The sequence below is a fragment of the Megascapheus bottae genome, chromosome X (assembly GCF_031878675.1).
Source record: "Megascapheus bottae isolate mThoBot1 chromosome X, mThoBot2.hap1, whole genome shotgun sequence".
Classification (NCBI taxonomy): domain Eukaryota; kingdom Metazoa; phylum Chordata; class Mammalia; order Rodentia; family Geomyidae; genus Megascapheus; species Megascapheus bottae.
The window spans coordinates 77,226,867-77,298,955 of record NC_143547.1 but is presented as its reverse complement, the minus strand read 5'-3'; the positions used below and the strand labels follow the sequence as shown (position 1 = coordinate 77,298,955).

Here is a 72,089-nt window from a genome sequence, read left to right as displayed (position 1 = left end):
ATAGTCACATAGGCGTTGCACCTTTATGTTTCTCTCCTGAGTATTTTCTTTTGGTTTCACTGTGTGTACATATTTAGAAGCCTGTATAATTTATCATACCCCAGTGTATTTTCCAGTGTATTTTAGATCTAATTTCCTCTTATCAAAGAGAACATGGTCCATTTGCATCTCTGAACTTGACTTAACACAATATGTTGTAGTTCCATCTATTTTCATGAAAATGACATAATTTCATTCTTTCTAATTGCTGTGTAAAATTCCATTGTATATAAGTACCACAATTTTTGGATCTACTCATATATTGTGGGGTATCTGGGCTTTTTCCATATCTTGGCTATTGTGAATAGTGTGGCAATGAGCATGGCTATGCAGGTGTCCTTAGCATATCCTGGGTTATGATGCTCAGGGTAGATGCCAAGGAGTGGTATTCTGGATCCTAAAGAAGTCTATGTTTAGTTTTTTGAGGGACCTCCAAACTTCTGACTAGAATGGTTTCTTCCCCACCACATCCTCACAACATTTGTTCTTGTTCAAATCCACAATGTTGGCCAGTCTAACTGGAGTAAGATAGAATCTCAGACTTGTTTTGCTTTGCATATCCTTTATTGCCAGGTATGATGAGCATTTCCCCATGTGTTTCATTGCTATTCTTATCTTTCTTCTGTGAAGTTGCTCCTTAGCTCCCTTGCCCATTTAGTGATTGATTGGGTTTGGAAGGGGTTAGTTTGTTAATCTCCTTGTATATATTGGCTATTAGGCTTTTGCCTAATATATTGCTGGTAAAGATGTTCTCCCAGTTTGTTTACTGTTTTTCTGTGCAGAAACTTTAAATTTGATGTAGTCCCAATTGTTGAGTCTCACTTCTGTCTATTATGCCCCTGGTACCCTTTTCAAGAAATTTCTAGGCTGGGTGCTCTCAGGAGACTGAGAGCTGAGGATTGCAGTTCAAAGACAGCCCAGACAGGGAACTCCATGAGACTCTTATCTCCAATTAACCACCAGAATACTGGGAGTGAAGACGTGGCTCAATGTGGCAGAGCACTAGTCTTGAGCAAATGAGCTCAAGGACACTGCCCAGGCCAAGAGTTCAAGCCCTATGACCAAAAAAAAAAAAGTTCCTACATGTACCTATACATTTCAATGTTTCTCCTGCTCTCTCTTCCAGCAGCTTACATGTGTTTCAGTCTGCTGTTGAGGCCTTTGATCCTCTTTGAATTGATATTAGTGCATGGGGACAACCATGTATCCACTTTTAGTTTTCTGCACATGTATGCCAAGTGGTTCCAACACCAGCTATTGAAGATGCTATTTTTTCCCCACATGGTATGTCTTTGGCTCCCTTATCAATGATCTGATATCTGTAAGTATACAGTTTTATTTCTGGGTGTTCTAATCTGTTCCATTGATATCTAGATCTATTTTTGGGTGCCATTACCAAGCTGTTTTGCTATTATAGCTCTATAGTAGAGCTTGAGGTCTGGTATTGTGGTACCACCTGAACTGCTTTTTTTTGTTTGCCTAGAATTGCTTTGGATATTCTAGGTCTTTATTTGGATTGTTTTTGTCTATCTTGGTAAAGAATGTCATTGGAATGACACTTTTGTTCTTAAGCTTATTGTTTATATGATGACTTCTATCTCCACTAAGGGCCTCTCAGCATTTAAAAATTCTTCAGCCCCTTTACCATCAGTACTAAGCCTTGAGTTGTTGATACATAAGTTAGGTGCATATGTACCCTAACACCAATTATTTCTATATAGTGATTGCTTGTTCCTTTTTCATACGCACAGACTGCATTGTCTAAATGGCACACAGAAACTCAGAGATGTACAATACATAATAGAAAAGTTACTGATAAATAAACACTCAAGACTGAGTGCTAGTGGCTAGTGCTTGTAATCCTAGCTACTCAGTAGGCTGAGATCTGAGGATGGTGGTTTAAACAAAGCCAGCCCTGGCAGGAAAGTTCATTACACTCTATTTCCAGTTAATCAGCCATGGTAAAGTATGAATGTGAAAAAAACCCCATGGATCCTTTGTTCCTTACAAGTGATTCTGAAGTGTGTGTGTGTGTGTGTGTGTGTGTGTGTGTGTGTATGTGTGTGTGTGTGTGTACACTCACAGTTTTATTTGCTTATTAAATCACTACTGTGACCCAGGTTTTAAAAATGCACTACTCAAAAGAAGCCTCAAAAGACACTAGGAAAACTTAACCTCTAAGTCATTTTATGGCAAAATCTATGCTTTATTTGATGGATTGTGGATTTTGATGAGCTAGGCAGAGGCTCTGTAAGAAATATACTTATTCAAAGGATCAGAATAGAATTCTAATTGCTCTCCAACCAGCTGTCCAAGAACACAATTATTTCTCCCTTTAAGCCCATCACCTGCTCCACATGCGCCAGGGAGATGACTAGGGCATTTCAAAGCTCGGGGAAGCACGGCTCTTAACTTTGGGCTGAAACTGGAACATCCTTTGTGTGTAGGTAAAGAAGCAAGAAATATTTCAGCTTCAGCTCCAATGATGTTTGATGCTGAGAAGGATCTCACAGAGTCTAGGGAAAAGTTTATGAAACAGACTCCTGCTTAATAACCAGGCAGCCGGAGATAAATTTAGCAAAATGCTATTTTCCATAGCTCTCTTTGAGAATAATAGGATAATATATATCTATACATATATATATGCAAATGGCCTAGTGGTAAAGACTTAAAGTATCCTAGGTTTAAATATGACTTCAGCAACTTACTATATCACTTTAGGAAAGCTACTTCAAACTCTCTAAAGTTCCAGTTTCCCAATGAAGAAAATAAAGAAGAATAAAACATACCAACCCCAGAAAGAGAGGGGCTCAATAAATGTATAATTCACATAGAGAACATTGTTTCATTTGAAGTACATAGCCTATGATAGGAAATCCTTAACTTCCCAACTACTCCCATCATCATCATCTTCATTATTACTATCATTAAAATTGTAGAATTGGGATTTATACCTCATTAATTATCTCTGACATAAAGATCTTATGAAATGTACCTTTTTTTCTCTTATCAGAACTTTTAGTACACATATGTCTTTAAAATCCTTTGGAGGTACTTTATTTTTGACTCTCACATATCATCATTTGTATATCACAAAAATTGTACTTATAGTTAGCACATGAAGCAATTTGCCATGTCAAGGCAGTGTTTGGAGTCAGCTAGTGAGAGGTTAGATTGGACAACCTTTCTGTTTTTTTCTATTGCCAAGAATCTAATGCTATGAGTCAGTATTGGGGGATGGTAACGGAAAGCTGTTTAGTGATGAGTGACAGTTCTGTCCTAAAAGAACAAAGAAGTTAGTCACTGTGCCAGAAGCCATGTTGAAGATCACAGAATCATGAATTATAGCTCTACTACCCTCTGGCAGGACAGGAAAAGAATCTCATAGACAAAATTGTGGTGGGAGAGAGATTATAGATTAAAGGATCCTATATTCATGACTTCCAACCAGCCAGCACAAGTGCTAAAGGCCTCTTCTGTGTATTTGAAAAAGGGAAAAAAAGCAAATATCCTCAAAGATAACTGACAAAAAATGTAATTCTAGCCAAGACAGTATTTCTGAATCATTTCCTTTTTTTTGGCTATTGCTATGATAAAGAGCTCAAGAAACAATGGAAGCCATCATCTGTAAACTTGTGGCTTTTGGAGAGGAAAAAAAACTTTATGATGGAATTTAAATGCTGCCCTGTCTTATTCAATTTACCATCATCTGGGGGTTGCCCAGCAGGAGAAATGAGATCATTTCCCTCCGAGTGGCAAGCTGAGCTTCCCACATTCATTCTTCTTCCCACATGGAGATTTAGTAGGCACTAACACGTCAGCAGCTTCTGCAATATGCCAAAATGTTGGGAGACAGAGCATTGCCACTAGTGCCTATGACCAAAGAACTGCCCATCTCTGCAGTGAACTCACACCAGCTAAGTTTTCTCTTAGTGGCTTGTCAAATGGCAAGAGGAAGTAAAGGAAGAGCCTCTAGTTGACTGGCTGGCATATTGTTTGTCTAACGTTTCAACTGTAGCCAACCTTCCTGATATAATCCATTATTCCATTTTTCTTTTGTATTCTTTCTTTATTTATTTTTAGATTGGTTGTGGGGCTTGAGTTCAGGGCCTGGGCACCGTCCCTGAATTTTTTTGCTGAAGGCTACTGCAGCACCCCTTGAACCACGGTTCCACTTCTGGTTTTCTGGTGGTTAATTGGAGATGAATCTCATGGACTTTCCTGCCCTGGATGTCTTTGAACGCTGACCCTCAGATCTCAGTCTCCTGGGTAGCTAGAATTACAGATGTGAGCCACCAGAACCCAGCTTCTGTATTCTTTTTCAGCATCTCTTTCTCTCATTGTCGTTTATAGGTGGTTGTGAGCCTGCAGAGGCTGATGGCATTGGAAAGCAAGGGGGACATTTCCCAACATTCAGAAAACACAAGCAGAGCCACAGTGCAGTTGTAGCTCCATTGGAGATTACTTGCCTACCATATGAGCAAGAGAGGCCCTGGATCCTTTTTTTATTATCCTCCCCCCACCCCTCCCAATAATTTTGTTTTCCCCTCTTCCCTTTCCTATTTTAAATAAACAAATAAATGTATATAGAATATACCAGGTAAAAAAGTCAGATACTGTAACAATATGAGATTAGGTTAACAAAAGAGAAATAACAGAATATTAAGAACAACAATCATGCAATATAATGCTCTTGTTTCCATATCCTGGAGATCCTTTCATTTAGCCTCATTCTATATGGCCTTAGGTTTTGCGCTATTGTATCTAGGTTTTGCACAATTGTAATCCTCTCCTAAGAGAGCCCTAGGTGTGTACTATTTACAAATGAGGGAAACCATTGAGAGTCTCTGGATTCTATCCCTACCATTACACAGACAAAACACAAACATTCTAAAACACAAAGTCATGTACCTTTGTGTTCCTAAAATGCTTAAACTTTTCATATGGTCAGACTTAATAAATAGTTGTCAGTCTTTAAAAAAAATAAATGCATTTTTACTGTTAGGTACATTACATGAGCAATTTAGGAGTGAATTCTCATTGTAAACATTCAGAGGCTGAATTTCCTACAGTGCAATTTTACCAGTAACTCTCACTGTCACCCCGTATACTATTCTTAGGCCCCTCCAAAGGAGAATCTGCTACTGTTTCATTCAGATGGAACCCTGCAGAACTTTTGTATATTTACTTGTGGGGTGTGTGTGTGTATGTGTGTGTTGAATGCACACTCTAGCATTTGGGCTTGAACTCAGGGCCTGGGCACAGTCCTTTAGATTTGCTCAAAGCTGAGGTTCTACCACTTCAGTCACAGCCCATTTCTAGCTTTTTGGTGCCTAATTAGAGGAAAGTCTCACACACATCCCTTCCCAGGCTGGCTTTGAACTGTGATCCTTGCATCTCAGCCTCCTGAGTAAAATTACAAGGATAAGCCACTGGCACATTTTGATGATAGATAAATTGATAGGTAATTTTTATCCATTTGATTGCTTTGAGTACTGGTCTCACGTTAGCCTTGAATTCCAAATTCATTTGCCTCAGCTTCTCTAGTATTGCATTTACAAGCCTGGGCCATCATATCCACCCACCTTTCTAGATATGTTTTTGTACATATACCATATGTAACAAATCATCTCAGTTTACTCCTTTAAAAGTCTATTTAGTGATCTATTCTTCCCCTTCTCACACTTAGCTAGTGCCAGCAATGAAAAGCAAAGCTGAGCAGGAAAGGGTGAATGAATGGTTTGGCTATTAGGTATGAATTTTGGTATAGATAAAGCTGTATGCAAAGACCAAAACATATTGTTCCTGGATTATTCATTAACCATCTATTTTCCCCTTTTTCTCAGAACTATATACTAAACTATTCTTTCAGTAAAAGTTTTGCCCTTGAGGATGAATGGAAAATCTGGAAAGAGGTTTAAGGATTGAGCCAACACACCTGGGGCAGTGATCAGTCCAGACAGGTTGGACGCATGGATATTTTGAGTCAGAAGGGCCTTTAGGGACTTTTTAGAATTTAGAAAGTGAAGTAGTATTAAAGTGGAGACCAGAACCCAGGGTTTTCTTTTTTTTGATAGTTTTTATATGAGGACAGGCTCTCACTATATTGTTCAGACTATCATGGAATTATGGTCTGTTGGCTGAGATTTGAATTTTGAGATCATAAGTCATACCGACTCAGGCTTGGCATACAAACAGATATAAATATACAAATAATACTCCCACAACTTATTCACCTTGAGCTTGGTTCACTTGATCTTGAACTCAATGGGGAAGGTCAGTGTTAGAACTCAATACCACCATAACCAGCTTTAAAAATCCACCTTTCAGCTGGGTACAGTGGCTCACACTTGTAATCCTAGCCATTCAAGACGCTGAGACCTGACGATTCCAGTTCAAAGGCAGCCCATGCAGAAAAATCTATGAGGCTCTTATCTCCAATTAACTGTCAAAAATGCCAGAAGCACAGCTGTGATTCAAATGGTAGAGTGCTAGTTTTGAGAAAAAGAAGCTCAGGGACAGGGCCTAGATCCTATGTTCAAGCCCAAGGATTGGTACCAAATGGAGAAAAAATTCCAGCTTCGCAGGAGCACCCTGACTCTGCTAGTTTCATTTATGAAACTAGGTTAACAGGAAGGTTCCATGGTCTAAAGTGCCCCTCAAACCTCTTGGACTGAAAACTTAATCCTAATTGCAACAGTGTTGGAATACAGGGCCTTTGGTTACTGTTTCAGTCAGGTGGGATCCAATATCTTGAATAGATTATGACATTATAAAAAGACTTGATGGAGCCAGGAGTTTGGCCTAGTGGTTAAAGTGCTTGCCTAGCATGCATGAAGACCCAGGTTCGATTCCTCAGTACCACATATAGAAAAAAGCCGGAAGTGGTGCTGAGGCTCAAGTGGTAGAGCTCTAGCCTTGAGAAAGTCCAAGGACAGTGCTCAGGCCCTGAGCTCAAGCCCAGGACTGGCAAAAAAAAATACTTGATGGAGAGGATTAGGTCTCCTTTTGTACCTTTATCTCTTCCATTATGTGAGAATGCCAGTGTTTGTTCTTGTCTTCTAGAGAACACAGTAATGAGCCATCGTCTTAGACATGGAGACTAGGAAACAGCTGGGCTCCAGTAACTCACTCCTGTAAGTGCTAGCTGGGAGCAGAAAGGCAAGCAAGATCACAAGGCCCTGAGTTCAAACCAGCACAGAAATATTTTTAAAAGAAAGAAAAAGAAATGAAATGTGGCTTTTTCCAGGCACCAAACCAACTGGTACCTTGATCTTGGATCTCTCAGACTTCAGGACTGTTTTTTTAAATATGTATAGTCTGGGCTGTGCTATTCTGTTATAGCTACAGAAATAGACAAAAACTCGGGCAATTGGGGAGATAAGGTAGTAGCACTACCAAAGAAATGCACAGCAAAGAGTGGGAAGGCAACCCAAGGCTTCATAATCCCTAGCCCTTTCAAATGTCACACAAGGTCATCCTTTTGTGTAATCCTTGGGGACCAACAATTGGTCTAACCAATCTAGCCCTTCTGGTTGATCACTAGAATTTGTATATTTTAGCCAGGTATCTTGTTAGTCACCTACCTCTACTTAGTAGATGGGTTTTTGCTTACCTTTGTTTATTTTTTTTTAGTTTATTTTATTGTCAACTCATCTCCAAAGTCACATTTTGAGATTTCCAATTGGGAGTCTTTATTGGGAAACTAGGGAGTGAGGGGGACTCCTGTCGTAAAGATTTGCAGCCTTGATATGCAATCACAAAACTTTTAAAGACAAAATCCGCATGTTTGGGACATAGACTGAGTCTTAATGAAAGTGTTAAGCAAAGCAAACCATATAAGGGGAAGATTCGGGCAAACAAGTCAAGCTATTTGGGAAGATAATCAAGTATGAGGATTCTTTACAGCACAAGCTTTCCTGGAAGCTGGGCTCAGTGGCTCACGCCTGTAATCCTAACAACTCAGGAGGCTGAGATCTGAGGATCACAGTTCAAAGCCAGCCCCAGCACTAAAGAACTCTTATCTCTAATTAACCACTAGAAAACTGCAAGTGGGGCTGAGGCTTAAGGGTAGGGTGGTAGCCTTGAGCTGAAGAGCTCAGGAACAGCACCCAGGCCCAGAGTTCAAGCCCTATGACCTACAAAAAAATCTTTCCTGCAGCTAAACAACACGGTGTCTGCAAATAAATGACCTCTCTCACCTCTAGGCTTTTCAGAGATGTGTGAAAAGCCCCCACTACCTAGCAAAACACCAGGATGGTTGTGAGAACAAGGTGATATTACTTAGACCTAGTGCCCTTATTTCAATGTGTACTCCCCCGCATGTACACATATGCACACCATTTAGTAAAAACCAAACACAGAACACCTTCTTACCCTCAATAGCTACTCTCTCCCCTCCTCCTAATCCTGAAGACTTGAACTCAGGGCCTGGAACTTGTCTTTGAGCTTCATTTACTCAAATCTAGCACTCTAAAACTTGAGGCACAGTTCAACTTCCAGTTTTGTTTTTGTTGTTGTTATTGTTTTGTTCTGTTGGGGGTTTTTTGGTAATCTATTGGAGATTAGGGTCTCACAGATTTTCCTACCCAGGCTGGTTTTGAAGTGCAATCTTCAAAGCTCAGCCTCCTTAGAAGCTATTGTTATAGGTGTGAGCTAACAGTGTCAAGCTCAACTACTTTTGAAAACTTAGGACCCTTAATCACATTTCTTTTATTTACTAGCTCCTCTCCCCATTCTTGATCATTCTTCAAGCCCATCTAACTTTTTCCCACTGCTCTTGTCCCACCTCACAACCTGGTCTGTGAAAGTGTCTCTTCCCCAGTATCCCAAGGCTTTGTTCTCACCCCTGTCATCAAACACAGCTTCTTTCCACTTCTCTTTCCCTACACTTGCCAGCTCCGAATTCTGTATTGATTCTCTGTTTTTTGCTATAGTTAATCTGTCTTATCAAGTGGAAGTGGAATCTGTCTTGTTTTGTGCTTTGCTCAGTGGCAAAACTTGAGCCAGTAGCCAAAGATCTAGGGACATTTAATCAGCTGATCAAAGGAACATTTTTCTGAATGGCAAGAGCTATTTCCCAGTGCAGAAGTTTGCTCAAAGCCTGAGCTTCCTGCCCTTGGGGAGATGTATAATTGGATGCTAGAAATTACCTGTCAAGAATGTAAAGGATGCAGTGAAACACTGGTGACCTTCAAGATGATGATAGCTAACCATTTTTGAACATTGGCTCCATGCCAAACACTCTCCTGTGTTTTCATATGTTACCTCATTTAGTCTCATATCAGCTTTGTGGTAGACATTATGTGTACCCCCACTTACACTGGCCTTAACTTTCATGACGAAGTGCACAGACTCTAGATGAAGATTTCCAATCATATGACTCACCGCTTATTGGATGAATAATTTTGAATAAAATACATAATCTATTTTGGCATTAATCCCATCTTAATGATGGAGGAAATAATAGTGCTCACTTCATTGGGATGGTGGGAGGGTTGTATGACACGGAAAGCAATAGGAACACACTGGCTCAGTAGCTACTATTAACCTTTCCTTCATTACATTCTATCTCTTTGGAGGGAAGGAGGCATATTTCTTCTTCTATATCTTTTATCTCAAATATCTTAAACTAGCTTCATTTAATGTACAGCCAATGATATTGTAGCCTGTAGGGAATACTCTTCAATGGTTCTCCATGATGCTTTGTGCCTTTTTGAAAAAAATCACTGCCACTGTATCCCTATTGACCACCTTCCCTAGTCAATCCAAGATCAGCTTCCTTGATCTGCCTTTTTTTCCTTTTGTTCCTTGGAGAGAGTAACTGATTTATCATAGTGGTTATAAGGTATAAGGCTACATGTAGCCTGTATTGGTTTTGTTTTAAAATTGTTATTGTAGGATCGGGAGTTTGGCTTAGTGGTAGAGTGCTTGCCTAGCATGCTGAAGATCCAGGTTCAATTCTTCGGTCCCATATACATACAAAAAGTCAGAAATGGTGCTGTGGCTCAAGTGGTAGAGCTCTAGCCTTGAGAAAGCCCACAAACAGTGCCCAGGCCCTGAGCTCAAGGACCAGGACTGGTAAAAAAAAATTGTTGTTGTAAAGGTGATAACAGAGGGGTTACCGTTACATAAGTGTTTCCCCTCTGAACACCCCTCCAGCCCTCTTCCTCCTCAAGTTGTATAGTTCATTTCCAACATAATGTCCAGTGAGGATCACTGCTGAATTGGTTCACCTTTAATAACACCATTTCTGTGCTTCTCCTTCCCATCCCCAAATCAGATATTATTTACAGTTACCAAGTCCATGAAATCACCATCATTGCCAATCTTACTCCATTATGGCAAGTATTTCCATTGTTCCAAATGCTTTAAATTTTTTAAAAATATTTTCCTTGTTATTATAAAGGTGATGTACAAAGGGGTTACGGTTTCATAAGTCAGGTAATGAGTATATTTCTTTTTGAACAATGTCATCTCTTCCTTCTCTCTCTCCCAGTTTTTTTTTCCTTCCATCCCATCTACAAAGTTGTATAATTCCTTTTCACCATAGTGTCTAGTGAGTACCACTGCTACATTTGTTCACCCTTTGTCCCTCTATTACTGTGCCTCTCTTCATTTTCCAAAGATAAATGAACAAACAAGACAAAAAGAAAACAGAAATAAAACAAAAACAAACCCTCTAGTTTGTAATTCCTGGATTTGACTCCCATAAATGTTCTTTCATACGATCAGAAGCATAGAGATGTTGCACTCCCCTAAGAGTGTCTTCCTTTGGTGTAACTGTGTGTCCTGTATAATTTACTATGTCTCCTTCTACTTTAAATCTAGCTTCTGCATATGAGAGAAAACATGCTCCATTTGTCTCTGTGAGTCTGTCTTACCTCACTTAACATGGTTTGTTCTAGGCCCATCTGATTCCCTGCAAATGATATATTAGTTTTTCCAATGGCTTTGTAAAATTCCATTATTTGGGCTGGGAGTTTGGCCTAGTGGTAGAGTGCTTGCCTACTATGCACAAAGACTCAGGTTCGATTCCTCAGTACCATATACATAGAAAAAGCTGGAAGTGATGCTGTGGCTCAAGTGGTAGAGCTCTAGCCTTGAGAAAGACCAAGGACAGTGCTCAGGGCCTGAGTTCAAGGCCCAGCGCTGGCAAAATTCCATTGTATATAGGAACCACAGTTTTGGGATCCACTTATCCATTGTGGGGCATCTGGGTTGTTTCTATAACTTGGCTACTGTGACTATTGCAGTAATAAACATGGGTGTGCAGGTGACTTTACAGTATCCTGGCTTGTGATGTTCTTGGTAGATGCCAAGAGGTTCTGCAACCTTACCACACTGTGAGCCTCCCTTCCATACTCTCTTCCATACCACACTCCCTTTTATACTCCCTACCATAGTCATGAATTCTATTCACAACAAATGAATTTCAAAGCTTTCCCTTAGTGCAGCTCATGGATTATTCTGTTTGAGAAGGTTGCATGAAATAACCTGAGCTAGAGCTTGCTGTGTTGAAAAGCTCATTTATTTGGGGGTAGGAGTGGGAGCTGAGATCTTGGATAGCATTTTCATTTTGGTTCATCAGCTTTGTATGAAAGTTGTGGGGAGGGGAGCCTTTCCCTTTCAGCACAAATAAATGAGTAGCTGTCCCAAAGTGCATGCTTCTGAAGCCAGGTGCCGCCACTTAGCTTAATGTTTCATGATGTCTCAGCCAGCAAATTAGGAGTTATTTGAATTGATTTCCTCCAAACAGCTGAGCTATAGCTTTTGTTCTATTGATGTTTGCCTCAATTCCTAAGTGTATGTTGCTTCCAGACTGAAAAAAAATGCACATGGCTTATAAAGAAATGCTATTAACTCCCAGTGCCTAGTTTATGATTAGAAGGATTGGGAGTATGTCTTTTTCCATCCAATGAAGCTACTCTTGATTTAAACACAATTGCCAACTCTTCATTCTGTTTCTACCTCCTTTCAATATAATGTACTACATCCTTATGTTCAAATCTTCCAAACCAGATTATTACTAAATTTCAAAGCTGGGAACTGATGTTCACATTCAGTCATACACAGTTTGACCACACTTACTCTGTTACAATTAAGCTCTTTGGGAAACAATAGAAGCATGAATATTTTCTTGTATTTTGGGGTATTCAAGTCAAACATTCATCAAATAACCAAAAAGGACCCTAGGCTCCGATATTTGTGTTGTGTGGGGAGTTTGGTTCATTTGGAGTAAGGAAGGGCTTTAAACGGAGACTTTCAAACTTGCTTCACAGGCCCTCTACCACTTGAGCCATTCATTCAGCTCTTTTTTGCTTTAGCTAGTATTTTCAGATAAAGTTTTACATTTTCACATGAGGCTGGTGGCTCACACCTGTCATCCTAGCTACTCAGGAGTTAGGATCTGAGGATTGTGGTTCAAAGCCAGCCCAGGCCCTAAAGTCCATGAGACTCTTATCTCCAGTTAACCACCAGAAAACAGGAAGTGGCACTGTGGCTCAAGTGGTAGAGACACAGCCTTGAGCTGAAGAGCTCAGGGACAGTACCCAGGCCCAGAGTTCAGGTCCCACACGAGTAACAAAAAAATGTTTTACATTTTTGCCTGTGCTCAGCCTAAGATCATATTCCTCCTATATAAGCTCTCTCTTGTAGCCAGGATGACAGGTGAGTACCAAGCAGCTTCTTGATTGAGATGGGTTTTGGTTACTTTATTTACATATTTATTTATTCCAGTCCTGGGGCTTGAACTAAGGGCCTGAGCACTGTCCTTGAGCTTTCTCAAGGCTAGCACTCTACCACTTTGAGCTACTTCCGGCTTTTTCTGTGTATATGATACCAAAGAATGGAACTCATGACTTCATGCATACTAGGCAAGCAGTCTATCATTAGATCACACTCTTGGACCCTAATTTTTTTGAGACTGGTCTCAAGTCTTGACCCTGCTGCTCTCTATCTCCCCAGTAGCTAGGGTAACAGATGTAAGCCACCATGCTAGGCTTTTGAATATACATTTCATGTTTATTACAATCAAATGCCTCTAAAATAATGACAGCCCCTGGGATTGCTCACTCCACTGTTGAGTGGAGGAACTGGAGTAAAGTAAGTTCTTTCCCTTTCTGTAAGTGCATTGGGGCTGAGATATCTGTTGGACTTTCTGTATACAAGAGCTTTTTTACTTGCATGTGTCTAATTGTACATGGACACACACACACACACACATCAAAATACAGGAGCTTGAGTTAATTTTTTCATTTTTCCCCTTCTTCTTTGTTTTAGGCAAATGAACTCATTATTTGAGTCACCCAGGCTGACTTTAAACTTATGATCCTTCTGGCTCACTCTTCTGAGTAACTAGGATTATAGGTATAAAATAGGCATGAACCACTGTTCTTGGCTCAGTGCTCTACATTTAGAGTAGGTACAGTTATTTGACCTTTCAAATTTTTTTCCTTTCTTGAGTCAAAACAGCTATCTTATAGACAAATGTCATTTTAATCTCCTTAAATTTTAATATTTTATTTTCTAAGTCACAAATTAAGTCAAAAGTAAAAGATATATATATATGTATATATATATATGAGCTAGCAAGCTAGCAAAGTGCTTCATTGTTTGGTTTGAATAAATTAAAATTTGGACATTCACATCTTAAAGGTTTTTCTCTTCTATTAGTTCATGGATATGTTTGAACTTTTTTTCAGCTGGAGTATTATGATTTAGGATTGGGATCTGGAATAGAAAGTAAAGGAAGATGGTCTTTCAGTCCTCTCTTCTTTTTCTCATTGCTTTGTGTTTTTGTTTATTCTTTCATGGTAGCCAAGCTTTACTTCAATTCTTCCAAAGAGATAGTTGTTATTTGGACCACACCCACAAAGAAGCAGAAAAGAATAAACACTTCTGCATACATATTTGATAAGATACCAGCAGGAGTCATACTAATTCCTCTTATTCCATCCACTCCCTAATTCCTCCCGTTCTCTATTCAGCATCCCTGTTTGAAGTACCAAGTAAGAAAGACTTGAAATTGCTTGAGTTCTCCCTGCCCCACACAAAATACTGGTATTGTTATGTGTTTTGTAATTAGGTAAACACAATTTTAAGTATCTTGTGGTAACTATTTTAGAGGACTAAAATCATAAAAAGGAGTTCATTACTATGACAGTTAATTTGGTAGCACTTTGGATGTTTTCTTTTTTTCATTGTATTACATATTGCCCCTCTCTCCACAGAGCATAAAAGCTTCTTCCATTGCAAGTAATAGAGTTGGAGAAAGCCTTACTTTCATTTCTCTAGACCTAGAAACTCTAAATCACTATATGTATACGCAGTGCCTAGTTAGAATGATGAATCTGCAGGTTTGAAGAACACTGGCCAGATAGGCTTTTCAACCACGGGCTCAGTTCTGGATGGCACCTGCCTATTCCGGATGCATTGAGGAGCTCTTTGGTGGGTGATCTTATGTGTAAGTTCACTTTGCTCCCAATACAATGCTGCTGGATAGTTTTCACACTCATTTCCATCTTGCCCAGAAATTTTTCCTGCAGGAATCCTGATGTTACCTCCTGTGCCTCCTGGCAATTGAAATGTCTTAGAATAATCTGGCCAAATGTCATTCAGTGAGTTCTTGAGAAATGTAATGAAGAAATATTAACAAAGATTTAAATGAGTCACCAACACTGCTCAGTGGAAGAGACCACTTTAAAATATCAGAAGGAATTAGGCTGGAAAGAAGAGATGGACAGGACAGGGAAGTCAGAATTGACAGGGACATATCAAGGTGTTTTTTGGTGTAACATTGCACACTGTAGAGATGTGTGGTTGCTGTCTTTGTTGATATTGAAGTCAAGCCAAAGAAACTTGAGAAGTGTGTTTTTCTTTATTATTACTGATGAAGATGATGAGAAAAGCAACAGGGTGTGGAATGAAGATAATTATGACAGTGTCTCTACTTCAGATTTTGCAGATTGTATCATGGGCAGAATCTACATGTATATGGGTAAGAGATGAGAAAAATCCCAGGGACACAGTTACTCTGTCTCTTTTGTAATTCACTCACTAAATTTGTTTTTTTCCTCAATTTGTGTTTAGAAAGTGACAGTTTGTAACTTGCCAGAATTCATAATATGTCCTAGTAGAGAGCCTAGTATGGCTACAAACTTGTGGATTACAGCTTTGGAAAATATTCATATTGCCTGCTATCTTTAGGAAAGAAAAATCATCAATATTTTTCTTCCTTATTAAAAATCCCCTAGCTGAATGCCATATGCCCGTACATGTAGTCCTAGCAATGCAGGAGGCTGAGATCTAAGAACTGAACTTTAAAGCTAGCCTGGGTAAGAAAATCTTTAAAAACAACAAAAAAAGAAATAAAAACTTTTTCTGCAATTAAGCCATAAGTAGAGCTGTGATTCTAGTTGTGGAATGTTATCCTTGAGCAAAGAATCTCAGGAACAGTGCCCAGACCCAGAGTTCAAGTTGTAGTCCTAGTATATACACACAAACAGCTTGTGGCTTTGTGGGGTAGCCCATTACAAACTCTTATGATTTTTTTTCCTCCTGTTTTCCTCCTGCTGGGACTAATAATAACAATCATAATAACTAAAAGTAAGTTATGTCATATTAGTGGGGAAACTTAAAGCCTAAATTGAAACTAAGAAACACAGAAGTAGACCAATTATGATTTCAGTGACTGGCTTAATATTGAGTACTTGGGTCTTTTATTTGTTTATTTTTTATTAGGTCTCAATTGCATAAGTCAGGTTATAAGCACAATGCTTCTTGGTCAATGTTACCCCTTCAATTGTCCTCCCCATAGTATATGGATCTTTTAGAAAGATGAGAAACCAGAGTGATTCTATCTATATGAAGTTGTCAGTTTATATAGGATCAGATCTAAGCAATGGAATATTTACTATAGTAGTGAGATTGAGAAGATTTTTTTTACTAGTGGGTGGAATGTTCCAGTTGTCACTTTGGTTCTTTGAATGCAAGATCTAAGATTAGGATGCTGGTTTAGTGACAGCAAGAACACCACAAAGGGAAAGGATATAGCAGAACAATTTATTAGCAAAGCAGAATTATGCCTAGAGATGTGAGGTAGGCTGTTCAGGTACGGAGAGATTGTTTTGAGGTTGTGTTCAATAGGACAGGTTACTAAAATGATACAGAAACAGGCCTCATGTGTAGAGAATGGAGGTAAACTATGCATTCCATCCTTTTGTTTGCCATTGTGGGGTTAGCACCATTAGGGGAAAGTCATGTAACAGTCATTATTTCACCATCCAGGCACATACAAGACCCTGATACGGAGAGTGGGCTCAGTAAGCATAATCTAGGGCCTTTGGCACTGCTACAGAGGTTTTTAAAACCTCCATCTAAGGTTTTACAATGCTGCCTCCTTGAAGAGAAATAGAGTTTTTGTAGCCCTTGACATTTTCTCATTCCTTCTCCTTTCTGCCTAGTTGCCTACGGTAATAATTTGAATTCTAATCTCATTATTTACCAAATGTTGATGCAGGATAATTGTTCTCAGTTCATGTGCCTTAAAATGGGTTGATTATTTTTAATAAACCTCCCTCCCTTTAAACTTCTCATATTCTATTATTTTATGATACCAAATTAAGTTGTTCCAAAATAATTATCATCTGGTCTAGTAATCCTTCAATACATAAAATAAATGAATCCCTTAATTGTTTGCTTGCTGGTTAGAGCAACTTCAAATAAAAGAAATTTTGCTTAGGGCCGGGAACATGGCCTAGTGGTAGAATGCTTGCCTTGCATGCAGGAAGCTCTAGGTTCAATAATTCAGTACCATATACACAGGAAAAGCTGGAAGTGGTGCTGTGGCATAAGTGATAGAGTGCTGACCTTGAGAAAGTTCAAGGCCAGGACTGGCAACAACAACAACAACAAAAAATTTTGCTTTCTTGCTTTCTTACATCCTACAACTAAAGATGTTTTCCTAGGATGTGCTTTTCTTAGGGTTACCTGGCCAGACTTCTAAAACAAGAGTTCCTTCCCCGCCCCCCCTCCCCACACACCACAAGGCTTGGTTTATATTCTACTTGCTTAGAAGTTCCAGACATTCTGGAGATTGTACTAGTTTTTTCTTCTGAAGCAGAAGGAGGAAAGGTGACTAACTGGAAATATCCTGACTTTCTCCCTTTCTCCCCAAACTGTCCCTCAGATCTCACCCAAGGATATAAACAGCCTTGTATTCTCATTGTTATTCTGCAGTTTGTTTTTACCTCTTCACTTTTTATGATACCATCAGATAATGGGGCTTGATATATTTTGAATGAGCAATTCTTCAATTAATGCATTTTCCATTTATTCTTTATAAATTATGCTGTGGAAAAATGTGGTATTGGAGTTTTCCTATAATGAAGGGACAGAGTGATCGCAAATGACTTACTCAAGGTCAAGGAAGGTATGATGTATCCAAAGACATGTCAAAAATAGATGTGAAGTCTTGCTGACTTTCTGTTTAGTTTAGCATCCAATAAACCACATTGCCTTTTCCTTGCAAATTTTATCTCTAGTGCTAGGGCCACAGATATTATACACTTTGCAATCTGAACCATTCAGATGAGGCAGGAAGATGGGCCCCCATAAAGGGTATGTGTGGGGGGGTATGACATTGATGTTCAGTTTACCTACAGAAGTAGTTAGTCCCTGTTGACTTTTATGTAGACATTTTGTTTTTCTAATTAGAGTGTATGATTTTTTTGTTGGTTTCAGTTAAAAGCATATTTTGAATGAAAAAGCCCTATCATCTTTGTATCTGTGCCTGCAACTGAGGTAATGAAGTATGGAGTTCATTTGTGAATGTTTTGAATGGCAACATCTCCTTGAAATTATTTTTGTTGGGAACTCAAATGAACATTCTTTCAAAAACAGTCACAGTGTTGTAATTGGCAATGTTCTGAGACTGTATCGTGGAGGGAAACAAAAGGCACTTGGGAAGGAATACAAAATTCATAGGCTTGCGACCTGAATTATCTGCTTCATCTAACCATATTTTCATGTTTAAAACCATCTCCAGATGGAAAGACACAATCTTAGAGTCTTTAATTGGGAAATGCGTGTATGAAATTTAGACATCAGAACATTACTTTTTTTTGTAACATCATTTGTGCTCCTGTCCCTTTTTACTTACCTGTTTATTCAGAATGTCTCATTATTTTTATCATAAGATTGAGGTGACTATTTTTAAAGTTTTCTTTAAAGTCTTTTGGAGGAAATAATGAATTTTTCTCTCATGGGATCATGACATACTTCTTGGTTGTGGCTCAGGGCTCATCTATTTAAGGAAGCGTACATTATAAAACCCTAAAATTGCCATATGACTCCATATTAACACTGAAGGTTTAAAGAATTAAAGTAAACAACTAGACATATGCTTCATCCTCTAATGGTAAATGAATCCTTTAGAGACTAATGCTAGATATGTCTTTTGTTTACAGAGGAGTGGTAGGGTAAGGATTTAATTTTGGCGGTACTAGGATTTGAACTCGTGGTTTCATGCTTCCTCTGCTTGCTTGCTCTGTTGGTGTACTTCCATTTGACCCATGCCTTCAATCTTCTATTTTGATGGTTAATTGGAGATGAGTGAACTTTTCTGCCTCGTCTGGCTTTAGACTGAGTTCCCGCAGATATCATCCCACTAAGTAACTAGGATCACAGACATGAGCTACTAGCACCTGGCAAGACTCACTTCTTAAAAGCACTGGCTATATACACAAAGACAACTATGCTAAAGAGAACTCAGTTCTAAAATGTTCAGTCTACAAATACCTTATGAGTCTTCTCTTCTTTTCATAAAATACCACAAATTCCTTAGGAAAAATATAGCTTTCTTCTAACGGCTGGAAATATGCTTCCTAGGATCCCAGGGGTGATTGCCTGGGTTGGGTTAAGACAATATAGAGGCCAAATGCTGCTGTGAGTTGCTCTAATCCTGCAGAGCCCTCACAAGGGAGTATCACTACCCCCAATCAAAGTGAAGTAATAGAGACACAGAAAGCCAGTGCAGCTTCATTGAGAAGATAAATAGAAACAGTTTTAATGTTTTACAAATTATTTTTTATCCAACAATACATGAATACATGCTGGGCATGGTGGCTCATGCCTGTAATCCTACCTACTCATGAGGCTGAGACCTGTGGATCCAGGTTCAAAGCCAGCCCGGCACTAAAGCCTGTGAATTTTTTTTTGTGGCTAGTCCTGGGGTTTGAACTCAAGGCCTGAGCACTGTCCTTGGACATTTTTTGCTCATGGTTAGTACTCTGCCACTTGAGCCATAGCACAATTTTTGGCTTTTTCTGAGTATGTGGTACTGAAGAATCGAGCCCAGGGCTTCATGCATGTTAGGCAAGCACTCTACCACTAGGCTATACTCCTGGCCCAAGTCCATGAAACTCTTTATCGCCAATTAACCACCAGAAAACTGTGCCTCAAGGGGTAGAGTAGTAGGCACTGTGCCTCAAGGGGTAGAGTAGTAGCCTTGAGCTGAAGAGCTCAGGGACAATGCCCAGGCTCAGAGTTCAAGCTCACAACTGACAAAAAATGTAATGTGATGTGTCCCCAACACCTCTGTATATCAGAGACCATGAACCAGTTGTTTATTTATGCTTCAGAGAAAATATTATGTCTACAAGTCCTGTCAACAGAGAACACAACTTACTCTTTTCTTCCATTGTTATTATAAAGATGTTGTATAGAGGGGTTACAGTTCAATAAGTACAATAAATTAGCACATTAAATAAGTACATTAAATGAGGACACTTCCTTTTGAAGAGCATCACCCCCTTCCTCATTCTCTCTAAGTTTTCCCCTCTCTAGGTCCCTCCCCACACCAGTTGTATAGTTCATTTCGAACATAGTAGCTAAGTGAGTATCATGCTGAATTGGTTCATCATTTGACCCACCATTTCTATGCTCCTCACAACTTACTTTGTAATAACATACCTGTTTCTTTAATTGACAACTGAATTCAGTGGCTGAGTCTCTCTTTCAAGTTTAATGATGTGTATCTTTTGTTTTTCAGCATTTCATTTCAGATTACCAAACTACTTTTAGTCTGTAACATTATCACGCTAGTCAGATACTTCATCTTGAAAAAGACTGATGTAAGAATGAGGTATGAGGCAGAGAGTTTGGCTTTATGGTAGAGTGCTTGCTTAGCATGCACAAAGACCTGGGTTTGATTCTGCAGTACCACATACACAGAAAAAGCTGAAAGTGATATTGTGGCTCAAGTGGTAGAGCTCTAGCCTTGAGAAAAGCCTAAGGACAGTGCTCAGACCCTGAGTTCAAGCCCAGGACTGGCAAAAAAAAAGAGGTATGAGCCAGGCCCAGGTGGCTGATGCCTGTAATCCTAGCTACTTAAGAGGCTGAGATCTGAGGATTGTGGTTCGAAGCCAGCCCACACATGAAAGTCCATGAGACTCTTATCTGCAATTAACCACCCATCAGAAAACCTGAAGTGTGCCGTGGCTCAAGTGGTAGAGCTCTAGCCTTGAGCAGAAAAGCAGAAGAGCTCTGCCCTGGCCCAGAGTTCAAGCCCCAACCAACAACAAAAAAATTAAGAGGTATTATACTACTTGGAGATATTTATTTCTCAACACTATATTCATTCAGAGTGGCTGCTAGTTTATCAAAAGACAATTTGTTTTCCTTAGTAAATATGAAATTTCCTTATTTTTAACTTACCCTCATCATCTATCAGTCAAATTTCAATTGTTTTATGATATTTCAAGGGCCCCTGTAGAATTTAGTGGCAAAGTTGAGATTTTAACATCACTAGCTATTAGTTGGTGGTTTCAGTTGACTGAAGCATATGCAATGGAAATATATATTATTTTACTTTTTTCTTAAAGTTCAATATTATATGTAAACACATACGTATATGTATCTATGTATGTGTAAGTATATGTATGTGTGTGCATCAATATATCATCCTCCCTCTTATCTGTCATCTTTGAATGCCCATATTGGGTCTAAATTTCTTCCTGTGTATTCTAAGTCATTCATATCACTCTAGGATAATAGAATCATAGAATCAATCAACAAATACCTAATAAGTAGTTCTTTAGTCCCAGTTTCTTACTTTATATTATTATTTTTATTTATCTTCATGTTAACTTTTTGCAAAACAGGCACTTCAATTTTCCTCATTTTATTTATTTTATTCATTACTCTTACCTTTGGAAATGGTGCTGTGGCTCAAGTAGTAGAGCACTAGCCTTGAGAAAGCCCAAGGACAGCACTCACGCCCTGAGTTCAAGGCCCAGGAATGGTAAAAGAAAAAAGAAAGAAAAATAAATTTATAAAAAAAATTTCTCTATGGTGACATTCTATCATTGAATTTCAGTTAAAACTTCATTTGACTTTTGTGGATCCATTGACCATATGCCCATAGTTTGAATCAGTACAAAACAACATAAAGCACAAAGAAAAGGAAAAATTAGTGTTCTTGGCCAGAAGGGGTTGTATATTTATTAGCAAAATGATAGATTTAAGCTTAAACACCCAGAGGCAAGGCACTTGCCTGTGTGAATGTGTGTATGGGTACAAAATTATAGGTCATATAAAGTACCATATTGAAAATTAATGGCTACAAACATTAAATCAAATAATCTTAACTCTTTAGCCAATGCAGAAATGTCTTTTGTCAACTTGATAGGGGATATTATATAAAAATATTTTAATATTTGTATTTGGTTATTTGAAATTGGATAGGGAACAGGGGAAAACAAGATGAAGGGTGGGGGTGGGGGGGAGGGAAATGGGGACCAAGACATGTGAAAGGGTATCAATGTATGTGAATTAATGCACCATCTATCTGGCAAATATCATGTAACCCTTCTATTAATTACAATAAAAATATATGAAAAAATATTTTAATATTGCATTGTAGGAAGTGATCATCAGTGCGAAACATTCATGCAAGAATTTATCCAGAGCCTGGCCTGGATGAATAATGTATATCAGATTTCTGTTTTTTGGAATTCATGTGTTACATTTCTGTTTTTCATAATCCTTGAAAACATAAACCATATTGCACTTGGATTTGAAGTACCATTACTAGCTGTGTGCCAGTGGCTCACATCTGAATTCAAGCTACTCAGAAGCCTGAGATCTTAGGACTGCAATTCAAAGCCAACCTGGGCAGGAAAATCTATGGAATTCTCCAATTAACCACTTAAACAAAAATTGGAACTGCAGCTCAAATGGTAATGTTGTATGGGAACTCATTCATGAAACAGAGAAGCCACATTTTGAGAGGTCAAATTGGGAGTCTTTATTGGAGAGCTGTCATCTGCAAGTGAACTCTTATTTCAAAGACCTGCAGCCCAGTACAGAGCTTACACAAATCTTTTAAAGACAAAGTCTCCATGTTTGGGATGGAGAAGCAACTCCAACAGAAGCAGACCTTATAGGGGAATTCTCAAGTAGAAGCAAACTTTCCATCTAAGAAAGTAGCTCAGGGGTCAGCTTAAAATTTCCATAGAGGGAGATACTCAGAGGTGGGTGAATCAAACCATTTAGGTTGATAATCAAGGATGAACATTTTCTGTAGCAAAAGCTCTCCTAAGTTTAATTATAGCATGATGACTACAATTCAGTGAATGCCGCTTTCTCCTATAGGCTTTTGAGAGCTAGTCGAAATGTCCTCTCCACCCAGCAAGGTAGCAGGATGGCTGTGAGGACAAGGTGATACTTAGACCCAGTCTCCTTATTTGAATAGAATGCTAGCATTAAGTGAAGAAGCTTAGAGAAGCATTAGTCCAGATGCTATATCCATACATAGCACTGATAGTGATGTTTTTTCCTGTGTGTGTGTGTGTGTGTGTGTGTGTGTGTTGGTACTGAGATTTGAACTCAGAGTCTGGGTTCTGTTATTTCAGCCTTCTGATCAATTCCCAAGATCCATTTACTTAAAGTTCTGTAGAATAGGGCCAGTGCCTAACTTCAAAACTAGCTTCCTGCTTGCCATCAGTGTATCTGAAATGTACATCCTGGACAGAGAGTATAGGTTATTTACTATACTGGCAATGTGTAATTTGCCATGGATTATTATAATAACGGTACCATCAAAACCAGTTACATTAATCACGAAAGAATATGCCTTTGTCCTCTTGTTCGCTGGGTATTTTGAAGTGCCTGGATCTGGATGAATAGTTCTTTCCTATTCCATTTGTCTTTTAAAGACAAAACCATTCATTTCTGTTAATTCTAGCCTTCAATCTAGATTGCCTATAAACCCTGGCTTTAGTTCATTTAAACTGTACATCTGTTGAAGAATTAAAGAGTGTTTATAGACTAGTAGAAAAAAATCCTGAAAGCCTTTTTATTTCGAGGTTGTCTACTAGTTAGGTGCAAAAGTATCGAGTTGAAAACACATTTCACGATGTATTTAAGTGCTTAAATGGAACTGCATTTGTATAAAAGCCAGTCAAAGTTCAACTGAACAGAAATGAGAAGAAAAGTCTTGGGTATTTTGAAGGCTGCACAAAAGTACATAGAACAAAACCTTCCAAGTTCAATATGCTCTGCAAGGGACTATCCAGTTTCAGGGGCAAAATATGAGAGCCACATGTGCTTAAGAAACACAGTAGCTGAAGCTTCTACTGCAGCACCATCATCCTACAATCTCACAGGCTTTGGGGTCCTCGCCAAGCAGACACACATCCGGGAATAAATGGTCTGACCTGAAAACAGTTTGCACAATGTAACTGAACCGTTGAAAAGGGGAGAAAAAACCCAGCAATGTACTTCTTACATCACTGTCATGAAGACTGCCAGTTCTGAAAGATTTCCAGTTTCAAGTGTGTCCTTTAGGTGCACATATGCACATAATCAAAGAGGCAAGCCTTTGGTCTCTAATTTTGACACTACTGCTCTGAGATACTCACATTTTTTAAGTGCTAATGGCTACAATTGGCAGCCATTTATATTTGTCAGTGTTTCCTTTGCATCTCAACCTAGGCTATTTGCTGGCACTCTGACGCCTCGCTGGCTGGCTGTTGGTCACATGAGCAGCAGCTGGACAAGATGAATATACCATGAAATGAGTTAGGGCGCAGAAGCAGATGCGACTAAGCATGAGTGACAAAACAGACAGCAGGCACAAAACTGCTTATAGGTAGGCTGTCTCAGACTCCACTTTCTCTGTGAGACATGGTGAACTCCTGGAACTTCCAGGAGGTTCTAGATTCGTTCTATCTTTAATCATCCCTTACCAAGAATTCATTTGTATTGATTTGCGTTCTCAATCTTCATTCATACACAAAAGAAATTTACATTATTTTTTTAAATTTGCATTTCTTTCCCTATGGTCTCTTTCCTTTCCTCACTTCTTCCTTCCTCCTCTCTTTTTTTCATACATCTCATGACAATCCCTAACCCTGCCTCCCTCCCTCTCTCTCTCCCCTTCCTTCCTTCCTTCCTTCCTTCCTTCTGACTGATGTTATTATAATAGAGATTTGGTGGGGAATAGGAAATCAGTGAAACCCTAGCCCTCATGGAGATTCATTTTTGACTCTGGGGAAGGATAAGTGGATAACTACAATAGTATCCCGAGCAAGTATTTTGCTGGCTTACTGAAATGAAATCCTTGATGGATTGCAGCTCAGCAGGGATTTGGGAAGCCTATAGCTGAGACTACTACAACTAGGGAGAAGCACACAGTATAGTAGAAAGAGTAATACTACTGTAACTAGATGTTGGTTAAGTGTGTGTAAGTGCTTTATACCCATTATTATTTCAATACTTACAACAAGAAAATTAGTAATAATATATATCCCCATGGTAGAAATGAAGACACTGAGGTCTATAAAAGTTATGTGCCTTGTTTAAATTGTACAGATAATAATCAGCAATTACGATCCAAACTCAAGACAATTTGGCAACAGAATAAAAAAATGCCTACCAACTATGAAAAATAAATATCCAAGGCCCAAGTGCATATATCCTGTTTACCCTGAGCCATCCTTATAGCCAGTTTTCAATATGTTGTCATCTTCAAGGCACCCTTTAATGTGCACTTGAATCCAGCTTCATGTTGAAAAGGGATGTGGGAGAGAGAATTAGGGAAAAAATGCCTCTACCATGGAAGGTGTACTTTCTCTGTTATCTCATGATCTAGTTTAAAATGGCCTTGCTCTTCTTATTCTTATGGGGAATTGGAAATGTGCAGATAGTCCCTAGAGATTTAAGAAACAGTTCATGACTTAGGGATTTGCCTCATTTCAGGTAAGGCTCAAAGACCACCTATATTAGAAGCATCTGGGAATCTTGTTAAAAAATGCAGACTCTAGCCAGGCACTATAATCCCAGCTACTCAGGAGGATGAGATCTGAGGACTGAAATTCATAGCCCGCCCAGGCAGAAGAGTCAGTGAGGTGAAATGGAGATGTGGCTCAAATGGTAGGGCAAAGGAGCATGAGGATAATGCTCAGTTCCTGAGTTCAAGCCCAAGCACTAGCAAAACAAAATCCAGATTCTATGACCAGGAGTTTGGCCTAGTGGTAGACTGCTGGCCTAGCATGCACGAAGACCCCGGTTTGATTCCTTGGTACCACATACATAGAAGAAAACAGAAGTGGTGGTGTGGCTCACGTGGTAGAGTTCTAGCCTTAAGAAAGCCCAAGGGTGGTGCTCAGGTCCTGAGTTCAAGCCCCAAAACTGGCAAAAAAATATCCAGATTCTACACAATTATGCCTGACATGCTGTCTCTCTGTTGGAACAGTCCATAAATCTGTATATGTGAAATGCTCTCCCAATGATTATGATATATATAAAAATATGAAAAGTAGCCCTTCATGTTATGATATGTAGAAGGAATAATGACTATAGGAAATCTGGCTCTATAGCTAATTCCCCATATGATTTTGGATAAATGCATTATTTTCTCTGGATCTCAGTATTATCCTTTGTAAGGAACAAACGCTTCCTTTCTACTCTCTTAAATTTGTACAGAGTACATACAAATGTATGTGTATATCCAAGCACAGTAGGTAGCTCCTTCTTGTAATTTCAGCTACTTGGGAGGTGAAAATTCCACATGATTCTTGACCCAGGGAAAAATTATCAAGTCCCATCAATCAATCAATAAACTGGCATCGTAGTGCAGGAAGGGTAGGAAATTGCTATTCTGTGCCATCAGGAACAAAATAAATGAGACCAGTTGGACTCCAGTGGCCCATACCTTTAATTATAGCTACTCAGGAGACTGAGATCTGAGGATTGTGGTTCTACGGCAGCCCAGGAAGGAAAGTCCATGCAATTATTACCTCCAACTAATCACAGATAAAGCCGAAAGTAGAACTGTAGCTTAAATAGTAGAGTGCTAGCCTTGAGCAAATGAAACTCAGGGACAGTGCCCAGGCCCTGATTTTAAGCCCTAGGATTAGTAAAGTAAAAATGATTGAAAGTGTAGCTCAAATGGTAGAGCACTACTTAGCAAGTGAAGGCATTCAATCTCCAGTATTACCTTCTCCATAAGCGAGTCAAAGTTCTTTAAGGTGTTATACACACATATTATTATCATTGTTGTTGTTATTATCATGGGTGGGGACTGGAGAAAGAATGTTGATGAAGGGTGGAGAATCCAGTTTATTTTTTCCCCAGCAAAGAACAGACAATGGATTATAGTATTGTGGGATTGAGAAGTTCTTTCCAAATCCTGGCCTCCTTCATACACCTCCTGCTTTTGTCAATTGATTGCGAAGTGAAGACTGCTTCTCTCTGCCAGAATGTTTCTTTGGGTAAACAAAAAGGAAAACCTGTCTGAACAGGTGGAGGTTTAAGCTCTCTCCCAGTTGTGATCAGTACCCTATTTAGCACTAGTAGTCTAGAAGACATTAGTGCTTTCTCTTTCCGTTTTAGGGGCACAAATAATTAAGCAATGTGCATGTACAGCTGAGCAGTGAAAGGGAACAACATATTTTTATGTTTATTCATAATTAGGCATGAAAATGTAGATCCTACATGCAGCCATCCTAAAAGGCACAGTAATTATTATTCATTGTCTATGAGCAGGCTACTATCACAAAACATGATAAATAGTAGATATATATGCTCACAATTCTAGAGGCTAGGAAGTCCAAAAGGAAGGCACAAGCAGATTTAGTACCCAATGAGGGCAGCTCTCAGACTTAGTGTCATGTTACTGCACCCTGAGGAAGGATGTGGGCACACACACATCCTCAGGCTTCTTTTATAACATCCCATTTATGAGCCTAAAGAGCTAATCAATTCCCAAAGGTCCCACCTCTTAATGTCACCACATTAGAAGTTAGATTTCAACATAGGAATTTAGAGGGTACATATTCAAACCATAGTACCAGAGCTAAAATTTGTTCTCTGTTAAATACAAGCATCCAAGGTGCATTCTTGTATTTTGACAGAAATTGAAGTGCATTCCTCTTGAAGATCATTCCTCACTTGCTCTTCAGAATTTTGGTCAAAGGGTTTTAGGAAGGATATTAATACCTCCAGGATTCCAATTGGGATTAGGGTTTTGTCCAAACATCTGGCTTTCAACTTCTGAATGCTTAGGTTCTTTCTGCCTCCTGGAAAAGAAAGTCTCTCCATTCTTGTCCCTTCTCTGACTGTTCCATTGCACTGAATTCTTTCTCTGCCATTTCGACTTGCAAGCAAGAAACAACATTTTATGCACTTTAGCTTGTAAAGCAGAGACTGCGGCTAACGTAACCCCAACATTTACACAAATATTCCATCTGAGGCAAGTAAAGCCTCCATGGGAAGTCACTAAGTGGAGGGGAAAAAGGAGAGACAGGAGACAAAAGGAAGCTTTCAGGAGCAGTTCAGTGAGGCCAGCCCCCCTGGACAAGAGCCAGCACTGGGGAAGCAGCAGCAAGTCTGGGTCCAAGTGGATGTGGAATGTACTTCTATACAGCCCAGCCTCCATCTCGTTAGAGGCCTGGCGTTTGATGATTCAGCTGCTTCCCGGCTGCCAGGAGAGATTTGGCCAACTGTTTGAAAAACACTGTCTGCCCCAGAACACACTTGTTTTTATTCTCTGCCTGTTGTCAGGGGCCTCTTCTGAAATGGAACACTCAGGAAATCAGACCCCAAACTCTAAGGCGTTTATGTTGTTTCTTATGCCTCGCCCCCCCCCCTGCTTTTTTTGTTGTTTTCAAAAGCAATTAAAGTAAAATAGGGATTGTTTACAGCAAAGTGCTTTTTTAGGGATGTTGAAAGCAGACAGTGTGTTATCAGGAAGTGATCTCCCATTAGATCTCCTTTAGATCAAATGAAAAACATGGTGTGCGCTAGCAGACTGGCCAGACATTAAAGGCCCAGCTGAGATCTGCCGTGGCTGAACTCCCCATAGATCAGGATGTTCAAAGATGTGGGTTAAAGGGCAATGGAGACAGGCATTTGGGGAAAGTATTGAGCAAGAGCTTAGCCACAGGCCTGGACTCTTGTACTTCACTGTTGGCTACTGAGAAGTGCCTTAGCACTGCAAGCACAATTTTAATCCAAGAAAGCTGACATTGAAAGTGGGCTGTTTCTTGCAGAAACCAGCACATGACCCTTACTACAAGGTTGATAGTTAGGATTTAGAGGATAAATTATTTGATATGCAGTGTTTTTTTCATATATTTTTATTGTAATTAATAGAAGGGTTACATGATATTTGCCAAATGGATGGTGCATTAATTCCCATACATTGATACCCTTTCACATGTCTTGGTCCCCATTTCCCTCCCCCCTCCATCCCTCATCTTGTTTTCCCCCATTCCCTATCCAATTTCAAATAACCAAATACAAATATATCCGATATATCAGGTAACAAAATGAGATACTGTAACAATATGAGATAACCAAGGGACAGCAAAAGAGATGAGAGACAACATAGTACCTTAAGAACAACAATCATTCATTATATGGCTTATGTTTCTATATCCTAGAGATCCTTTCATTTAGCGTCCTACTCTATGGCCTTTTGTATCAGGGTTTTGCTCTATTGCGAATTTTTAGGAAATGGAAAGACTTAGAAAAGATATTAAGTGAAGTAAGCCAAACTGAAAGGAACTTAGGCTCAATGGTTTCCCTCATTTGTCATAATCAGTAGAAACCTTAGGCTCTCCTAGCAGAGATATATGTGATGTTTTAAATGCCATCTAGCATATGGTTTATTTTCAATGGTCTGTTAACTACCGCCATGATGCCCCCCAAATCTTCTAATCAACATGTCTTCATGTACTATGTGACTAAGAGTTGAACAGCCAACTCCATTTTTGTTCAGACAGCCTTGGATTTGATTTACTGTTCCAGAATATACTAGCTGTTTGAAATTGGGCAAGTTATCTAACTTATGGCAGCCTCAGTTTCCCCATATGTAGCACAGAAAGAATCAATAGGAAGCTATTTTAGAGATACAATTGTGTAGATGAACAAACCTGGTGATAAACTATATGCAATATTTGGTGTGATAGCTGTCCATAGCATGTGTTGAACGAATGTGAACTAATAATACAAAAGCCCAAGATTGGCCCAGAGTTTGGCCTACTGGTAGAGTTGTTGCCTAGCATGCACCAAGTTTGCTTCGTTGGTACCACATACATAGAAAAAGCCAGAAGTGGTGCTGTGGCTCAAGTGGTAGAGCTCTAGCCTTGAGAAAGCCTAAGGACAATGCCCAGGCCCTGAGTACATGCCCCAGAACTGGCAAAATAAAATAAAATAAAAGCCCAAGGCTATGACTGTGGAAACAGGTACCTGCCTTTTTCCTTGGTTTTGGCAGTGGTTTATAAGAGAAACAACTGGAAAGCAGAATCAGGGGAAACTGAAAATTCTCAGACTCTGTGTGAAAGTTGAAGAGGGAGAGGGAGAAAGAGAAAGAGGGGGAGAGAGGGAGGGAGAGGGAGAGAGGAGGGGAGACTGGAATAGAAAGGGCCCTTGGTGAAAAGAGATGGTAGGAATAATGCTAGCACTTGGGAGACTGAGGCAGGGAGATGACTTCAAAGACAGCCTTTGTTACATCCCCATTTATCTTATACCTGTTCCACAAAATACAGTATATCCCTGAAGGGAAAAGATTTCTCCTTTCCTTTTTTTACATTTTGGCAGGAGTAGAGGTTGCACTGAGGTCTTCATACTTGCTAGTTTCAACCACTTGAACCACACCCCAAGTCCATTTTTGCTGTGGTTATTTTTGAAACAGTCTCTTGATTTTTGCTCAGGCTAGTCTGGACTGCAATCTTCCTAGTTGTGTTTCCACATAGTTTGGATGACAGGCTTGCCACCATGATGCCTAGCTTATTATTGGTTGAGATGGAGGCTCATGAACTTTTCTGCCTAGCTGGCCTTAAACCACTATCCTTCCCATCACCATCTCTGAAATTGCTAAGATTACAGGCCTGAGCTACCACACTCAGCTTCCCTGTTCTTCAAGTAATAGATATAGTGAAGAGGAAAGTATCTTTGGGCATGAATAGAAACTAGACCCTAATTGACAGACTCTCGAAAGTAATTGAAGGTGTCATTAGAGATCTTGTCTCCATAACATAGTGACTTTTTTGGCTGAAATTAAAGACAAACACGTATGAAAGAACAGCCTTGTATATGGCTGTGGTTCTGTGAAGCCCACATTGATGTCCTCCCTCCTCTTTTTGTGCCAGTCTTAGGTCTAGACAGTGTCCCTGACCATTTTTGCTCAAGGCTAGTATTCCTACCACTTGAACCACAGCTCTACTTCCTGCTTCTTTTTTTGCCAGTCCTGGGCCTTTGAAATAAGGGCCTGGGCACTGTTCTTGGGCTTTCTCAAGGCTAGAGCTCTACCACTTGAGCCTCAGCACCATTTCTGGCTTTTTTTCTATGTATGTGGTCCCGAGGATTTGAACCCGGGACTTCGTGCATGCTAGGCAAGCACTCTACCACTAGGCTAAACTCCTGCCTGCCCTACATCTTCAAATAGTAAATTGGACATAAGAGCCTCATCTCATGGGCTTTCCAGCTCTAGTTGGATTGGAGTTGAGATCCTCAGCTCTCAGCCTCCTGAGTAACAAGAGTTATAGGCATGAGTGCCCAGAAGGTTTTTTGTTTGTTTGTTTGTTTTTTGCTAGTACTGGGGCTTGAAATTAGGATTTGGGCACTGTCCCAGAGCTTCTTTTTGCTCAAGGATAGCACTATACCACTTGAATCACAACAGCACTTCTGACCTTTTCTGCTAATGTGATACTAAGAAACTGAACCCAGGGCTTCACACATGCTAGGTAATCTCTCTACCACTAAGCCATATTCCTAGCCCCAAGTCTTCATTTCTCTTTTCTCTTCTCCTCGAAGTTGTACAAAGTAGTATATGAATACAGTGGATCTTGATCAATGTCACCCCTTTCATCATTCCGGAGCAGTTCTGAAGCAGTCTCAGACTGGGTGTGTAGTTCATGGTTAGAGTACATGCCTACTGCCATTCACTGGGTTCTAGGCCCACTGAATAAAAGTCTAGTTGTGGTGGTTTACACCTGTAATCTGGGACTCCAAATTCAGGAGTACTGGGATTAGAGAAAAATGCAATACCTCATCTCAATAAGTGGGAAGATTGTAATCTGAAGTAATGTGTATATTACAAGGCCCTAATAAAAAATAACTAAAGCAAAAACAGGCTGGGGGAATGGCTCAGGTGATAACATACCTGCCTAGCAATTATAAGGCTCTGAGTTAAAAATCTAGTAGTGCTCCCCTCAAATCAAAGACATGTGATTTTTATTGTGGATGTATGTTTTACTTCATCCTTCTCAGGCCCATCTCAACTACTTATCCCCACCCTCCTGTATTAGTATCTTCACCAGGTCTGAGAAGACAGGTATATGCAGAAGACTTGCCTTGCTTTCTACAGACACAGTCATAAGCCAACTGTTCTTTATTTACATGAAGGAAAAAATATATCCAAGAGTCATTTACTATAAGCACTTGTGAATGATAAAGCACTATAGAGTAGATACTTAGCAGCACATGTGTGAATGCATGTGTGTATGTGTGCATATATGTTTCTAATTATCATTGTAAACAGCTGGCCACTGGACAGAACTGTAATTCTTAATGGTTATTTATCAGGTATAACAAATGACAGACTCAGCTACTGTAGCTAAAGGATTTCTACAAGAGTCTAATCTAAAACTCAATCTGGGGTGCCAAGTAATGCTTGCTGGGTTGTGGTAGAAACAGCATACTTATGCAAGTCAAGTTGTGTTGGCAAGATTGTACGGACAGCAAAGCCTGCCTGGACACAGGCTTCTCAGATGGTTGCACTTGGTCCATGTGAGGTGAGAAAAAGACAGATGAGCTCTCGATTCAAGTGGTTTTTCTCTCTGCTTTGTGGGTCCAATATCTTAAAAGTCAACATACTCAAGGACAATTTCGCCCTGAGTGGCTTATAGCATCCCATATCTGATCTGTACCCAAATCTTCCTGTTTAGGCAAAACTTCCTGAGATCCAATGAACTAGTTAAATTTTATATTGTGCTAATTTAATGGTATAAAATCAGAATCAAGGAACCAGGACAGCTCTAGTCTTTTTACCTCCCTAACAGAGCACTCCCTACCTTTTAAATATTTTGGGCCAAACCTCAGCCTATTTATAAGAAGTCAAAACACGCTCTCCCTGGAAATTGCTGGGCATACTTAATAGGAACTGACCAATAGTAACCATATTTAATGCTTTCACTGATGACAATACTTAATTTAGAGAAATATGTAGAAAGCTTTAACAAAGTTCTGAATTTTTACATGATGCTTCAGCGATTTTTTTGACAGCAGATTAAGTTGGGGCAGAAGAGCCAGGGCTTCAAGTGCTTACTAAGCATGTGCTTCAGCATTGTGCTTCTTACATTTTGTCTTTCAGGAACCCCAATCTGGTTGGGATTGACCCTAACCCCTTTGGGATGAGCTTTCACCTGCCATTGATCCTTTCCATAATGACTGAGAAGTCCTGTCCACCAAGCCATGAGGGATTGCTGTTTGAATTTAACACCAGGGGCAACATGAGAGGTAAGCAAAAGATTTTGAAGGGAAAGTTGGGAATATCTGGCCCATCTGGGTGCTAGGTACATACTGATCTTCCTTTGACTTTTGATAAACTGGTCAATCAGTTGCCTTACTAATTCCTTTTCTAAAACACCATTTCCACCCCAACCACACTTTACTCACCACTTCTTTCTTCTAATCCTTCATTCCTTTCTCAGAATTTCTTAACAAATGGTATTGCAGTACTTTAAGGGTATTATATTTGTTCCAGTTACCAATTTATGACTCCAGAACTTTGTATCATCTCTGTCTTAGGATTTCCAGCTCCATGTATGGTATGATAAGCTAGTGTATTTTCTAAAGGCTTTTGATTTTGGAGGAGTGGAGGTTGGTCGTGGTGTTTGAACTCTGGGCCTGGGTACTGTCCCTGAGCTCTTCAGCTCAAGGCTAGTTCTCTACCCCTTAAACCACAGTGTCACTTCCTTCATTTCGTTTTTATGCTAGTCCTGTGGCTTGAATTCAGGGCCTGGGCACTACCCCTAAATGATTATCCTCATGATCAGTGCTCTACCACTTGAGCTATAGCTCCACTATTGGCATTTTGGTGGTTGGTTAATAGGAGGAAAGCGTCATGGACTTTATTTCCTGGGCTTGCTTCGAACTATGATCCTCAGATCTCAGCCTCGTCAGTAGCTAACACTACAGGTGTGATCTATCACCACCTAGCTCCCAAGACCCTTTAATACCATACAGAGGTGAGCTTACTTGGACCCTGTTGCAGCTTCTCAAGACCTGTGACTTGTTGTTTCTTAACACAGATATTGTGAACATCTTGACTTGAAGCTACCATAGAAATATGAATTTCAAAATCATTTCAATATAAAATGTTTTCCTTTGAAATGAACCTTAACACAACTTATTGAATAAAGATCTCAAATAACAGTATAAAATCAGGAATACAAACATAATTTGTATAAGCTACATGGGGGGGATGAGCTAAATTCCTCTACTTAACCTAACGTGATAGAAAAAAAACAAAGAAAGGAAATATATGCAAATATAATTGACTCTATTATATTGCATGAGATTTCATGGGATTTCCATCTGAAGGGTAAGACAATACAACAGCCACTGTGATCCAGTTGTTTTCACTGTGATGTTCTTATTGAACAGTGCTCATGCTCTACCAAGTTGTGTATGTGTGCACATGCACATGTGCATGCCAGTAGTGGGTCTTGAATGCAGAGCCTTACACTCTCGTTTATCTTTCTCACTCAAGGCCAGCACTCTACCACTTGCACTGTACCTCCAGCTTCACCTTTTTCCTGGTTAACTGTACATAAGAATCATACAGATTTATTTGTTCTGGCTGTTTTTAAGCTTCAATCCTTAGGTCTCAGCCTCCTGATTAGTTAGGATTATAGGTTTGAGCCATTGATGTCTGGATTCTACCAGTCTTTTTTCTTTTTCTTTTTTTCTCTGGTTCTGGGGCTTGACCTCTGGGCCTGGGTACTGTTCTTTTTTCTTTTCTTTTTCTTTTTGTTTCACCAGTCATGGGACTTAAACTCAGGGTCTGAGCACTGTCCTTTACTTTTCTCGAGGCTAGAGCTCTACCACTTGAGCTACAGCACCACGTCCAGCTTTTTTCTGTGTATGTGGTACCAAGGAATAGAACCCTGGTCTTCGTGCATGCTAGGCAAGCACTCTGCTGTTAGGCCAAATAGGTATTAATTCTATAAAATACTGTTGCCTATATTTCAAAGGCAGTCTTAACATCTTAAGTGACTCTATAGCCAGTGATAGAGTGTCATATGGATGATCCCATTTATCTCTTTGTAAGTGCCTCTGCTGAGATAGTCCTTTTACAATTTTGTATTACCCCAATTTTACAGATGAGGAAAATGAAAATTAGAACGTTTAAGAAAATTACCCTAATCTGCTTAGGTAGAAAATCAAGAGTTTGAGCTGGGAGTTTGGCCTAGTGGTAGAGTGCTTGCCTAGCATGCACGAAGACTTGGCTCAATTCCTCAGTACCACATAAAGCTAGAAGCGGTGCTTTGGCTCAAGTGGTAGAGCTCTAGCCTTGAGAAAAGACCAAGGACAGTGCTCAGGCCTTAGGTTCAAGCCCCAGGACTAGCAAAAAAAAAAAAGAAAAGAAAATCAGAGTTCATATTCACTTCATTCTACCCTACTCTTCCTGAGCTCTTTGCCCTAAATTTCCACTTAGCCAGTCTTTAGACCATATGTTGAAATTTCTGGCTTCCTAGTTCTGTGCTATTGTTCTTAGCGATCTCTAAGCAGCTCTATTGAAGTATAAGTTAAAGTCTCTGTTTAAAGTGAGCAAGGAATTTATGTATACTCTAGTCATTCCCATATAGAGAGTGTTCTCATTTGATGGCCAGTTGACTCATTGTCCTTGACAAGTTCTATCTTGTATAAAGGGAGAAGGAGCAGCTTCATGCTCCAGCTGGGTACTTGCCAACTGTGTCTTGTGAGAACTGTGTGTAGTAAAGGTACACATCATCTTCTTTTGTAATGGAAATTCTCATTTCAGTGTTTATACTATCCTGCATCACCTCTAAGATATCTCTCTACTCTCAATTTTTCACCACAACCAATTTTGAGAAGTAATATAGCTCCCAAAGCAGACAGAACTCAAGCAAGGACTTCATCCTTTATTTGATGGCTCTTTCTCTAAGCATTCTAGAGGGTTACGTTTGGGGGGAGTATCAAATGAGATAGCAGAGTCCAAATGCAAAAAAGATAATTTGCAAATCATTTCTCTAACCCACACATTCTTGGGTAGATGGGCCTAGGTCCCATAGAAGGAAATAGTCTTGCCTAGTACCATCCACCTATGGAAAGAAAGCTGGAATAAGAAAGCATACAACTAGCTAGGTGCTGGTGGCTCATGCCTATAATTTTAAGTACTCAGGATGCTGAGAACTGAGAATCGCAGTTCATAGCTAGTCAAGGCAATAAAGTCTGTGAGACTCTTGTGTCCAGTTAATCACAGAAAAATCTGGAAGTGGAGCTGTGGCTCAAATGGTAGAATGCTAGTCCTGAGCAGAAGTTCTCAGGGACAGGTATGGAGTTTGGCCTGGTGGTAGAGTGCTTGCCTAGTATGCACCAAGACCTAGGTTTGATTCTTCAGTATCACATACATAGAAAAAAAGCCAGAAGTGGTGCTATGGCTCAAGTGGTAGAGCTCTTGCCTTGAGAAAGCTCAAGGACAGCACTCACGCCCTGAGTTCAAGGCCAAGGACCGACAAAAATTTTTAACAAATCTTCCAGGCCCCAGGAAACGGGGGAGAACATACAATTTACACACAACATGGCAATGTATTAGTCTTTGAATGTGTGTGTGTGTGTACTCAGGCTTGAACTCAGGGTCAGGGCACACTTCTTTAGCTTTTTCATTCAAAGCTAGCAGTTTACCATCTGAAACACAGCTTCACTTCTGGCTTTTAAGAGGTTAACTGGAAATAAGAGTCTCATGAACTTTTCTGCCCAGACTGGCTTTGAGCTGTGATCCTCATATTTCAGCCTCACGAGTAGATGGAATTACAGTCTTGAGCCATGAGCACCTGGCTTCTATTATTCTTAAATAATAATCATTTCTATATAGACACAGATAAGAATACTTCATTGGACAAAAAGTATCTGAATTAGAGTAAATACACTTTTGAGTTAGGTATTTTGGTGCAAGGGTTATAAATTTAGAATAGTCTGAGTCCAGAATCCGTGCACTTTGTTTCAAAAGTACAAACCATAGTGATATTCACATGGCAAATATTAAATATATGTTAATTATCTTCTGAGTAGTTCTGGAAACAGGAAATATTTGCACAACCATAAGTCAGGGAGGTAAAAAATATGGGAGGGGGATTAAACATTTGACCTCTAAATTGGAACTGATGGAAGAAACAAACCAGGAGTTCATATTCCTCTTCTTGATTACCTTCCTACTTCCCAGTCCCCTTAGCAACTCCCTCAAACCCTTGAACATCATCCAGTTTAATCTTCTAGCCAATGCACTTGAGTTGGCTGTCTTCCCGCCATAGGATCTCATCCAAATGTACACCCACACAAGCCATGTGTCTACTTTCCTCCTGTATCTCATTAAAGGCCCTGTTGATGATCCAAATAGAATGGGAAAATTATGTTTGGGTAGAAGCTGTATGCCTGGATATACTTGGCTAGGACTGTGTTTGCCTGTCTGTGGAAGTTGTTTGTTGTCCTCTCAGGATGTCATCCATTATAATGTTGCATTCTTATTGCACTTTCTACTTTTCAGAGAACTTTGGCAGATGTTCTCACACGTGATCCTCACAAGAAACTTGAGATGGAGCTGAACCATTTCATTTAGTATGTATTTATTTAATATCTCCTACTATGTGCATGGCCTTGCCTTAAGCATCTGACTAAGGTTGACTCCTGTATATCCTCCCAGTAAGCATACCATCTTTCAGAGAAGAGCTCCTCCCTCCATATCTGATTTTATGCTTCATAGGATTTACTAGAGGATGATTAAATTGTGGCTTTATTTATTTATTGTCTGTCTACTTGTACCATAAACTTCAGGAGAATTAAGAGTTTGTAATGTTCTCCACAGTGAAAAAGATTTCAGAGTCTGGTAAAGGGAAACAGACACATCCACCTAGAAACATAATAAACGTGTCTTTATGTCTTGGCAGAAGTCTGTTTAGACTAGGGGCTTAAAACAGGAGGAAGTAATGTGATGACTGTGTATCAGCAAAAGCTTCCCTGAATAGTTATATTCAAGCTATTTAAAGATTATATGAGGGTAAAGATAGGTAAATATTCCACCTAAAATAAAGCAAGATGGACAGTAGCAAATGGGCCCTAAACAGCATATCATGTCTAGAAAGTATTAAGTATCTGAAGCTTTTCTGGAGCATGTAAGATAAAGGACTTGGAAAGATGAGCTGGAAGAAGAGCCAAATGACAAGAAGACTGAATAGTGACCTGCCCACGTTACAGTAATGACAGCTTTATTTACTATTTTCATTCCCAGTTCTAATGATCGCTATTATATCTACTCTCAACTTTGAGCTGAGTATATTCAATACATGTTTCTTAAAAATAAAACTTTTATTTTAGACTATTAACAACTCATGTGTTGATAATTAACACATTCATTGACACAATAATGGACTGGTAAGCATAAATGAAGACCTCTATTCAAAGGAAAACAACCAAAGTTGTGCAATCAACAGGAGGATAGAGAGGTAAATGAGGAAGGAAGGGAGGGGGATGAAACACAGCAATAGAGGTGGTACATAAGACAGAAGCACATTATATACATTTATAGTATCATGATGAAACCCTTTATTATACACAACTTAACATATACCAATAAAATAAATAGATGAAATATTAAAAAGATTATTTTAGATTGTTCTCCAAAGTCAAAAGGTCATGCCATCTTTGGGGGCCAATGGGGATGTTGAATCATAAAATTGTGAGAGAAATTAGGGTTAAAGTGAAAATTTTAATAAAATACACAGATATCTTTATTTTAGAGACAGTCTTGCTGTATTTCCCAGGCTAGTCTTTAATTTGCTACTGCTCAGATCCAAAGTTCTGGGACTGCAGGCATGTGTCAGCCTTCTTAGTTGCAGTGTTATAAGGTACTTGAGACAAGAAGCTCAAGAAAAACCTAGCCGGCACAGTGGCTCATGCCTGTAATCTTAGCTACCCAGGAGGCTGAGATTTGAGGATCAAGGTTCAAAGCCAACCCAGGCACAAAAGTCTGTGAGACTCATCCTCAATCACCAGAAAATGGGAAGTGGCTCTGTATTTCAAGGGATAGGGCAGTAGCCTTGAGCTGAAGAGCTCAGGGACAACGCCTAGGCCCAGAGCTCAAGTCCCACAACCAACAAAAAACAAACAAACAAAACCTGTAAGAACCATTTTATGGGCTGGGAGTGTTGCCTAGTGGTAGAATGCTTGCCTAGCATGCACAAAGCCCTGAGCTCAATTCCCCAGAAGTATATACACAGAAAAAGCTGCAAATGGAACTGTGACTCAAGTGACAGAGCGCTAGCCTTGAGCAAAAAGTGTCCCAGGATAATGCCCAGGCCCTGAGTTCAAGCCCCAAGACTGGCCAAAGAAAAGAAGAAAAACCTAACAAAACTGGCTATTATAAAGCCACTCACGGTCCAGATAACTCATTAACCTATTAATCCTTTAATCTTGAGAATGAAGAGAGTTCTTATCACCTCTAAAAGGTCATTTTTCATTCTGCATTTTTCTCTTGTCAGCACTGTGCTTTATGATTGCTAGAAGGGTTCTCTACCATTTGAGCCACCTATCCAGTTCTTTTTGCTTTAGGTTTCAAATAGAGTCTCATACTTATGCCTGGGCCATCATGAACCATACCCTCTTATTCACTTTCCACATACTTAGAAGATGTATGCCATCCATGGCTCTACTTTTTATTGGTTTAGTTGGGGGTGCCTCACAAACTTCTTTGTCCAGGCTGGCCTTGTTCTGTGAGCCTCCTGGGTAGCTGAGATAACAAGCACGTAGACCTCACTGCTTATTAAGATGCACTGATTTGATGAGAATGGAAAATCTCTGGCATAGGTCTAAGTGTAATCAGAATTCTAACTGTCTTTTCCCTGAGCAAATGTTCCAAGAGCATGAGATGGAAGCTTCATAAACTTTTCTGACCTTGTCTTGGAAGTCATACATCATAACTTCTGCTACATTGGTTTTAAATGAGTGTCTTTATATTTGCAATGGTTCTAGGGTAGCAGGATTCAGTGGAACTTCTTAAAGAAGAGTAGTTGACAAGATTAGCACATAGAAGAACACGAAGGATATCAGCACTGTCTAGAAAACACAATCTGGTACATCAATCTTGTTTCATCTGCACCCCCCCCCAACTACACAGAATAAAATTCCATACATTACCTTTCCATCTGAAAATTTTCTTCATACAGAGATACATTTTATCAGTGCCTCACAGTCTAAGAAGTTGAATCTTTAAAAAAAATTGGCCATCTTCCAATGTGTGTGTGTGAGTGGGGGGACTGAAGCCAAGAGTTCGGTATCACTTGTCAAAATCATAAAAGCTGGCAAGTGGATCGGGAAAGACTTGAACCTAATAGTTGATTGTAGAACCTATGCTTTTTCCATATTGCTATTTTTATAATGAAGAGCTCCTGGGGAATTATAAAGAGGAAAGTAATATAATCTTGGCTTATAGAAAAGACCTTCCTAGTGGAGATGCAGAAGTTAGATTGGACAGAGCAAAAGTACAAATAGAAAAGTCAGCTACATGACCATAATTTAGTCCAGTTCTAAAATTTTAATGTGCACGAACCACCTAAAGATCTTGTTAAAATGCAGATTCTGATTTGATATGCCTGGAGCAAAGCCCAAGATTCTGTTTCTAACAAGCTGCTGCTTGGCTGAAAACCACTTTTTAAATAGCAAGGGCCTAGACTAAGGATGATGAGAGTTTGAATTGGATAAGAGATACTGGAGACAAGGAATGGGAGAGAAAAAAAGATAGAATGGATACGAATTGTTTGTCAGGACATAGAACTGTTCCCAATTTTCAATTCATAGAGTTAGGAACCTTAGTGAGTATATAGCTAGTTAGCAACTGTGTTGTTGATTCATTATCTTGTGAAGTGTCTAGATTAATAAAGATAGCTGCAAGTGTGCCTGTGTGTGTATATATGTGTGGGAAGACCCACCCTGAATGTGGGCAGCTCCAACCCACTGATGGTGCCACACCTTCCTGTCTGGCACTTTACTGGTTAATTGGAGATAAAAATCTTCCAGATTTCTCTACCAGGGATAGATTTGAACATAGGATGCTAAAAGAACTAAAAGAGGGAGGTGAAAACCAGTACAGCACAGGAATCCTTTCTGGCAAAAAGTGAATAAGCTACAGTACTCAACACACCTGCCACCCTGATATTCTGTTCTTCCTGTGCATAAAATGGCCAAGCAAACATAGACTGAACCCTCTGAAATGGCAAGCAAATTAATCCTTCCACCCATATTTCTGTCAGGGGCTACAGTGATGAGAGAAGTAACTGTTATGGCAACTAAATTAGGACCACAATCCAAACCTAGTAATTTCTGAGCTTACTTATTTCTCACTCCAGGGAAGTCACTCAATATAGTCATCAAGTATGAATGTACAAATTAATCTAAACTACCAAGAAAAAACCCTATACTAATGCATTACATACTCATTTCTTTTTAAACTTAAATCCCCCATCCCACTTCCTCTCTGTTTCTCTTGTCCAGGTATTGGGGCCTGATCCCAGGGACAAGACTTCCTCCCTTAGCTTTTTTGTTCATGGTTGGCACTCTACCACTTGGGCCACAGTTTCACATCTAGTTTTTTGCTCGATATTTGGGAATTAAAATCTCAGAGACTTCCACCTAAGCTGCCGTTCCCATTGCACCCCCCTCCCTTATCTATTTTTAACTTTTTGCGCCAATTTCTGGAGCATAGGATGGGACATAAATCCTAAAGTCACACATCTTGCTATGTGAGGTAAAATAGAATAGTACCTTCTGGTGCTACTGCAGGCACAGAGCATTTCTGCCCTGGATATGACCTAGATTACATATGATGGAAAGAACGGAGACAACATTTTAATGAGCAAAGCATTTCCAGATGTCCAGTTGTGGGAAAACATCTAGTAGCAGGAAAACACAAAACTGAAGTGGTAGTACACACCTGTAGTCCTAGCTATTCAGAGGATGAGACAGTAAGATCCCTTGAGCCCAGGAGCTCAAGGCCAGACTAAATAAGGCAGCATATCAAAGAGATGGAGATGGTTTTCACATATCCATGTCTATTGGCATGTGAATAATGATTTTCCATATCTGGAGGTGGTGGTATCTCTGGCTAATCTTTTCAGGCTCTGACCACTGGTTATGTCCAGAAAATTTTCCACAAACGCAAGACATCTTTTTAATCATCTGAGAAATTCCTGGGTTGTTTTCCAGAATGGTGATAACACTTTATAAAATTAATTTTATGTTGACTTCTTCTCAAAGTTAGCTCCTGCATATTAGTAACTGAAGATTTTGTTGTCAAAGTAAGAGAAAAGTCTATTTCTGAAACCCCCCCAAGACCACTGTGTGCTGAGGGAAGAATTAGGAAGGTAAATCATTGGAGGAAAACTGTATTATTCCATATGCATTCTGCCCGATTCCCTAGCTATCCTACTACTCAAACTTACTACATACTTACTGTGTGTTAGATCCTGTGGTAACACTTTTTTTCTTAGTGTTGTATGACAAGAAAACAGAAGCCAAATGTTGAAAGGTCAAATTGGCAGTCGTTATTAGAGCACTGGCCATCTGCAGACTAACTCCTGTCTCATAGATCTGCAGCCTGGACCAGAGCATACACCCATCTTTTAAGGACAAAAACACATGCTTGAGGTGGAGACAAAGCCTTAACAAAAGTAGACCATATTTGGACATGCTCAGGTTCAAGCTCAGGTACCATCAGAACTTTTCCATCTAGGAAAGAAACACCCCAAGCTTCCACATAGGGGATACACCTCAGCCTTTCCATATAGAGGAAAACTTAGAGGCTACTCAGAGGCAGGTGATTATTGCCATTTAGGGAGGTAAACAAGGCAGAATCAGTGGATTCTCTATGCAAAACTTTCCTAAGGCTATGATATCTGCATTGCTTGGAAGCAGTGGTCTCCCAGCTCACCTAGAGCTAGGCTAGGCATTTGCATTCAGTGAATGACCTGTCTCACCTTTAGGTGTTTTAGCACTGGGTGGAGGTAGATACTTCCTTCAACTCAGCAAGAGGCACCAGGATGGCTGCAAGAATTACCTGCTCTCACCCTCCTCATTTGGGGAGCAGCCAGGTGGCTCAATCCTATAATCCTAGCTACTCTGAAGGCTGAGATATAAGGATTGTGGTATTCTTTTTTGCCAGTCCTGGACCTTGAACTCAGGGCCTGAGCACTGTCCTTGGGCTTTTTCCTCAAGCCTAGCATTCTACCAGTTGAGCCACAGCACCACTTCTGGCTTTTTTTTTAATGTATGTAGTACTGTGGAATCAAACCCGGGTCTTCGTGCATGCTAGGCAAGCACACTACCACTAGGCCAAACTCCGGCCCAGTATTCTTGATAAAATCTTATTAATATAGATTTTTCACAACTGTTTATATATTAAATAGACTACTAATATTTAAACATACAAACCATGTACTAATCAGTGAGTTCTTGAGTGATTACTAGAATTTTTTAATGCAAGTTCCAGACAGCACACCATTGCAAGGTATGATATAGCATACTTGAAGCATGATATAGCAAACACAAACTCACATGGGACTGAAGGTAGGAGATGTAGGCCTTCTATTACTTAGTTTCACCACTAACTGACTATATAATAGAGCCGTTTAACTTCTTATTCTCCAACTTCTTTCCCTAAGAATAGAATAATGCTATTACTTTGTAACATTCAAACTATGAATATTCAAATTCCTTAAGGGATGTATGAATTTCAGAGAACCAATGTTTAATATTCCCTAAGTATCTGGCAAAGGGAAAGTAGTTTGGGGGAACAGGGGTTAGGAAATGAATGAATTGTTGATGGGTTTAAAGTCCCCTTTCCAACCATCTGCCAAAATATCTCCACAGAAGGCTGGTCTTGACTATAGCAACTGCTAAGTCTGGTTTTGAGAAATTGAGAAACTGCTCTAGGAATAAATTGCTTTCCAGCTTCAAACAAATGTCCCTTTTGTAAAGTAGTCAAACATTAAACAACTTGTTTAACTTTTGACGGTTTTTTGTTTGTCTATTTCTCTTTTAAAACAGTTTGAGGGAAGGCTGTAGAATTATTGGTTTTGGGAGGTTGAGTACTGCCATCTGCTGGCAGCAGCCACAAAACAAGTACATTTATGGTTTACTCATACTTTATTTTTAAAATAAGCAGAATTATCTTCGAGATCTCTAAAATGTGGAGGAGGAAAACACAAATTCCCATAGCTCACACATTTAAAAAACATTTTTTGCCTTGTTTCGAGTCTCACTGTTACCACAGGCTGGCCTCAAGTGCTTGATCCTCCTCAGTCTTGTTGGCAAATGCTGGAATGTATGAGTACTGTAAGGCCCTCAAATCAAGTGAGACTAACCTATCTCCCTGTGCTGTTAAGGTTCCAATTTGTCTGGCAGAAGTCTGTTTTACTGTATTATAGAAATTGTTTGTCTGCAGTCATGTAGAATACTACCTGAGTAGTTACTTTGACAATATATTCCTGGAAGAGATTTGTACAAGCTGACAACCACGACCTTGGCAACACTGAAAAACTGACTAGCCCAACAGCTTACTTGAAACCAAGTCCCAATCCATGAGGACCCACAATAATGGCATCTGCCCTTTTCCTGTATTGGGAATAAACCTTTGCCCTCTTTGCTTGCCACTCTGTCTCCTGGCAAGTTCTTTCATGACCTACACAGTGGCAAAACTCCCAGATCTAACAACCAGACCACCACACTTGGTCCTCTAAGCCTTTGTGTTTTTCGGTGCTGCCAGCCATATGTATGCTGTACAAATCTGTTTATAGCCTTTTTTTCTTTGCAGTACTCTTTCATTCAAAAGCCATTTTTCATCGGGTGCCAGTGGCTCATGCCTGTAATCCCAGCTACTCAGGAGGCTGAGATCTGAGGATCGCAGTTCTAAGCCAGCCCAGGCCAGAAAATCCGTGAGACTCATCTCCACTTAACCACCAGAAAACTGGAAGTAGCACTGTGGCTCTAGTGGTAGAGCACAAGCCCTGAGCTGAAGAGCTCCAGGATGGTGCCCTGGCCCAGAGTTCAAGCCTCACGATAGACAAAAAAAGCCACTTTTCTTAATTTCATGTGAATAATTATTGAGAACCCTTCTATGCACAAAGCACTTGGTTAGGCAAGGGGCGGGGAGGGGATTGTAAAATGGTGAAGGAAGGGTTGAAGATATAATGCTCAGCTGCAGTACTTTACTGTGTGGTTAATTTCACTGAAAAAGTAGTACCAAACTAGATGCCTACTTTTCTTCTATATCCCATTCCATTTTTCTTGGAGACATTTACAATTAACAGTAAGGCAAAAATTATTTTTTAAAAGTGTATTTGAAAGGCCAGGAGTTTGGCATAGTGGTAGAGTGCTTGCCTCGCATGCATGAATACCTGGGTTCTATTCCTTGGTACCACATACATAGAAAAAAGCCAGAAATGGTGCTGAGGCTCAAGTTGTAGAGCTCTAGCTTTGAGAAAGTCCAAGGACAGTGCTCAGGCCCAGAGCTAAAGCCAAGGACTGGCAAAACAAAAAGTGTATTTGGAAATGGGAAGGTAAGGGAAAAACTAGATGAGCAGAAGGAGCTGGGGGAAGAGAAAGTAGGAGAAAAACATGGGAAGGGGTATGTTCAAGAAGTAATGTACCCACTACCTGATGAATGTAACTGTAACCCCTCTGTATATCACCCCAACAATAAAATTAAAATTTTAACAAAAAGTACCACCTAATTAACAACTATTTGTATTGCATTTTAACCATAGACTTAATTGGACACATTGGTTGAGGTCAAAATTATACCTTGGCTGGGAACAGTGGCTTGAGCCTGTGATCTCAGCTAAAGGGAGGTGAAGATCAGGGTTATCAATGACTTGAGGCTGAAGTAAGGGAAAGACTTGGTCTAAGTAGATCACTTTGTCTTTACAGCCATCTTGGCACCTAGCCTGGTGATTGGAGCTTAGGGTCCAGCTTCTAGGCCCTAAAGGTGAGAGAAGGCATCCTTTGAATTGTGGATGCATAGCTCAATGGGTAGGGGCAGGAGGTTCTCTGCTTTGGGGAATACTTAGTTTAGCAGCAGGGAGCCCTGCTCCTTGTAATGTGTTTATGTGTAATGCTTTGCCTGAGGCTTAGTCTCCACCCAAACAGGTGGTTATTGTCTTTAAAAAAAGATTGGTTAGGGCTTTGTTCTGGGCTGCAGATCTTTGAGATAAGACTCATTGGCAGTCCCAGGCCTTTATAATAATGACTCCAAATTCAGCCTCTCAAAATTTGGCTTCTCTTGTTTTCTTGTGACTGGATTTGTATTTGATTTATAGTACAATAATGCCAGACTAGGCAAAAATTACCAAGATTCCATCTCAACACAGTAAGATGGCATTGATGGTAAATTCCTGTGGTCCTAGCCCAGCTGTAAGCCCATAGATTGTGGTCTAGATCTGCACCCCGCCCCCCCCGCAGCAAAAACAGGAGATTTCCATCTAAAAAATTAACTAAAAGCAAAATGGTTGAGGGTGTGGGGTCAAAGGATAGACTGCCCACCTGAAAACAAATGGGAAGCTGTGAGTTCACACCTCAGTACTACTGAAAAATAGTTTGAGGGTGGGAGTTTGGCCTAGTGGTAGAGTGCTTATCCAGCAAGCACGAAGACCCAGGCTCGATTCCTCAGTACCACACACTTAGAAAAAAGCTGGAAATGGTGCTGAGACTCAAGTGGTAGAGCTCTAGCCTTGAGAAAGTCCAAGGACAGTGCTCAGACCCTGAGCTCAAGCCAGGACTGGCAAAAAATAGTTTGATAACTTGTCCGTATCAGAATCGCTATTATTTTGGACCACAAATATCAATGGACAGGACAGGAATTGCATTTATATTTAACCTTTATTTAGGCTGAGGTATAACATGCATACAGAAGGCTCTGGATTCTATCCCCAGCACCATAAGAGAAATAACTAATATTTTCACAAGAAATGACAAGAGTTTAATATTCTCATTATTCCTCCTCAAAAGTAAAAGTATACATTTCTAAAGATCAGATTCAGCAGTTTAATAATGAAAAAGTACAATTCAAACTTACAGACAGATTTTTGTGTCATAAACAATACTTATCAATTACATTATTATAATGATGAAATGAAACCGTTTTAGGGATAATGTCTATTACAAATCTTAAGAAATAAATTCACAGAAAATTCTATTATCCAATAGTGAAACATTTAAGTTTGAAAATTGCTATTTTCCTAAATCCTCTTTTAAAACTACTTTCCTTCTTTCTTGCTCACTTTCCCATTCTTTTATGCAAACAAAGCCAACCATTTCTCTTTTATCTGTGAATACTCAGCTTTGAGATTTATCCTCTGAAAAAATAAATCAACCATAGTAAAAAAAAGTTTAAACACTGAAAGAATAATAGATGCTCTTGAATTCACAACAATCTGTTGGCAGTAAATCTTTAAAGAAAGGTCATTTTGATCTTCTGTTAAACAGTCTTAGGTTCCGAATATCTCTCAGTCTAGTGAATCTCTCATTGAGTGTTATCCTAGTCTGTGAAGAAGAGAAAAGCTTTGACATTGGGTAAAGTTAGCAACCTTAAAAATGTTCATATTCATGAATCCTGGTTATTAAAAATAATGGGATCTGCCTTGTGAAGACAACCCTAGGACCAAGTGACTTCTAACTGGTATTACCAGACAACTGATGACCGGAAAGAATTGGTTGAGACTTTACCGTTTCACCTTTATCTAGACTGTCAGTGAGCATGTTTCACATTTCTCCAGCTTTCGAAAATATCATTTTCAACACCATTTCAAGATCACAGTCTGTATTCATGTTATATATTGCCCGTTTTTCACTCACAAGTTACATACTTTAAAAAATTATTTGTCAAGGTGTTATATACAGGAGTTACAGTTACATTTGTAGGGTAGAGAGTACATTACTTCAACATTGTTTAACTGAAGCATGGCAGAAAATCCTCTTGATTTCAATCCTTGCTATGAGAATACTTAAAAACACACTACTGTACTTTGCTTTAGTGCCCGGTCTGGTAAATGTAACTGTCTACTTGAAAAATGAGCCTGAGTACAGGCACTGGGATAAATGTAGCTTGACTTAAATCTGTGTTCCCTTTGAAGTCATTTAAAAATAAGTAATTGGGATTGGCTTCTTTTCTTGATTTGTGTCTTTCACAAAGAGAGAAGAAAAGCAAGAGATTTCTTGAGTGTTAAGGGCTCCAGGTATGCTGTGCCTAATCTCATTTTCATTTTATATATATATATATATATATAAGATAATCTTATATAACCAAGTAGGGCTAAAATAGACATGACATCTTCAATATCTAGTAAGCAAGCTTACTATTCAACTATATTTACCTGATTTTCCACTGGTTCAGAGTTGCATATCAGAGTTAATCCTTTAAGCCAGTTCTGAGGATTTGAGGTATGGTTCTCTGGGTTGATATCTTGAGGTTCACATCTCAGGTATCTGTTATAGATAAGCATATTTAATGAAATATGTATTATAGCCATTAATTAGATGAGCTACTTTTGGTCATTCAACTCTACACACACCTCTCCAAAGTCCCATATGCACAAAATAAAAACAGTATATTCAAGTCTCAAGCTCTGAATCAGGACTAGTGCAACAGCATGTAGTCTTTTGGGGGGGCAGGGAGGCTCTGAACTATAACCCTAGAACCTAGTTTTTAAAATACTTCAGATTTCCTATGGACATTTTTCTGCTAACAGCAAAGCAGCTTTATTGTTTAACTATTCTTATTCCTAAAAGCATTTGGGAGCAAAGGTAACCAGAGCCTCCATGGAAAAAGAAAATATATTTATTACTGTCTTTGGCTGGGTCATGAAGAACACAAGTGGGCTAGGGAATGAATGAAATAGAGAGTAATTCTTAATGGTTATAAAATTTATTTGGGGGTGGTGAAAAATTTTATTCTAAAATTAGATTATAGTGATGTTGCACAACTTTCTCAATATACTAAAAACTACTAACCTATAAACTTTAACTTGGTGAACTTCAAGGTTTAAATTTCTTTTTTTTTTTTTTGCCAGTCCTGGGCTTGAGCTCAGGGCCTGAGCACTGTCCTTGGACTTTCTCAAGGCTAGAGCTCTACCACTTGAGCCTCAGCACCACTTCTGGCTTTTTTCTATGTATGTGGTACCGAGGAATCGAACCCGGGTCTTCATGCATGCTAGGCAAGCACTTTAACCACTCGGCCAAACTCCCGGCCCCTCAAGGTTTAAATTTCTATCTCAATAAAACTTACTGCAAAGGGCTGAAAAGCCATAGATTTGCTTAGCAAAACTCTGCCTTTTAAAACTATAGTACAGACAAAGAAATATATAGTTATAAACAAATACCTGGAAGGCTTAAGGGTATAGATGCAGTGCTTTCCTAACATAGAGAAGGCCCTGTGTGTTATGAAACTGAGTAATAAGGGTATTAGAATAAAGATAGAGTACAAAATGACCTCAACAGATGAACTTTAATGGAGAGTTGAAGAGAGACTCCATGGTGACCTGGGAGAGTCAGAAGACTCAGGCCTCAGGACTTAATATGGTGATGGGTGGGGACAGAGTTGTAGGTAGGGTAGCTGGAGGGTTCAAAGTGTCCAGTGAGTTCATGGTGCAGGTCTTCCAGGTCCAGGAATCGATTGTTTAAGCCTCCATCTGCTTCAAGGAATTCAGGTACCTATCACTTGGGGGTGGGGTGGGGAATGGACCCACACATTTAGATAAAGCTTCTGGGATGCAGTGTTAACATGTTGGAGAATTATTGAAAGTTCCCCTAAGGGGAAAGGCAGTCAGTGGGCAAAGCCATGGGAGAACAAAACAAAGTCCCATCACTGTGTTCAATTCCCAGAACTGGGAAAAATTGGAAAATTAAGTTATCTGCTGTTGTCACCGACTCTGCAATGTTAGTTTTTTTCATTCATTTTCAGTTATAATTTCTACTTGCTTTCCTTTGTTTCAACATACTCAGACATGACCCAAAAGAAACAAAAACTAGGAATTCATAAATAAAACTCTTAATAACTATATAACTTGGTTAATTCTGCACATACATTATGTTCTTTCCTTCACATTCCTCGCCTAGTAAATGATGACTTTAAGAAAACTGCGTGGTTCACTCTACTCCCTTCATTTTAAAACTAATAATGAAAAAGCCACAAACAACAGACACTTATGTTTCAAGGATCCTAAATTAATAATCGCAGACTTAATGTCTCCAATCCTAGCTGATAATGTCAGAACACTATAATAAGAGTTATGGTTGAAATGTACCAGATGCTTAGAACAATGGAGGCTATTTCTCCTAGGAAATGTGTAACATGAATTCCTTGCCCCACTTTTCCTAGCATAATTGTTTAACTGCCCATTTGTGTCCTTCTTTGTGCCTGTGACTTGTCTAAAGGCACACCTCTCCTTTTGCTTTATTCACCAAATAAATCTGTTTGCCACTTGCTTTGTGTATCCCTGCCTCAAATTCACATTCTATGTTGAAGAACAAGAATCTACAGGTTGAGTTTGAAGATTTCCCTTCATCTTCCAAGAACTCACACACCAGTGACAATCTGGCATAATGTAATCACATGATAAAAGTGAAAGTTGATGAACAGATAGAAGAAGGATTCAGAGCGAGGATGATATGAGTCCAGCATTTCTTTTCACAATAGCCTCAAAAAAGAGAAGTCAATAAAATACCTAGGAATGAACCCAACTAAGGAGGCAAAGGACCGCTACAATGATAACTATGGAAGCTAGAGAAATTGAAGAATACACCAGGAAGTAGAAAAATCTCCCACATATGGATGGACCAAATTAATATTTGTAAAAATGGCTATCCTGTAAAGCATTATATATACATTCAATGTAATACCCATCAAAATCCACAGAGATACAGCAAAACAATTTAAAAATTCATAGGAGCCACAAAGGCCTGTAATTCCCAAACCAATCAAAAAAGTGATGCTATAGTTATCGTAATTCCATACTCCATGGTTTACTATAGAACTAGTAATAAAAGGCAGCTGGGTACTGGCACAAACAAAAAAACAGACCTAAAGAACAGTTGGAACAGACTACAAGACCTATAAATGAAACTGCATATCTACACCATATGATTTTTTTGCCAGTCATGGGGCTTGAACTCAGGGCCTGAGCACTGTCCCTGGACTTTTCTCAAGGCTAGAGCTCTACCACTTGAGCCACCATTTCCAGCCTTTTTCTATGTATGTGGTACCAAGGAATCGAATCTTCATGTATGCTAGGCAAGCACTCTACCACTAGGCCAAACTCCCGGCCCCACCATATGATTTTTTTTATGAAGGTGCCAAAACTATGTTGGAAAAAAAATACAGCCTCTTCAAATGTTAGGAAAACTAGACATTTATACACAGAAGACTGAAACTAAATTCCTGTATATTCCCTTGTACTGTCAGTTCAAAATGGATTCATGTAAGACATGTAAGAACGGAAACCATCAATTACTGTAGGAAGTAACAGGAGAAACATGAGAACTTACTGACACAGGCAGGTACTTCCTGAGTAGACTTCCAGGGGCTCGGCAAATTGTATTGACCAATGGGATTGCATAAAGCTAGGATGTTTCTGAACTATGAAAGATATGTTTTCTAAGCTAAAAAGATAACCTACAGAATGGGGGATATTTTTCAGCTATTCATATGACAAGGGTCTAAGAAAAACATATAAGCAGCTCAAAAATGAAACCCCTGATCTAGGCACCCATTGATTGTTCATATAAACATAACTACTCAGGAGGCTCAGATCTGAGGATCATGGCTCAAATCTAGCCTGGGCAGGAAAAAAATCTGTGAGATTCTTATCTCCAACTAACCACTAAAAAGCCAGAAGTGGAGCTGTGGGCTCAAGTGGTAGAACACTGGCCTTGGGCAAAAAAGAGCTCAGAGACAGTGCTCAGGCCCTGAGGATCTATCTCATTACAGATAGAACTCAGTATGAAGATTCCTTACAAAACTAAAAATAGAACTGCCCTCTGACTCAGCAATACCACTCTTGGGCATCTATTGAAGAAGGCCATTACCTTTTTGTTCAAGTATTTGGAGGAAACATTAATAAAAGGGAGAAGAAAGGAGGTAGTTCGGGCTACATCTGGAAAGAATGCCCCTTGGCTAACAAGCATCAAAGCAACTATTGATTCTGGAAGCCAGATGCATCTATCTCAACACTGGAGAGATGACATAGGAAGACTGTGAGTTTGAGGCAAGCCTAGGTTATATAACAAGTGCTAGGACAGCCTATATTCTGTCTCATTAAAAGTTACCCCCCCCCAAAAAATCTTAAAAACTAGGTTATGTCAACCACTAGAATAAACTTGGAAGATTTTCCTCCCACATCTAAACAAAAGGGCAGCCCGAGCAAGGGAAGGATTGACACTATACAAAAATAGAAAAGTAGTCTTTACCTGACCTATGTAACTCTAACCCCTCTAGACATCAGCTTTGTAAGAACAAGAAAACAGTATTTTTTTTTAAAAGAGGAGCCTGAGCAGCCCCTTGATTTCAGCTTATTAATCTCTTATAGAAAATCAGCCAAGTATACCAGGACATTTAACTTACAGAATTGTTCAAAGCTGTTGTGTAAGGTAATATTAATTGTTAGGTAGGCACATTTAAGAGCAAGTTCTCATAGTTACATAGTTATGGCAGAAGAAGCTACTTGCTCTTCAAATGACTACTATCAGCCGAAAAGTCTCCAATGTTTTTTCTTTAGTATCCAGCCAAAATTACTTTGATATTCTGACTCCTTTTCTGATGATTTGGATTGAATAATGCTGACTATAAAACAAATTTATCTGCTCAGAGGTATTTATGGCAGCCATTTTTAAACTTGTGCACTATGACTTCAGACTGAGCATTCATGAGAATGTGCCCACCTTTAAACACGATGATTACTCTTTCCTAATGAAAACCCCCAGCTATCTTTTTTAGCCAATTTCTATCTCAAATCAAAACCAAACTAAACAACTACAACAATTAAAAAAACTATGTCAACCACTAGAGTAATAGCCGAAGCAGATTTCGCCAAACTAAGTCTCGAAACAAAGGGATAGATGCTTTATTTTGGCTCACTAGACTCTAGTGGAGAACACTATTAAGTTAATCTCAGTGTTCTCCTTGATACTAATAATGAACCTCCCTTCACTCTCCTTGTTGTGCTTAACAGCTTTGCACTCACTGACGAGAAAAATCTATTGATTTCAGCTACAGTACTTTAAGCAGCAACCGAAAAACATTCTAGTCTTTTCAGGAGTTGGACTGCTTCTTTACTTGTAATGGTAGAGACATAATGGGGAAATAAAAAGCCCCCAAGTTTTATAGAAATACCAGCCAAATTTGAATAGACCTCTACCATGTGTCAATTTTAGTACTCCAAGGAAGTGACAAACATCTTTGGCAGGCAGTGTAACTCAGTAGTAGCTCAGTAGTACAGAGCTTACCTACAATATTGGTAATTCCAGGTTTCAACCTCAGAACTGCAAACAAACAAACAAATTTTTCACCTTGAACTTAAGCTTATTAATCTGCAATGTGAAAATATAAAGACCTCTAGCACAAGGACTAAATTAAATCGCAAATGTTTACATGCTTGTTCACAACAGTGTATAATAAGTACTCAGTATGCTAGCTATTACGATGAATCTTCTAGGGTCATGTGTCTTTCAATTATTCAACAGATGTCTTTAGTTAGGCCCACTTCAAAGGGGATTTAATGTCATTTTTCCTCCTCTCCTGGTTGCAGAGATGCTTTCTGATATTGCTGATGGAATTAAGGACAGTATACCTTAGATGGCATCTTCTTGTCTTCTACACCCCAAAATATGAATGTAGGAGACAAGAAGATGACACTTAAAGTATATTTCTTTCCCATTAGGATAATTTTGAGCCACAATTTGAGAAACAGGAGACACAAAAAATAGAGTAGAAGTCTTACTTTTAAAAATTTAAATCTTCGGGGCCGGAGTTTGGCCTAGTGGTAGAGTGCTTGCTTAGCATGCACCAAGACCCAAGTTCGATTTCTCGTTACCACATATATGGAAAACAGCCAAAAGTGGTGCTGAAGCTCAAGTGGTAGAGCTGTAGCCTTGAGAAAGTCCAAGGACAGTGATCAGGCCCTGAGCTCAAGCCCCAGGACTGGCAAAAAAAATTAAATCTTCGAAGTAAACATACATTTGTAAGGATGTCTCCCTTCTTGCCCAAAGTTAGCCTTACTCTGGTTTACCTTATTTTTCAGAGATTATCCCATAACCAGGTTTTTCCTGGTACTCTTGTTTTTTTTTTTTTTTAAGAGATTTTTTCTCTTTCCATGCTTATCATCACGGTGTCAAGTACTCTACTATTTCAGCTAAAACAATTCAGAACAGTGGAATTTATTTAATATGTGTATAAACTATTATTAAAGAAGAAAAAAGAGTTTTAAATCTTAAGGTTGAGAATGAGAAAAAAATCATAGAACTTGATTCAGGGTGGCAATTCCTGTATTGCTATACGCAGAAAGAATATAGCAAGGAATTTGTGTTTGCCACTGGAGAGTTGTAAGTAGAAGCTTCAAAAGGAAAAGCTAGCCAGGCAGCCTTTGCCTTAAGAATTTTCTGGTTTTACAATTAAGATTAAGATTATTTACAAAAGTTTTTAAATCCTGTTCAGAATCAGATTCTAAGGCTCCCTGTTGGAGTTATAATCCTGTTTTTCATATTTTCCCTTAAGAATAATTAGTTGTACGGATGTCTGTTTGCAATTACCTTTCTTGATTTCCAAAATTATCACTGGGGCCAATGGAATGCTGCTCATTTTCTGATGTTAGCTAAATGGAAAAAGTAGAAACAAATTAGGCAAAGGCTATCCTCACTCAGCAGTGTTTTTGTCTGTATTTAAAACTGACTCACACCAGTAATCCTACTACTCAGGAAACAAAAAAATTTTGTCTTACTTTTGTGCCAGTCCTTGGGCTTGAACTCAGTGCCTGAATGCTATCCCTGAACTTTGCTGCCCAAAGCTTACACTACCACTTGAGCCACAGCTCCAGGTCCAGTATTTCTTGGTGATTAAGTGACACTTTTCATATGAATTTAAGTTTGCCCTGATGAAGAATTCCAAATTTTAAATTACATGAACTTGTGCAAGCACAGAAAAAGAAGTGATAAATCAATAATTTACCAAATAATATTGACAGAGTCATTACAGAAAATCATGAAAATGTATAAAGATTTCAGTTATCATAGTGGTTTAAACTTTGGAATTGATGGAGACTACATGTTTGCTAACAAACTGACTAAAAGTAAGCTTAGGGAAGGAGTCCAATAGTGTAACGCTCTTGAATAACAACTTACACTTTAACAAAAGGAATACCAGGAAGCTTAAACATGACTTATCTCAGTGGGGGTGAGAGCAGCTCAAAGGAGAAGGAGGCAGAAAAATGTAGATAGGGAGTGTGGGCACATACATCTATAATTACTGTAACTTTAGGAATGGGTAGGCTTGGAACAAATGTGGGAGAGAGATGGAAGGGGTGATACTGATAAAAGTGCATTGTAATCATAAACTGCCATAATGAATTGAAATACATGTACATATACTTAAGGATAATATTTTAAAAATAAAATAATATAAATTTGCAAACTAGAACACAGAGTCTAAACACAATAACCTTGGATATGTACTATACTAAATAAAGCCAAAAGGCAAGTCCACAAAGAATTTACAACTACTAGATCACAATGATTAATCTTCTAACCCATGTATATATGCATGGATATGTACATGATCAACCCACTAGCAGTTCTGAATAAAGGATATGAACAAACATTTCATTGTCAATGAAATGTTCAAAGATTTTAAATTTTCAGTCAGCAAATTGCAAGGTTAGATAAATCTTTTGGCAAAGGAGTGGTGAACTAAGCAATCCTGTAAAACACTAATAATACCAATGGATTAAAGATCAGTAATATCTATTAGAATAAAACCTTGAGGGGGTATCACAGAAATGGTGAGACAAAGGGTGAGTGAATTAAATAGTGATACTAATTAGACACCATGTTGAAAATGAACTATACAACGTGTGGGAGAGGAATTCAGGAGGGAAAAGCTGAAAGGGAGGGAGGAGGTAACACTTCAAAAAGAAATTTACTCACTACCTGACGTGTAACTATAAGCCCCTCTGTACATCACCACTTTTTTTTCTTTTTCTCCCTGGGACTTGTACTCAGGGCCTGAGTGCTGCCCCCTGGGCTTTCTTTGCTACTTGTTTTAAATTTTATTTTTGGGTTAATGTATAGAGGGGTTACAGTTACATTCATCAGGTAGTAGGTGCATTACTTCTCACACACTGATAGCCCTCTTTCATGTTTTTGTTCCCATTTCCCTCCCTCCACCTCCTCCCAATCATCTTTTTTACCCCCTTCCCTTTCCTATTTCAAATATACAAATAAGCATATATACAATATACCAGGTATCAAAATCAGATACATTAACAATATGAGATTAACCACATGCCCTTGGGCATTGTCAAGGCTAGAGCTCTACTACTTGAGCCACAGCACCATTTGTGGCTTTTTCTGTGTATGTGGTAGTGAGGAATCAAACCTAGGCAAGCACTCTACCACTAGACCAAATGAAATGCCAAGCCCCTGTACATCACCTTTACAATAAAATAAAACACTATTAAAAATAAAATTAAATTAAGAACACCAAAAAATGTCTGACTCCTGCCCAAGCTGGATTCTAACTGTAATCTTCAGATTTCATTCTTAGTAGCTAGGATTACAGGCATGATCCACCCACCCAGCAAGAAAAACATTTTTAAGTCTTTCTGTTTTGAGATAGGGTCTAGTTATAGAGTTCATTCTTGCTTGGAAGTTATAGTTCTCATGCTTCAGTCTCCCAAGTGCTGATATCAGAGGTCTGTGACTTCATACATGACTAGAGGAAAACTTCTGTAAGCAATTGTCCTATAATGAGTGTATCATGACAAGGCTTTTATATAAACCAATACTGTTCATTTTAAAATTTCTTAAATCGTTAATATAAACAGTGGGCAAAACTATTACAAAAATGTGCAAAGTGAACACAAATTACAAAATGTGCAGAGTTTATTAATAACCTCACACAGATTGTGAAGTGTTCTAGAAGTACTAACACTTACCCTTTGATTCCTGTTCTTCACATAGAATCTTTGCTGCAGTCTCCGGAAATATTCCTCTCTCCTTTTTATTGCAAGATGTCTGATATTAATCATATAGGGTGAAAAATGAAAAAGAAATATTTTATTTTGAAAGAGATTATTACATAGAGTGTCTTTAATAATTATTCTTTTTTTGCCAATCTTGAGGCTTGAACTCCGGGCCAGGGCACTGTCCTTGGGCTTTCTCAGGGCTAGCACTCTACCACTTGTGCAACCATACCATTTCCAGCCTTTTCTGTGTATGTGGTACCAAGGAATCAAACCCAGGGTTTCATACATGCTAGGCAAGCACTGTACCACTAGGCCATGTTCCTAGTATCTTTAAATATTCTTTCAAATTATATATTCACCAGTTTATAATTTTTATAAGAATATTAAAACCCGTTAACAATGTTGAAATACACCATACTCAATTACTTGTTTTATTTGGATAATATGCAATTGGTTTAAAATTAAAATAAGCTAGGGGGTGCAGCTCAGTAGTAAATCATAGACAAAGCTCTGCATTCAATCAGCAGCATCTCAAATGTACATACTGGTTGAGCCTTCAAAATACAAATTTTTTTCAGCTCAGTCATCTTATTGACATCATGCCTCCAAAATAAATTTAATGGGGTCAGTATAAATTTAATAGGGAGCAGGGCTCTTACTCTTTGCTATATGAGGAGTCAGTGAGAAAGGTGGCCATCTGCAAGTATGGAAGCCCTCATCAAAACCAGTTATGTATTTCCAGCCTCCAGAATTGTAAGGAATTTTTGAGCAATCCAGGCTACAGTATTTTGGTATAGTCTCCTAAACACACTATGTCATTGGTATACTAGTAAGATGCAGGCCCTCCTTCCTGTATACAAATTGTATTTGTCCTTTCATCGTCATGTTTCTAATTATATTTTTATTATCTTTACATTGTACTAATGAGTAGGTATTCACTATATTTTTACCTGTCAAATTTAAATTCAGACTCAGGTGTTTCTCTGGATCTTCCTGGAGGTGAGTATCTTTGGTATCTCTCTGATAGGCCATAAGAGCTCTCTGATTGGCCATAAGATATCTCTGACCGGTTAAAAGATTTTTCTGACCAACTATGGGATCTCCCTAAGCAACTATGATATCTCTTTGAATGATCATAATGCTTCTCTAAGTTCTCATATGATCGCCTATAATGGTCTTGAGATGGGCTGTAGGTGTCTCCAGATGGCCTGCGTTGGTATGGAGAATTTCGGACTAGAGATGGCCTGCACTGGTCTGGGGATCTCCGGAAGGGAGATGGCCCGCGCTGGTCAATAGATCTCCGGAAAGGAGATCGCCTGCCTTGGTCAGGGGATCTCCTGAAGGGAGATCGCCCACGTTGCTCTGAATATCTCCGAACCGGAGATTGCCTGCCTTGCTCTGGAGATCTCCAGAAGGGAGATCGCCTGCGTTGGTCGGGAGAAATACGGACAGGAGATTGCCTCCATGGAGATCTCTGAACCAGAGGTCGCATGCATTGGTCTGGAGATCTGCGGACTGGAGATCGCCTGCGTTGGTCAGGAGAACTCCAGACCGGAGATCGACTGCGTTGGTAAGGAGAAATATGGACAGGAGATCGCCTACATGGAGATCTCTGAAACAGAGATCGCATGTATTGTTCTGGAGATCTGCGGACTGGAGATTGCCTGTGTTGGTCAGGAAAACTCCAGACCGGAGATCGCCTGCGTTGGTCGGGAGAAATATGGACAGGAGATCGCCTACATGGAGATCTCTGAAACAGAGATCGCATGTATTGTTCTGGAGATCTGCGGACTGGAGATCGCCTGCGTTGGTTGGGAGAACTCCAGACCGGAGATCGCCTGCGTTGGTCATGAGAAATATGGACAGGAGATCGCCTACATGGAGATCTCTGAACCAGAGATCGCCTGCGTCGGTCAGGAGAACGCCAGACCGGAGATCGCCTGCGTTGGTCGGGAGAAATATGGACAGGAGATCCCCTACATGGAGATCTCTTAACCAGAGATCGCCTGCATTGCTCTGGAGATCTGCAGACTGGGGATCGCCTGCGTTGGTCTGGAGGTCTGCGGACTGGAGATCGCCTGCGTTGGTCAGGAGAACTCCAGACCGGAGACCGCCTGCGTTGGTCCGGAGAACTCCGGATCAGGGATTGCCTTCGTTGGTCTGGAGAACTAGAGACGGGAGATCTAGGGACCAAAGATCGTCTGCGTTGATCTGGAGATCTACGGACCAGAGATCGCCTGCGTTGGTCCGGAGAACTCTGGACCGTGGATAGCCTTTGTTGGTCTGGAGAACTAGGGACGGGAGATCTCCAGCGCTGATCTGGAGATCTATATTGGTCTTTAGATCTCACTGATTGGCCACTGTTGCTGCAGTTATCTTCTAATTGTCTCCGTTGTTCTTCAAGTTGGCCTCGATTCTTCTTATTCTGACAACTGCGATTGCACTTTTGCAAAGAGCCCTAATTATACAAAACAAAACATATACTCTATGACTTGTTTGTTATAATAGTTATTTCTCAAAAACATTTCTATGGGTAATTGTTTCTTCTAAAATTCCACTATGCCTACCTTTTATATAAGAATTTTCAGAACTGTAGACTAGCTGATATCCCATGCCACTGACATAAAGATTATGTATATCAAACTTCAATAAAATACGAAAAATTAATTTCTTTGTGAACTTGAATTCATTCCAAATTGTACTACCCATTGTTTTCTGGATCTTATTTACGAAAGAAATAAGACTGTGTGTTGTGAAGAACGAAGCATTTAATAATATTTTATAATGCAAATCCCTAGAACCAGAAGAAAATACAAAAAAATATACTGTTTGTCTACTTCGTGAGCATTAAAAAACTATTTATCTTTGAAATATTAGTAAGTGCTTAACTCTCCAGATGAAAATGAAGTGAAGAGAAACCATGAAGTAAACAGAAAGTTGGCTTAATATTGTTCAAGTACATTGTCTTGGTGAAAACTCAACCTATCTTTTCAGTTTTTAAACCAAAAGGGCAGGGAGTGAAATTAAAATGGAAATAATGAAAACTTGAACAATTCTCTTATGTAAGATCAAACAAATAATAATGTGCTTAAAAATCAAACTTTCTCAATATTGTCTGGTAAACAAAAAATGCTGAAGGTTTGATATGGCTTCCTAGTGTAGCACTATCAGAAGCTGAATGTAACTGCAAAATAGCGCAGAAAATTTGTAATACATGAAAATTAGGGAAAAAAATGAGTTGTTTTGCTAAACCCCTCTAGCGTTTGTGATGAAAACCTAAATAAGTACACCAGGCAGCACACACATGTATTTCTAGTTTAGGAGCACAGTGACGATCAGGAAAGATAGAACAGGTCAGTTTCCTAAAGATTGTTTCCAAAGGAGCTTGCAGTCTTTTTAATGAGGAAATTATTTTCAGGGTTGGAGATATAACTCAGTGGAGACAACATTGCTATGCTGGGCATATCCTAAGTATGTGTAAGCTCCCTAACAATTTTCTTTCCTTAAAAGTAAGCAGAACTATTCGCTCATGGGCATGGTGGCTCATGCTGAGATCTTAGGATCAAGGTTCAAAGCCAGCCCAGGCACAAAAGGACCTGAGCCTCTTATCTCCAAATAACCTCTAGAAAATGGGAGTGGTGCTGTGGCCCTAGGGTAGGGTGGTAGCCTTGAGCTGAAGAGCTTAGGGAAAATGCCCAGGCCCAGAGTTCAAATCCCACAACTGACCAAAAAAAGAATTGAGCTGTGGGCCATGACCTAGTGGTAAAGTGCTTACATAGCATGCAGGAAGACCCAATTTAATTCCTCAGTACCACATACTGAGGCTCAAGTGATAGAGCTCTCGTCTTGAGTGTTCAGGCCCTGAGTTCAAGCCCCAGGACTGGCAAAAAAAAAAAGAATTGAACTGTGTAAATACATTTATGTCTTGCTAAGTTTAAATCTTACAAAGTACACAGCCAAATTTGGTGGTATTCAGTAGGCTAAAGCAAGAGGACTTGTGAGTTCAGAGTCAGTCTGAGCTATAGATACCCTGTCTCAAAGAAAAGGAATTGCAAAGCATCAGTGAAAGCTAAATATCCAATTTATTGGTAAAATAATTTTTAAATAAACAAGGATATTTATTTATTTATCTATTTGTGCATTTTTGTGACAGTCTTACTATGTATCCTAAACTGACTAGTCCAGGATGGTCCTGAACTCACAGTTCTCCTGCCTAACCTTCTCGAGTGCTAGGTTTACAGTCATATGTCACGACTTATATTTCTTTATTATATTTTTTCCTGAGGAACTCTGCTGTAGTGGCAATCTCCAAAATTCCAAAAGTATAAGTGATAGCTGGTATCAAATTTGAGATGTTTCCATAATATCAGTTTTACATAGCAAAAGTAAGCTTGTGCTATTTTCAAACTTAAAAATTCCCTCAAAGGAGTGGAAGATGTATCATGGCTGAGGCCTTGGGTTCAATTTCGGACACTGGAAAAATAAACCCCAAAGAACCCAAAACAAAAAATACTCCATCCTATCAGACATCACAGTGCCTGCAGAGAATATGTATTGAATCAGTATCTGTTATATCAGTTTAAATGAATCATTCGAATATTTGAAAAGTTAACCTATCCCTCCAAAAATAAGAATTTTCCTTTTCAGATTTGACAAAAATGGTTTAAGCTTTTAAAGTTATCATTTTTTAAAACTAGAAGACCATATAATCTTAAGATTATTTACATTCTAGGCTCAAATACTAACACAATTATTAGCTTATGTATCTACATGAGGCCTATATAATTCTTTTTTTCATATATTTTTTATTGTATTTAATAGAAGGGTTACATTATATTCACCAGATAGAAGGTGCATTACTTCACATACATCGATACCTTTTCTTATGTCTTGGGCCCCATTTCCCTCCCCCCACCACCACCCCTCATCTTGTTTTCCTCCCTTCTCTATCAGACTTCAAAAAACCAAATACACATGTATACAATATATCAGATAACCAGGAGAAATACTGTAACAATATGAGCTAACCAAGGACAGCAAAAGAGATGAGAGATAACATAGTACATTAAGAACAACAATCACTCATTATATGGCTTTTGTTTCTATATCCTACAGGTCCTTTATTTAGCACCATACTATATGGCGTTATGTATTTAGGTTTTGTTCTATTAATCTCTGCTAGGAGAGCCCAAGGTTTCTACTGATTATAACAAATGAGGGAGACTACTGGGCCTATGTTCCTTTGAGACTGGCTTAAGTCACTTAATGTGATTTTTTTCTAAGTCTTTCCATTTCCTTACAAATGGGGCAATGTTGTTCTTTCTGACAGCAGCATAGAATTCCATTGTGTATAAATACCACATCTTGTTGATCCACTCATCAACTGAGGGGCATCTGGGTTGGTTCTATATGTTTGCTATGGTAAATAGTGCTGCAATGAACATTGTTGTGCTAGTGGATTTAGTATGTCCTTGTTTCTGGATGATTGGGTAAATGCCAAGTAGTGGAACTTCTGGGTCATAGAGGAGCTCTATATTTAGTCTTTTGAGGAACTGAGGCCTATATAATTCTTGTCCATGTGCCCAGTTTACCAAATTTAAAGGTGAAACACTATAAAACTCATCTGTCCCAGATTGTCTGTTGGTTCCAGAATGTTTCCTATCCTATTTCATCTCACTTCTGTTTTTTACAAGTAACTTACAAAGGTATTGTAACTGTTTTAGACTGTAATTTAAGATGACTGTATATAACAATTGAAAATGATCAAATAGGATGAAAATCACCAATGATCTATTTTAGCATTTTATAAATTCACTTTTTAGTGAATAAAAATAAAGGAATTACAACCAAAGGACAATAAAATATCAAAATAACAACCATTGTTAATTGAAATAAACACGGGCAAAAATACAATGAAAAAATTAGATTTAAATTATATTGAATATACTACTGAAGTATAATAAAGAACAATTTCTACTCTCAACAGAATTGAAAATTATGCTTACTGTTAAGGAAAGTTTAGGAATTTTTGAATCATTTAATTACTTATAATAATTTACCTGGATCTTTTTATTTCCACAGTCACATCTAGGACATTTCTGGTTATTGTCATCATCATGATTTTGTCTTCTTTGTAAATTGTTTTTAAGTCCTGTGTATCCATTGAAAAGTAATTATCAGTAAATCCAACATCTTTCAGAAATATTACCTATAATTTCATTTTAAAAGTTGTGTAGTTTTCAAAACATTCATCTCATTACTTTGATATCATTTGAGACTTTTACTGAACTTTAAGTTCTTTGCCCTGCTATTTCTATTTACTTAGTATCTCAATAGTTTAAAAGTTGTCTTCGTATACCTCAAATCAGATTTCAAAGTCCATCAAACATGATATATCTGAAATTCAGTACTCGAATAGCATAAGTAGTAATGAAAAAAGCTATTTATGTAAATTATATGGATATTTGCTTTACTTTTGGGGTATGACAGATTGAGAACCAACTTAAAAAGGCAGATCTCCCAAAGCTCACAAATGCCAATTTATGTTTCGTTAGAAGCAGAAGAATGAGCCCTCTATTGGTAGCTACTTTGTTCCTGTAATAACCATTACTCCTCCTTTTTCTCAGAAGAGGCTAAAACACTGAAAGCTTCAAACAAGGACTATAATGAAGCTAGGTAGCAACTCTTAGGGGCTAGACTGTGAAGAAGAACATTACAACCTACTGACTAGATCGGGGATCTAGTCAATTGTTGAGAACACTTCTCTTTCGGTGGCAATCTGCAGCAGTCATATTAATATATGATCACTGCCCCAACCATGTGCTCTAACCAATGCGATTAAGGCAACAGAGGACATTCTTCATATAATTTTCCATTCTTTGCCCAACAACAATCCTTTTTTTTTTTTTTGGTCGGTTGTGGGACTTTAACTCTGGGCCTGGCGTTGTCCCTGAGCTGTTCAGATCAAGGCTAACGCCCTAATCTGAGAGACACTTATCTCCCACTAACTACCAAAAAAGTGGAAGTGGCACTGTGGTTCAAGGGGTAGGCCAGTAGCCTTTACCTGAAGAACTAAGGGACAACATCCAAGCCAAGAGCAAGAGTTCAAGCCCCACGATTGACAAAAATAAAAAAATAGTCTCACACACTTCCGTGCCCGGGCTGGCTTTGAACGGTAATCACCAGATCTCAGCCACCTGAGTAGCTAGGAGTACACGTGTGAGCCATTGTGCCTGGCAACAACATTCCTTTTTATAAAATGAGTGCCATGATGCTCAGATTATTGACTGTACTGGTTAGTACAAAACATTTCTTAATCCATATGTATATATAAAAAATTCTGTCCTTTGGGGCCTGGAGTTTGGCCTAGTGGTAGGATGCTTGCCTAGCATGCGGGAAGACCCTGAGCTCAAGCCCAGGACTGGCAAAAAAAATTCTGTCCTTCAATGAAATAAGCTATACAATATTTTACTATTTATTTGACATGATATAAATTCTCACCAAGCCTGTAATGAGTTGAAGTCCAAGAAAAATAAAGCAAAAACCATAATAGAATTTTAAAAAACAAATCAATCTACTTAAAGTCGGGAAAGACATGAGGGTGTCTATTCTCACTTTTACTCAATAAAATGCTGGAATCTCTCTCCCTTCCCCCCACACTTGGCTTTCTCTCTCGTCCGCTGGGGCTTGGCCTCTGGGCCTGGGAGCTGTACTTTGAGCTCTTCAGCTCAAGGCTAGCACTCTACCACTTGAGCCACATTGACACTTCAAGTTTTCTTGTAGTTATATTTGGAGATAAGGATCTCTTGGACTTTTGTGCCCAAGGTGGCTTTGAACTGTGATCCTCAGATCTCAGCCTCCTGAGTAGCTAGGATTACGCACTTGAGCCATCTGCATCAGGTCTAGTGCTGAAATTTCCAGCCATAACAATAAGATAAATGAAAAAGAAGTCAAATTACACCTATTTACAGATGATATACTTAAAGGACCCTACACGTTCTATCAAAAAAAAAACCTCTTGAACAAGCAAACAAAATAACTTTTTTAGATCTAATAACACTTTTGGCAAATTAGCAGATACAAAAAATCAATATATAAACATTAGTAGCTTTTCTATATACCAACAGCAAACAGGCAGAGAAAGACATCTGGAAAATAATCATAGTCATAATAGTCTAAAAACAATCTTAGAATAAACTTAACCAAGGAAGCAAAACATGATATAAATAGTAAGAAACTGGAAGAAAGAAACTTAAAACACTAGATAGAAGACAGACTTTCCATGTTCATAGACTAACATATTATGAAAATAGCTCTGATATCAAATATGAGGTATAAATTAAATTCCCATAAAAGTACCAGAATCATTCTTCACAGACAGAAAAATCAATCAAAAACTTCATATGGAAGCAGAAAAGACCCCAAATTGCCAAAGCAATTCTGAGCAAAATGACCTTGGAGGTATCACAATATCTAATTTCAAATAATAACACAGTTAAACAGAAGCAAACACAGCATGGCATTGTCACAGAACCAGACATGTAGAAAAAATGGAATAGAAAAAGAAATAGAAGATACATAAAGCTAAGCTAAGAGATGACTGACAAAGGAACACACTGGAAAAGAATCTCTTCAACAAATGGTGTTGGGGAAATGAGACATCCATATACTCTGCACAACAAATGAAATAATTTCCAGAATTAAGCCACAACTCACAGAATAGCTGAATGTGTCTGCAAGCTACTCATCAAAGGATTAATTTCCAAAATGCATGAAAAGTCAATACTTCTCAGGTGTGGTGGTTCATGCCTGTAATCCTAGCTCCTCAGGAGGCTGAGATCTGAGGATCATGGCTCAAAGCCAGCCGTGGCATAAAAGGACCTGGGACTCTTATCTCCAGTTAACTTCTAGAAAACGGGACCTGGGGCTTGGCTCAAGGGTAGGGGGGTAGCCTTGAGCTGAAGAGCTCAGGGACAGTGCCCAGGCAGAGTTCAAGGCACATGACCCAGAGGAAAAAAGTCAATACTAAAACAATGCAATTAAGTAAAGGGCAAAACAGTTGGACATTTCTCAAAAAAAGATTAAAAATGGCTAATAAACACAAGAAGAAAACCTGGACATTTTAGTTATAAGGATATGCAAATCAAACCAATACTGGGATTCTAACTTCCTAGTCATATTAGTGATTATATCATCAAGAAAACATAACGTAATGATGGAGAGGATGTATTAGGAGGAAAAAGGACCCTCATACACAGTTGGTAGGAATACATATGGCAACTAACATGTACACTTATCTGAAAAAAATGAAAACATAACTCTACCACTCTATAGTATGCATCTGAAGGAACATAAGTCAACCTAAAAAAGATACTTATACTCCTATGCTTTGACAGGCACTGTTTACAACAACTAAGCTATGGAACAACAATTGGAGACTGGACAAAGAAAATGAGGCACATATATAAAGTGGAGTCTTACTCAGCTATAAGGATGAAATCCTAGTATTTTGAGGAAAATAAATGAAACTATAGATATCTAGAAGAAAATAAATGAAACTGGAGATCATAATACTAAGCCAGGTAATTCAAACTCAAAGGGGCAAGTATTGCAAGACTTCATGCATGTGCAGAATCTAGACCTAAAAAATTACCAGGAAATGACAAGATGATAAAAAAGGAGTTGATAATATATCATGCAATAAGAAGGAGACAGTGAATGGAAAGTGGGAGACAGTGAATATGATAAAAAGCACATATGTGTGTTTGGAAATATAATGAAATCCACCAAAAAGCCTAAGAGGAAGGAGGGATTAGGAAAGAATAATACAATTGGAGTAAATTTGATAAATGTACATTATATGTGTGTATATAAAAATGAGCCTCTTCTGTACAATTAATTTCTGTAAATAACATATTTTAAAAAGAAACAACAGGACTTTAAAACATTTCAATTTCTTGAATTTGCTACTCATAGTCATTTTATAATATTTACCATGTGATTTTTTTAGTACAATTTACCTCTCATCCAGTGAAGATAGTGAGCACGTGAGCTTCCTCTTGAACCTGAATTCTTTTTGCTACTGCTCTTCTTATGACTACTTTTATGTCTGTTTCTTCTTCCTTCTTCAAGGACTGTAATGTCATCTACAACAAAACCACAGAGATGTGGCAGAAAATGGTTTCCTAGAATTATCATTTTGATCTTGAAATACATTATTGCATAATACATTAATATATATATGGCAAATGCAATCTGAATATCAATAATATATTTTTGCTATTATGCAGCTTAATTACACTTTTACACATTGCCCTAGAAACCCATTCTTTATTTCCATGAGGAAAATTCTTCACATATCCGAAGCTGTCATAGAGATGAGATACTAGAACATAACATCTTGCCAGCTATAAGTTGACTGGCATATGATGGAGTACTGACTTAATGACTGATGCAGGCCTGCAGAGAGCATAAAAACAGACTACTGCATATTTAAACAGCTTCAAAATTCTTGTTGGTAGGACTGGGAGCATGGCCTCTTGGTAGAGTGCTTACCTAGCATGCATGAAGAGCTTGGTTCGATTTCTTGGTACCACATACATAGAAAAAGCTGAAAGTGGTGCTGGGGCTCAAGTGGTAGAGCTTTAGCCATGAGAAAGCCCAAGGCAGTGCTCAGACCCTGAGTCCAAGCCCCAAAACTGGCAAAAAAAACCATGTGCTATGCTCCCTTCTTTTTTTGGTAAGATTTGCTAAGGGTCTGTCAATTTTGTAAATTTTTTCAAAGAACCGGCTCCTTGTTTTGTTGATTCTTTCTATAATTTTTTTGGACTCCAATTCATTTAATTCTGGTTTGATTTTGATAATTTGTTTCCTTCTACTGGGATTAGGGTTGGTTTGTGGCGTTTAAGGTGACATGTTAAATTGTTGGTTTGCGATTTTTCCAATTTGTTATTGCAGGCACTCAGAGATATAAATTTTCCTCTGAATACTGGCTTTGCTGTGTCACAAAGGAGCTGGTATTTTGTGTGCTCCTTTTTGTTAAATTTCATAAATTTATGCTGAAAGCTTTGGAGAAACTCGGAATCCATGCACATTCCTCAGTATAATAAAGGCAGTGTATGACAAACCCACAGCTAGTATTATACTTAATGGCGAAAAGCTAAAGCCATTCCCTCTAAAATCAGGAACGTGACAAGGATGCCCACTCTGTCTACTCCTCTTTAACATAGTATTATAATTCCTAGCCAGAGCAATAAGGCAAGAAACAAGCACAAGGGGGATCCAAATAGGGAAAGACGAAGTGAAACTATCCCTCTTTGCAGATGACATGATTCTGTATCTAAAGAACCCTATAGACTCCACTCCCAAGTTCCTTGAGCTGATTTAAAACTTTGGAAAGGTAGCAGGGTATAAAATTAACCCTCAAAAATCAACTGCCTTCCTCTATGCCAACAGTGAGAGGAACAAGGCAACAATCAGGAAAGCAACTCCTTTTGCAATAGCCTCAAAGAAAATAAAGTACCTAGGAATTAACTTAACTAAGGATTAAAGGACCTTTTGGATGAAAAGTTTAAAACCCCGAAAAAGGAAATTAAAGCAGAACTGAGGAAATGGAAAAATCTCCCATGCTCCTGGATTGAAAGAATCAACATCGTGAAAATGACAATCTTGCCAGGGGCCATCTACAAATTCAACACAATACTCATCAATATCCCAATGTCATTCTTTAAAGAATTAGAAGAGGCAATCCAAAATTTCATATGGAATAATAAAAGACCCCGGATAGCAAAAACACTTCTTAGCAGAAAGAACAGCGCTGGAGGAATTTTAATACCAAACTTTAGCCTCTACTACAGAGGTATAGTGACCAAAAGAGCTTGGTTCTGGCAGAAGAACAGGCCTGAAGACCAATGGAATAGAACTGAGGACACAAATGTTAAACCACAGACCTATGGCCACCTAATCTTTGACAAGGGAGCCAAAAAATAGAATGGAAGAAAGACAGCCTCTTCAACAAGTGGTGCTGGCAGAACTGGTTAAGCACTTGCAGAAAAGTGAAGTTGGATCCTTCTTTGTCACCCTGCACTAGAATTAACTCCAAATGGATCAAATACCTTGAGGTAAAAGCTGACACACTGAAAACTACAAGAAGGAAGAGGAGAGTCAGTAGGCCTCCTTGGCACAGGTCGAAACTTTCTCAACAAGGACCAAGAAACACAACAAATTAGAGAAAGGCTGGATAAGTGGGACTGCATTAAACTGCGGAGCTTTTGTATGGCAAAGGACATAGCTAGTAAATTAATTAGGAAGTGTAGAGAGTGGGAGAAGATCTTCACAAACCATACAACAGACAAAGGCATCATATGTAAAGTATATCAACAGGTCAAAAAATTGAATCACTCCAAAACTAATCTCCAAAGTAACAACCATCCCATTAAAAGATGGGCCAAAGACTTAAAGAGTCTTCTCTGAAGAAGAAACAAAAATGGCCTATAGACACATGAAGAAATGCTCAACATCTATGGTCATAAAAGAAATGCAAATCAAAACAACTGTAAGATTCCACCTCACTCCAGTTAGAATGGCCAGGATCAGGAAAACGAATGACAACAGATGCTGGAGGGGACGTGGCCAGGAGGGATCACTACTACACTGTTGGTGGGAGTGCAAACTCGTTCAACCACTATGGAAAGCAGTGTGGCAGTGCCTCAAAAGGCTAAACATAGAACTCCCCTATGACCCAGCAATTCTACTACTTGGCATTTACCCAACCATCCAGAAACCAGGGCATACTAAATCCACTAGCACAACAATGTTCATTGCAGCATTATTCACCATAGCAAAGATATGGAACCAAACTAGATGTCCCTCAGAAAAAAAACAAAAAACAAAAAAAACCAACAAAAAAACCTCCACTATATTAGTGGTTTGAGGTCAAGACTCTTGGTGGAATACCACTGAGTCATGTATCCTGACAGGTTTTTAATACTGTGAAACTTCATTGTATTGCTATTTCTGTAGTTTGCTGTGTCTGTAGCCATTTTCCCGTGTCAAGCTCACAAGTACGTGAGAGCATATCCACTTAGTATATCCCTCATTTTTGCATCCTATCTGCTTAACACCCACCGTTACTTGGGGTGAATTTCATAATTGCTATAGCCCACCCATTCCTAGCTTCCGCACTTGTCCACCGCGTTTCCTGCCCTTCTAAAGTCTACCTCCGTCATCTTGAGACAAGCGCGGGGGTTTGCAAGGTTTCTTGCGGTTCTTGCTGATTGCAGCTTTCTCTAGCTCGCCGCCCCCGCACTCCTCCCCCCAAGCAAGCGAAACGCGTTTCTCGTGCCGCCACTACATCCGGGCATTTCACAGTATGCCGCGTTACTTCTCCCATGCCCTACTTCACGCCATGCTACCATACTAGGCGCCATTTTCTGCGCATACTACCTTAACCTTACCCACCGTTTCCCGATCTCTTTACGTCAACCCCCCCACTCCCGCCCGTAGCAAACAAAGAACGAAAGGCAAATAACCCAGTTTTTTTCTGGCTAGACTGTGAGTGGTCAGGATAAAAGCGCTTTTGGAAAGCATTTCACTCTTTCAGCCTTAAACTCAGTCCGTCGAGCGTGGGGTACTCTCCGTTTGCGCGGCAAATTGTGCACGAGGTTCCGCTTTTCCTTAGTGCTACCACCAAACAACGAATGCACACAATACACCAACATGCAAACACAGCACTCCAGCTCACCCAGTTGCCCGTCCCTACATTCTGGTCACGCATGAGTTCGGAAGACCACAGGTTGGCCTCGCGACTCTCAAGATCACAAGCACGTTTCCCTAGAGTCAAATTCGTAGAAAAAGCCATTTTATATCCCCTTCAGCGACCAAACTAGCGGGGATGGGGGCATGGGGGAAACATACCGACAGTAAAATTCAGAAAACTGAAATTTCCCCAAATGGAATGTTGAGGAAGCAACCTCCCGGTGAGTTGTAAGCCCACCATGTTCTTCTTCTCATGTCTTCCTCAGCTCTTCCGTGAAGCGCCCGCACGGCGCAGTGACGGGAAGCTGAGTGGCATGTCCACAGGAAGTGGGAGATTTCTCCGCCTTGGAATTGGGTCACCCAATAACAAGTTTTTCCTTCGCTGTTGCTAAGGCTCTTAAAGGACATTGATTGGCTTGTGCGTGCACGAGACAAGTTGACTTATGGGAAAAATAATCTCAAGAGACATGGGGGAGGCAAGACAAGAAAAAAAAAAGCCCGCGCATTTTCGCTGTCTTCCCTCAACCCGCCCCTCCCCCCACGTCCTGTAGCCTGCCCACTTGGCAAAGTATTATTTCCCCATGTGTGCCCCAATCACCCACTCAGGGGCATTTCACTTCCACCACACTCTTCACTTCCACCTTCTCGTGACTAAAACTTGATTTCACGGCGCCATAAGATGCTTTTGAATAACTTCAAATGGGTATGCATGGTTTTGCTTAAGAAAAACGCCCGACATGGTAGGATGAAGTCACATTGATTACTATCCGGGCACCTGAGGGTAGCTATGGATCTTTCTCAGGGGGAAAAATAATCTGAGCATCTCCTTCTCCCACCCCCACCCCCCACACACATGTAGGCTTTACCTATTTAGCCCAAACTTGCCTCAAAACTGTCTGGGGGAAAAACAAGAATAACAACAACAACACCAACAAAAACCAAACGATTTTTTCGGGGGTTGCTTTTTGCAGGCCGATGTAGCCAACAACTCATGATACTCTTGCCTCAACCTTCCAATTGCCGAAACAATTTTTAAAATGTGAATTATTTTTTCACTCTGCACTATGTTTAAATAAGGAACCCAAAACACAAAGACACACTTTTGACGCTAGCTACTACTCAAAGCTAGATATGGTCTGAGAAAAATGGAAACCCTTCACAGTTTTTTGCAAAACTAATATTGTTCTCCTCCAGACAACTCTCCTTTTTCCATCAAAGAAATGAACAACGTTCCTTCAGCCCTCTCCTGTCTCCCCTCCCATCCTTACCACT

General features: G+C 39.2%; 1 protein-coding gene across 1 annotated transcript; it reads right to left on the bottom strand.

Annotated features, from left to right (window-relative positions):
• Positions 1 to 46,932: 46,932 nt before the first annotated feature.
• Luzp4 (leucine zipper protein 4) lies at positions 46,933 to 71,167 on the bottom strand. Its single transcript, XM_090326046.1, has 8 exons — positions 70,977 to 71,167; positions 67,082 to 67,207; positions 63,122 to 63,213; positions 58,013 to 59,520; positions 57,033 to 57,111; positions 54,634 to 54,695; positions 48,207 to 48,318; positions 46,933 to 47,376 (listed from the first exon to the last, which is right to left on the bottom strand). Exons 1-8 carry the CDS (start codon positions 71,056 to 71,058, stop codon positions 47,296 to 47,298), a joined length of 2,142 nt encoding a protein of 713 aa, XP_090182172.1. The 5' UTR covers positions 71,059 to 71,167; the 3' UTR covers positions 46,933 to 47,295.
• Between the last annotated feature and the right edge of the window lie 922 nt (positions 71,168 to 72,089).

Coding starts and splice junctions, on each gene's coding strand:
- Luzp4 (XM_090326046.1), bottom strand. CDS start 71,058: ATGGTGGGCTTACAACTCACCGGGAGGTTGCTTCCTCAACATTCCATT. Junction 57,112..58,012: donor TCTGAATTTAAATTTGACAG/GTAAAAATATAG, acceptor GATTAATATCAG/ACATCTTGCAATAAAAAGGA. Junction 54,696..57,032: donor TGAAGAACAGGAATCAAAGG/GTAAGTGTTAGT, acceptor TTTTCCATTTAG/CTAACATCAGAAAATGAGCA.